Raw genomic sequence first — 72,089 nt, 5'->3', positions numbered from 1 at the left:
CAGGTAAGGGAAGGGGAACTCGAGAGGGGCTACTAAGAAGTCCCTCTGCCCAGCCAAGTGCTCTGGCCTCCTCCTTGGACTTCTAGTCCAAGCTCTTCTTTCTCCCTAGCCTTACTCCAGTGAGCAACCCTGGTGCAGACAAAGCCACAGTCACTCACTTCATGGTGAATTAAAGCCGCAAGTGAAAAAGGTCTCTTTCGCCAAGGAACTTTAGTCAGTTGGTGGCTGCAGATGGCATGGGACATCATGGCCCTGCACTTTTGGACACACTGGAAATTTGCCCCTTTACAAAATGCAGGGGGATAGGACCAGCACAATGCACTACTCCAGGACACTGTTCCCACTGAGTTCCACGTGGAGGGGTCCCCTGGGGTACAACACAGGAGAATATAGCCTGAATGATGCCCCTGGAGCTGAGCCACTGACCCTGAGGGGGCGGGCTTTTGTCACAAAGAGGGAGGGTGCAACCAAGGGGTTTCTGGCATTTGCTTAGTCTCAGCTGTGCCTCTGTAGAACCACTAAACAAAACAAAGATTTCCCTCATGCCAAGATGTGGGTCAGGGCCACCAAAGCAGGACCTACTAACCCACAGTATTTGGGCAAATAAAGAGTGCATATCTCCTGCGACCCAGACACTCCACTCTGGATATGAACCAAGGGGCTGATCTCATGAAGATTCCTGGGAAGACCAATATGCATGTTCTGTGGGTGCTGCTGTGGCAGCTGGTAGTGGAGGCAATGGGGATGTTCATCAGAGGCATAGAGAGGTAGCATGTAGTGGTAGGTCCTGTGAATTCTGGGCAGCAGTCAGAAACAATGAATGAGATGCACATATAGCTCTTGGTAGATCTTTAGAAATGGTGCTGAAGGTAAGAGAAAGGCAAAGAGCAGGGTCTATAGTTCAACAATGCCACGTGCGAATTAAAAGGACGGAAATGTACAAATGCAACTCCAGGATGGGTGTACTCCAAAGGACAGAGTGGTCACCTTTGGGGGTTGGGAATAGGGGAGGGGAATGTGGCTGGGAGAGGGGCTCTGCAGGGCTGATGCTGAGTGTGCTGTCACTGATTCAGGAAGGATGGATAACCTGCCAGAGGAAGGAAGGATGTAGGGAGGCAGCTAGTCTAGTGGTTAAGTTCGAGCTATTGCCATATCTCAGGGCATTCTCTAGGGGCAGGGAGGGCTGATCTGCCCAAAGAGAAAGAAGTGAGCAGTACTCTGCTTCTCCCACCAATGAGCCCTCACTGCGCTAGCTGGGCTTTATAAAATTTTGAATTCATCAAGGTTATGAATGAGATTTCTCCTCCTTCTCTTGGAGCCTGTTGAGATTTATACTAATGTCCCAGGCAAAAGACTCTCCGTGCTTCATTTCCCTTTCTGGGGCTCATTCCTTTAAATAGGTTGGTTAGGCTCTGTTCCCCAGAGAAATTCCAAAGCTGAGTGCTCCCCTGGACCCCGAGGCTCAAGGCAGGAGTCTGGTCTCGAGAAGGAAATAGCTTGTAGGTGAGCTGCCTCCTGCTCTCGCTTGGCCCTTCCTCCAGGTTCCCCTCTTTCAGTCCTGTCCACCTCCACCTCACCATCCCTCAACAAGGTCCCACTCAGGCCCCTTCTTCTCTTGGGAGTCCTAGGGCAGAAGATTGGGAGTAGCTCAGATGTTTTGCCAGGAGCTATAGACAGATTCTCACTTATATGGCCACAGGCATGGCTGAAACTGTCGCTTGAAGGGCTTATGTGGGAAGGTCCATCTGAAGAAAAGGGGCTATGGCAGCACAAAATTGGGGAGTCACATGTGGGACACTAGAGAGCTTCCTCCAGGTGGCGGTGCTTAGAGCACTTGGAACCCCCGCCCTGATCTTCAGTGGTAGAAGGACCAAAAAGGAGCTTGTGCACTTGTAACCTTGAGTCCCTTGTGCTGTGATTTAAACCCACTTCCGTAGAATTACAGTGTGAATGCAGGGACACAGGGTAAGACCATCTGTTCAGTCAGCTCCCTGGCATACAGATGGGAAGCAGGAAGAGGAGACACTCCTACAGGTAGGCACCTGCGTTGTTGTTGATGGGTGTTGATGGCTGAGAAGAGAGGTGCCCTTCCCTGCAACTGTGTTCACGACACGTGTGCAAGCATGGGACTCCTACTAGAACCTGACCCTGCCTCATCCTGCATGGGGGCAGGGGTAAGGGGTTTCCATTTCACAGCCCAGTCCTGGAGCCCAAGAGTGTTAGGGTTTGTTTTGGAGGAAAGCAAGTCTGGGAGAGAGATTGAGAAAGAGAGGAAAAGACAAGGACAAAGACCTCTTGGCAGAGAGAGATGTTTGAAAATGGGGAAGAGAGAAGAGGGGACACAGGATGGACAAGGTGAGGAGGAAGATGAGGAAGAGCAAGACAGGGAGTGGGAGTGCCTGCGGACAAGGCAAAGCAGCACCCTCCCTCGAAACCCTCTTTGGCCGGCTCCCTCCCCGTCTCCTTTCCTTGTCACCCATCCACGGAGCCTGGCCCCATGGTGTGCACCAAGTTCAGTGGGGGTGTTCCTTTCAGGCCATTCTGGGCCTTCCTTGCTGCACCCCAAGCTCTGTCTGGTTACTGGAGGCGTGGCCAGCATGAGCAGGCAGCACTCCCACTCGCACTCTCTTCCCAGGCTTGAGACCAGCCCAGCAGCCCAGGGAAGCCAGTGTTTGCTCTGGTGCCAGAGGCCTGGGGAAGGGACAGCAAAGGAGTCACAGAGAGTTAAGTGGAAACATGGTGTTAGCCCTGGGCTTCACACCCCTGGGCATACCTACGCTGAGACTGGACTGGGACAATAAGCAGCAGCTATTTCCTGTCAGCTCCCTGAACAGTGAACAGTGGCCAAACCAGTTCACCCAACATGGCAGAAGCACAAAAGCCTTGAACGTGAATGCTGCCCTTGGGCCTTCACCAACACACAGAGTCTGAAATACACAAAGTGTGTCTGAGGCTGGAAGTAGTAAGGCTGCCATGGGGGGCCTAGACTCATTACTCCATGGACCAGGATGGACCCAGCTTAACACCTGTGAGCCATGTCATGCTAGGGAGGTACTTTACTGGCTCAGCCTCAGTTTCTGCATCTGTAAACTGGGTTTAAGAACGTTTTAGGCTTGTTGCTGTTTAGCAACGCATTCCAGCACTGCTCCTGCTCTCCAGTCAGTGTCCTGTCCAGTCTCCATGAGAGGCCATTGAGGCTTCTAGACCCCGCAGAACCCCAGACACAGCAGCAGACCATCAGACAGATAAGCCGAACCCTTGAACTCTCTGCAGCAACTAGAGCTCCCTAGAGTGTAGAAGGACCCCAAAGACACACCAGAGACACTTAGGATCCTATAGAGATGCACAGAGCTTCTTATTTTACTTTTTATTTTTCTTTATTTTATTTTCTTATTTTTCTTTATTTTACTTTTTATTTTATTTCTTATTTTAACATCCATATGTTCCTAGTTTCCAAACTGGGTGGGAGGGTAAACTGAGGCAGTCAGTGACTGACAACACAAGATAGGCAAATCTTACTTTGGAAAACATGGTTTCCCTGTTTGCAGAGGGTCACTAGCAGCCAACCCCAAATTGGCAAGGGTTAGGAGCCCATGAGAGTAAGAACCACGAAGGGGTGCCAGGCAGCAGGGAACACGTGGGTGGGTCTGATAAGCAGCCGTCACAGCCGTGCCTGCACAGGCCACACTCACCCAGCCCTGAGGTACCTTCACTCACTCCTTTCTTCTTGCTCACTCTCTCTGTCTTCATCTCCAGCTGCCAATCCGTGTGTCTCAAAATGACATGAGTTAAACATTTTAAAGAACTAGGGATTCATCATGTGGCAACATCAACTCAGAAAGCAGTGCATCTTGGAGGCTGTCACAAACCCAGGGATATTTTATCTCAAAAGTGATGACTGCAGGATCCTTGATGCTAGTAAGGACCCATATCCTCATATGTTATCATCTGATGTGTAGGCAGTATTGTTCGTTGAATTGAATCCACAAAAGGCATATCTGAGTCCTAACTCCAGGGGACCTGTGAAAGTGACCTTATTGGAAATAAGGTCTCTGCAATCAGGCCAAGAAGAGTTTATTAGCGTGAGCCCTCATCCAATGTGACTGGCATCCTCATGGAAGGGGAGAAGCTGGAGAGACAGAGGGGGAGCTGGCCACGTGAAGATGAAGGCAAGATCTGGATGCAGCCACAAACCAGGGAGCAGCTGGAGCGGCCAGAAGCTGCAAGACACAAGGGATCCTTCCGTAGAAGTTTCAGAGGGAGCGTGACCCTGTCAACACCTTAATTTCAGACTTCTGGCCTCCAGAACTGCAAGAGAATAAATTAGTATTGTTTCTGACCACCCCTTTTGTGGTATTTGGTTATAGTAGCTCCAGGAAAGAAAAGTAATATTTAAGTGGAGACAGCTGGGGCTGGGAGGAAGGCAGGCACTCTGTTTAAGAGGACCCTGGAGTCTCTTCTCCTCTATCTGGGATGTCCTCTATTTTCTGTCCCTTCAGCTCTTTAGCCAGTGGATCCATTCATCATTAACCCACAAATGTGGGTGCACGTGGCTTTGTGCTGGGGGCTGAGAAGGACACAGCAGCATCAGACTGGAGTCCTCTTCACTACCTGGGCTCCAGCAGGTGTTTTGGGGGGGGTGGTAAAGGGTGGGACTCTAGGGCACCTGGCTGCATGACCTTGGGCATAGGACTAAACTATCCGAACCCGTATCTTCCCCTGTAAATGGGGACAAACCTCGCCTACTTTACAGGTCCTTCACAGGTCCTTTTGAGAATTAAATTAGAATATATGCCAAGTGATTAGCACAGGCAATCAATCAGTGCTAATTATTATCATGACTATAGTTACTGGTATCAGGGAATGACATGACAGAACTTGGTGTAATACAGGATAAAGTATGACACATGCTGGCTCAGAGCTGGAAATGAAGCATTCTGAGAAGACAGAGAGAGATGGACTATCTGTCTACTCAGGGACAAGGGAAGCCTCTTGCAGAGTGCTAGCTTGTGAGCAGAGCCTGGAAGTGAGAGCAGATTTCACCAGTGAGGAAGGGCGATGTTGAGTGTGAGCATGTCCACTGCAACTGTAGGATGGAGAGGAACTAAGGACTTTGTCCTAGAGAAAATAGCATTGGTGAACACAAAAGATCTGGCAGGTGCAGCAAATAGAGTTGCCCAGGTATAGGCAACGTCCTGTGTATGAAGACAAGTGAGACTGTCTGGACTGCAGTGAGTGGTTCTCAAGTCAGCGGAAGGAGTCAGGTCTTGATTTGGAAGATAGTGGCCCCTGTGGACATTAGAATAATACCAGTGGTCTCCAAAAGCTGGAGGAAGCCAGGTTGGAGCCAGAAAGCCAGCAAGGGCTCAGCAATCCACTCCGGTGAAAAGGAGGGTCTGAGTCAGGATGGGGAGGTAACGTGGGAGGAGTAGATTTGATAATCATGGATTTAACTGGCTGGGGTCACGGGGAAAGACATTTAACATGATTCCTTGGTTTCTTGCCAGAATTACCTAGAAGGACAGTAATGGGAGCACACACAGTTCTGTGTGAGGTGGTGGTCAATAAAATCGTGTTGAATGAATTTGATGCCATTGATGGGGAAGGACCGAAGGAGAGGTAGCAGGTTTGCAGCCGTGTTAATTAAGCTTAGGATATCTTGAGGCAACCATGCGGAACTGTCTAGAGGGCTGCTGGACAAGCAAAGAGGATGGGGGGAGCAGCCTGGAGATGTAAACTTGGTGGCCAACAGCAGCCAAGTGAAACACCCACACCCACACCCCCCCACACACACATACACACAGAGTTTTATAACCCAGAGACACCCAGATCTTTAAGCAGTCTGTGAGCTCCAGGAGATTTGTCACAATAACTTTAGAGACAATAGCAGATGCCTGGTGGGGAGGTGGCACAGAGAGGGATTCAGATAAGCCAGTGATCCCCAGCAGCCTTGGAAATAGGACAGGCACGTGCATTTCCCCAAGAAGGGACTAAGAGGGAAAGGCCTCCTGTGCCCCAGAAGGTGGAGAGCCCCTGCCTAGCTGAGTGGAGTACCCAGCTCTTTGAAATGTCAGCATGAGTACTTTTCTCATTAAGAAATGATTTTAAGAATTTGTTTTTAAAATAAAAAGGAGTTTCAGAGTTGGGAAGCCCTGCTGGTCACAAAGAGATGTGTTTTATGGGAAGATTAACAGGCACTTGGAAAACAGTGATGACCTATAGATATATTCATGGATTCAGACCCAGGGCAGGTTTCACAGGTCGATTGCTAATACCTTGGGGATGGTGTCAGCAGGAAGGCCACTGCCCAGCAGCCACATTTCCTTCCCCTGCCCTCTCAAGTCCTGGCTCCCCCCGCTGCTGTGGGGCAGACCCTGAAGTCTTAGTATCTCTTGGAAGCTCTAAGATGCCTTTCAGTGAAACCACAGATCCTCGCCTGGGGTGTCGGTGTCCCCTTAGCCCCAGGCACCCCAGCCCATTCAGTCTCATGAGCATGGCGCCCCCCACAACCAGCCCAACACCGACACCCTATCTCTCACCCTCCACCATAATCAGTTTTGTGCCAGTAGACCTGAGCTCCAGTCCTGTCTACTTAGACTCTGACCCTACACAATCAGCCTCTCAGAGCTTCAGCTTCCTCATCGGTACAAGGTTTCTCTCCTTGTGTGTCCTCTTCTGAGTCAGGCACAGTGCCTGGTACGCATTTGGTGCTCTGTAGATGCTGAGCAGATGCATAAACATATGCTTCCTCAGAGCAGTACATGCGTGTGAATTCACATTGCTTACTGAACGAGAGTGCTCAGGAAAGTGGAGCTGGCTTGCAGATGTTGGTCATATCAAACCACCTCCTCCTGGCATCCTGGTTGGTTCCTCATTTGAAAAGTCTTTGTCCATTTTCAAGTACACTTCTACCTCACTTCTTCAGGCCTTGGCAGAATTCCATCTCCCTTGTGCCGCCTTCCCTGGCTGCCCCTCATCTGTGTAAACTCCCTCACCTGGCTGATTTCTGCCTTCCAGTCAATTCCTCAGACTTTAGGATTGTTCTGGATTGGAAACATCAAGTTCTAAGCCCTACATGGTGCTATTTGTTATCTCTGTTCTTGTTCAGTAGATAAACCCCAAATATAGGCATACTGACCGATGGGTCCTAGAGTCAGTCACCAGAAAGGAATCCTAGATCAATCACACTGTAGCATGATCATAAGATACTGATTTGGGATGTGAAACACAGTCATGGCATTGGCAGAGCCTGTGAGCACATATGCACACATATATGTGCATTTGTGTATGCCCACACACATTGGGGAAGGGGTTTTCTTTGCTTTCCTTTAAAACTACCCTGAGCTGCCTCCCAGTTCAGAGGTGTCCAGACTCAAGCTTGGAGGTAGCCCACATGATGTGAAGAAGGTTCTTGTATGTTCGGGGGCAGACTAAGTGTGATATGGGGTTGCCATCACACCGCTGAGGTGCGTGCATGGGGGAGGAGAGGAAAGGGACAAAGTTGTACATTGTCACAGCTGGAAACACTAATGAGCCTGGGGGGGTGCGGGGGTGCGAGGGGGTGTACAGGGATCCCAGCCTGAGTCTGAGGCTGCAGGCTAATGTCCAGCAGCAGGTTTTGACTTCAGATGAAAATACACACTCATACACTCATGGACACCCATTCACATTACACACACACAGACACACACACACACCACACACACATGCACACACACACACACACACACACCAGAGGCAGTGGGTATAGTCTGCTAACTTACCCTGCTCACACACTGGTACAGTATGGGGTCCAGTGGGTTTCTCCAGGTAGGAAAATAGAAACAGGGAAGAGATATGCCAATGCATTAATGGGGGCATGCTCATAATGCATGACCTCATTGAGTATTGGTTGGTTGTTATGTTTGTTCAGCACATATTTACTATAGACTCACAATGTGTCAAACACTGAGGATACAGGTAGGAATAAGACACACATACACCTACATAGCACACATCCCCATAATCATCTTTTCCGGGACAATATTCCCCCCCACCCAGCATGTTTAAATATGCGCTTTCTTGCATCGCAAGTGTGTGCACGTATGCACACACACACACACTCACATACACACTTGCTTGTCTATCCAAACAACCACACAGACACTTTCTGTCCTAACCCTCATGAGAATAGCAAAATGAGAAACTTATAGTTTTAACGGCCAGGTCCAGGCTCAATACTGTTTCTCTAATTACCTCTCCTGGGCCTAGGGTCCAAGCATCAGCTGAAATGACTTTTTAAATGTCCATTTGGGACTCAAGAAGGGAATGGATGTGGGAATAACCCTCCCTTTGTAACCTGTCTGTCTCTGCAGCACTTGAGAAAATTGGATGCTATTAAAATCAATTTAACTCTGAAGGGCACAAATAGTGGAGATGGGGAAAGCCTTCAGTGGCAACCCCAAGGGCTCACTGGAGCATAGCAAGATGCCACGTGGGATAGGACCCTGTACAAGGGAATCTTTCAGGCTGTCCCTGCATGATTTCTCAGCAACTGGAGTGTGACTCTAATCCAGACCTCCTGCAGCTAGTCACATCCATCCTCCACTCACAGACCCTCTTGGGGTTCTCAAGTTAACTCTGGTAACAGAGAGATCACTCCCAACATTGGGAAGCTCCCCAGCCAATGGAAGAAATGGAGCTCCTGGCTTCAGGTATAAGGGGAAAGCCACACAAATGTGCTAACAAGCTAGAGAGGAAAAAGAATTGGAAGAGAAAGAAATATTCATGCAATAGAATTCGCATTTAAATTTAAGTTTAAAAGCTTGAAAAAACAATCTATATATTGCTTTGAGAGACATAGACTTATAAAATAGAGGCAGTGCTTGTTTTGCATGATCCTCATATACATGGATTTCCATTATCTCTCTTTAGTTAAATTAGTTCCCTGACAACACAACTTGAAGTCATTGCCACGCTATGTTGACTGTGCGTGAATGCACAGGGTACAAACTCTGATGTGAAGTCTTCATTCCACAAATCACTCCATAAATAACGACGTGTATGGTGATCAGCAGCCAGTCATGTCACTTCCTTCTCAGGTTGATGTGACCGGTCAACAGGCATCTGTGATTCAGTTCATGCACAGACAGCAAAGCATGCAGCTGTGTTACTTTGGTGTCTACTGGTGATGAACCCATGTGACATTTCACCAAAATGGATAATCCAAAGAGGAAATCAGCCAACAAAAATTAAAGAAGCACAGCAAAGAAACAAAAATTTGCTAATGTGGCAGGTGCTATTCAAATCGAATGTAGATGGAGCCGGGAGGGAATAGCTGACTGCATTGCGGGCAAGGGCACTACTGTGTCTGGCGAGAACGTGACCAGGTGGCCAGAGGAACTCAGGGAAGCACAGTTAATCCAGATTAATGAGGACATGGTCATGATGGAAAGGATGAAGATGGCTCAGGGAAAGGGATGCCTGCAAAACCCTCCCACTAAAGGAATTCTTGGAGATGTGTCATGGCATTGAAAGGGCAAAGGATAAAAATGTTGGAAGTTGACTCAAACTTACAGAAAAGACAGGAAATGTCCTTGCTTTTTATTGTAAGGTGAGAAAAATGCGACGGCTGGAAAATGTGCACTACTTGTATGATGGGAAGAAAACGTCAAGCACGTTCAAACACTATCTTGAGAAGCTTTTTTACAAAGTAATAAAAGACTTCAACTCTCAAGGCTTCTCATGTTTTAAATGGAAAATTGGAATAATATTCATATTTTAAACATTGTTTTTACTATTGTTAAGAGACGTCCCTTATATATGTATAGTCTACAACAAGAGTTTTTAATGTTCTAACAAGAAGTTTTAAAGCTCACAAAGCAACTGTCATTTTTCCCATTGATTTTAAAGATCGTTTTGCATGGTCTCAGCATGTGTAGTCGTTTTTATGGCCCTGAACCACTGGGCAGAGGGAGGACTGCCTATATGTTATTCACGTAAAAAATAATGTCTCAACAATAAAGAAATGCATGGAAGTGATGAACACACCAGTCAGTGTCTCCAGCTGGGCCTGCAAGGGGGAGAGACAGTGTGACTGGGAAGGCGGACACAGGGGGCTTTGACTGTATTTATAATATTTTATTTCTTAACTTGCAGCCGTAGTTTCAATGATCTTTGTTGCCTTTTCTTTATATTTTTTTATGCAGTAAAAATTTTCTAGTAAAAACATAAAGGCATGAGCTCTACAAATAAATATATCCAGTGGACCCATTTCTTTTTTTTTTTCCTCAATTTCTTTCTTTTTATTTTATTTATTTGACAGAGAGAAATCACAACTAGGCAGAGAGGCAGGCAGAGAGAGAGGAGGAAGCAAGCTCCCTGCTGAGCAGAGAGCCCGATGCGGGGCTCGATCCCAGGACCCTGGGATCATGACCTGAGCCGAAGGCAGAGGCTTTAACCCACTGAGCCACCCAGGCGCCCCTGGACCCATTTCTTTACTATAAATGATAAATATTGGTGCTGATTAGTAGAGTAAAAATGATAAGAGCTGGTTTTTTAGGGAAGACTTTCTGAAAAGCATGGTGGCTCATGAGAAAGAGGCAGGAACAGGAAGAGTGTTTGCTTCAGACTCCATGGGGCAGCCGGCCCTCAGTCGCAAAGTAGCTTAGAGAAGACACAGACTTCCCAGGTTGCAGACAGGGATGCATATGGAGGAAGGCAGACTGCTGGAGGCTGAGGTTCTAGTCTTTCTCCCACTGCTAACAAACTCTCCATGCTCTTCAGGAGTCCATAATTCTCCTGGTCCTCAAGTATATTATCTATAAAACGCAAGTGTCTATACCTTACTCAGAAGAGATGCTTTCTCGTTGTTCCCTCCAGGACTAAAAATAGTTCTTTCTTCCACGCTAGGGTTAAGGACAAGTAGGACAAGTGTTTCAGGTTCCCCCAACTGTGGGCTGTGTGACCCATTTCTGAGCAAACAGGAGTTTCCCATCTGCCCCTCTGGGCAGTCTGGAAGCTTTCTGAAAGTACTCTGCAGTCTGGAAGGGGCCATGTGTCAACACCAACCCTGTCACCGCCTCTTCCCTCTCCTCCCCCTTTAGAGGCCCCCAGAAGCACACTCAGTCACCAGTCACCTCAACAGGAGCCCAGTGGGAGGCATTTCCCAGAGTGGTGTTGGTAATGGCAGTGGGGCTGCACAGGGAGTGTCTGTGACTGGAAGGTGCAGGTGTGAGGCTGACCTTCAGGGGGCAGTGCTGACCTCTCAGAAGCATCTGGGGCAAAGAAAATAGGGTTAAAAACCATTTCCTCTCCTGCTGTTCTTAGAGACTGATGGGAAAATTTAAAACCCCATCTGCAGGGTCCTGTTGCACCCTCCCACCTTCTTGTCCCCACAAGCTTGCCCTGGATCCTTCAGAGCAGAGTTGGCTCCTGGAGAAGAGGGGGAGAGACTGTCATTCATTTATTCTGGGTCACATTCCTTTTGGTTCTAACTCAGTCCCTGATGGCTGTCTTTTTCCGAATGACAGAACCAGATGAAAATCAGATAGGTACTTTCTGCTGAGGTGAGAGAGAAGCCAGGTGCTTTGAAGACATCTCTTTCCTCAAGGGATGAGATAGATTTTTCTAAATCCATTGTTAACAAGATGAAAAAAAACAAAAAACAAAAAACTTCAAGAATTCACGACTCTCCGGAAATGCTACTTTGGGGAAACACTGGTCTGGAACTTTGGTGAGACAGTTCTTTGTTGGTGAAGGTACAGGTACATCGATAGCATATGCAGATGACAGCAGATGATGTGATCAGTCAGAGAAATGGAAACTTTCCTAGGAGAGTTTCCTACGTGGTTGGAAAAAGCAGTTGTTGGAGGGGATATAATGATAACATAACTACCACTTACTTAATAGCAGGTGTTGCACTAAGCTCTCCCCATTTAATCCACACAACTACCTGCAGTGTAGGTCCTGTTACTAGCCCCATTTTACAGGTGAGGAAATGGAAGCCTGCAAGGCAACTTGCCTAAACTGATAGAGTCATCCAAGTAACAGATGTTGACTTCTAGGAGATTTGTGAATGGTTTGCTGGAGTCAGTTGTGCCTAGTTGATATCATCTTTTCTACCTTTATCTCTTCACTAGTTGCTATTATTTACCTTCCCTAGACCCAGAGAAAGAGGGACAGAGTGCAAATCGGACTGCTGGATTGGAGTTAGGACAGCTCCACTCTGCAGCCTGCTCAGCCCTTCACTCTGTGTGCGATGCTGGGCAAACCCCTCCCTCACCCTTGGACTCCCACATTTGTCAAAGGAGGCAGGTGACTAGCTGGCTTCAGAAGTTCATCCCAGTCCCATCATTCTGTGCACACCAGTCTACTGACTCCATGGGCAGGGGTGTGGATTCTCATGTCACAGCTGCTGCTGGTGACTTTTCCCAAGGCTCCTCCTTTCTGGGTGTCGCCCCCCCTGTAGGCTTTGTTTTGCAGCCAAGAGAGCTGTGTAGGAGTGCCTTTCTGCCTGTCCCTTCTGGGTTCTCCTGTTCAGGATGTTTTTTCACACCTCCAAGTGCTGGGTGGGAGTGGACAACCCACATGTTTGGCTCTGATGAGACACCTTCTTTCCCTTCCATGGGATGCTTGCAGCAGAGGACCTAGGGATCGATGCTTCTCTTCTGACACCTTGTGAGCTGCTTGGGGATGTCTCCACAGCAGCAATCCATCATCGCTGCTGGGTGAACCATTCTTCCCTGGTCCCCAAAGGCCAGAGGAAATGACTCCTTTGCCAGAGCCTCTCCCTACACTATGAAGGAGGTGAACAGATCGTGCAGACTGGGTCGTGTTGCATCTCCTCTCTTGGCCTCAGGTTTCACATTTGTGAAATGTGAAAGGATTGGACTAGACTGCTCCCTAAGATCCTCCCAACTCGACTACTGTTGGGTGTGTTTCATTTCTGTGTTTGTTTCAAGTGCATCCTGTTTTTCTCATATCCTCCATGACTTGTGTACATTATATCTGCTGATTGGGATGTTAAACTGCTTTGAACGCCCTGCTGGAGGGTTGTATCTCAGCATACTGGGCTGGATGAAATTTTGGTGGAATAGCTTGGTATTAAAATATGGTTAATAGTGAAGTTTTATTTATGAAGTAACACTGCATGAGAAAGACAAAACAGCAAAGAGGATGCACGCATTGGTTGGAACGTGGGGGAAACGTGTCTGACAGTGCTCCAGAAGGAAATCAGACATGAGCTGCTTGTTTCGTACTCAACTGCTTCTTTTGGCTGTAGTGTTACTTAAGTTAATAATTTCTAAAAATTGTGGCTGATGAGACTAAGGGGCCTTTCAAATTTCATCAAGGAGCCTGTGGGGCTTCCCTAAAATTTCATTAGGAAGAGACCAATTTAAAGATTAACTAATGTAAGAGATGTGGTTTATCTAATTAATTGCAGCGGGCTCAGGAGGTAACCTAGAGAGCGAGGTTCCTGACAGCTGATAGAGACCCAAAAGAGGAGAGCTGGGGAGGAAAGAATCAGTGCGTCCGTAGTCCATGTTCAGGGTGGAAGATTCTCTTTCCAAATGAGTCCCAGTAGTCCGAAAAGGGATGCCCTTGAAATTGAAACTCCTCCATACCGGTGGAATGAGGATAACCTTGAGATGACATTCAACTGCCTTTCACTTATTTAAAATTCATTAATAACGTTTTAATCAAATTTTGCTTCTGGGCAAACCTGCCCAACAGGAAGAACCACCCTGAGCAAATATTGCTGTTAAATTGCCAGATACATGTCCCAGTACAGATAATGGGGTACAGTGTTTCTGATTTAAAGGTATTTCACATGCATTTAACTATAATATAGCCCTGCAAGGTGGATAGTAATGTTTCAGGGCTACCATGGCCAGTGCTGCAGATTATGCATTGCACAACTCTGGGGATACCATTCACACATGAATGGCATCTTCTAAAGTTGTATAGTACACATCCTATACTACTGTACTGGTTTAATCACAATACAACAAAACTTCTACAGTGTCCTGTACTGTTCTAAATACTTACACACATGTCAGCTCCTTTAACCTGCATACCCCGCATGCAAGGTGCCGGTTCAAAATATACATTGTGACTTGGGAAATTATTTTAAGACATCATCTTGTGGTCTTCAGGTCATCCTCTGCCTGTGACTACCATGCATCTGTCCGAGTGTGACTGTACTGAGTTCGTGAAACTGAGAAGCTAAGAACCCAGTGTTCAATCACCCACCAAGGCAGATGATGTGGGAGGATCTCCCTGGCCAGCCAGGAAGCCAATCTCTGTATGCATCAGTTGCCAAGTTCACCATTCACCACTGCCCCTTATCAAGGAAGATGCATGTGTTCTACCTGTTTCTGCAGTAAGAACATAAACCACTGTGAAAGATTGTTAGTTGACTCCAAAGTAAGACTTAAGTGGGGGGATAATCTGACAACTACCCCTACCAAACCTTTATATCTGAGGGGACCAAGGAGGGTGACAAGACAATCTTTAGATCATTTGATTTTTAAGACTCACCTCTGGCTAGATTTAGCACATTGTGTCCCAGAAGAAGGCAGACAGCTTCATGGTGGTCCTTTGAGAGCCCTGGTCCTAGCTTCTCTTCTCACTCCCATGCTGGCATGATGTGTCTGTCCTCAAATGGCTGGAGGAATTCTTTTGTCGTTAAATGGGATGAAACATCAAAAAATCTTCCAAGAAAAAGACACACCTCCAAGAAAAAATGTATACCTGTTCATGGAATGAATAGAGAGAGTCATCACTCATTCCCTGGACATATACATGTGATGGGGGTTGCACCCCCCAAGCCCAGCCCCTATCTGTCTCCTCTGCTGCCCCTGCTGGCCAGATGCCAGTATAATAGACACCCCCCTCCCTCAGCTGGGAGGGCTTCTCTGGTCTGTGTTGGCGCAGCCCCCTTTGATTCCAACAAATCTTGCTGTTGCTATAGTAACTCTACCCAGCCTGCTTGCTGCACATTTCTGAGGCAGATTGCATCCTGTCATCTTGTCCAAGTGCCTGGGGCCAGCTTGATTTGGGAGGGAAGGCAGAGGGTGGGGTTTCAGTCAGATTGGACAACTTCATGTCCCTCAGCCACTTAAGTTTGGTGGGAAAAAGCAGAATGGTTCAGTGTGGTTTCTAAAGCCCATTAGCCCTTTATATCCCATCCACACTGTGAGACATTCCCCCACCTGGGTCAGATCCAGAAGTGTGAGGCTGTGTCAAAACAACTGAAGTAGGACCTTAAGAACAGAAAACCTAGTTCTCTGGGCAAACCTCCAAAGTCCCCCAGCCTGAGATTTTGTCTCTGCACAAGGGGAAAAAAAAATACACAAATGTATATAAAAATCATCGACCTTATTTATTCCCAAATGACAGTCTTCCAGTACTCTTAATTTTCCTTAAGTCATTTCCAGGATTTCTCTCGGGTATTGACATTAACTCCACTTTCTTCCCTCTTCAAATTAAGTATTTTTTCATAGTTACCTTGCTGAAAACTGAATGTATTCTTTTTGTTTAATCTCTCACCAGGATCTCAAACTGTTCTGACCCTTAATATATTAATGTACCCAATTCCTAACCACTCTTCAGAACCAAAGCAGACCCATCTCTCTTCCTTGCCCCTCAAACAACTTCTTTAGGCAGGAGGAGAGCCTGTGGAGAGGGTGGCTGGCAGCCTTTTGAGAGGACCCTGCATAGTAGCTTCAGAGCTAGTGTTGGACGCTCAAAGTTGTAGCGCACAAATATATACTTCAAAACCATTTGAAATTGACATGCATGCCTTTTTTTTTTTTTTTTTTTGGTCTCACTGTGCCACATTGTCTTTTTGCACTCGGATATGTCACTAAGTGACCTCCAAGAGGGGCGTTCTTGTCCGCACCCTCTGGAACAAGGACTGGTTACGCTTTGGCCAGTGGCAGTATGTCTTGGCCTTGTTGTGAACCCTTTCCTGCACTGAGCTCAGTAGACTCCCACTTGCTGAATAAAGATCCATCTTTTGGAGCCAAAGTCTGAGACACAAGCTATTATTCATATGCAGGGTCAGATACTAAAAAAGTTTCTGCTTTAAATAGGGACAGGTTTTCTGTCACGTTATTAATACTCTGAGATAATTACAGGTCTCCCTGACACAAATCCAGTGTAAGAATAATTGATTTAGGGACTGCTTGGGGTCCAGGCCAAGCTTCCTCTTGATACAATGTCCCCAGAAACTTGGGAAGCATTGTTACTGAGGCTGTCCTCCAGATAATGGCAGGCATGGGCCCCTGATGGACTGACTACAAGGTCAGGTGAGAGAGGTGGGTGGAGAGGTGGGTTTGGAATCAGCAAATTTTTTGGAGGCAAGACACACAAAATTCACAGAACTAGACTCAGTAAATAAAGCTTCAGAGTCTGGAAGGATGAGGCAGGAAAGGAAATGCTTAATGCAGTGGACAGCTCTCAAGAGCAGGGGCCCTTAAAGTGGGTTTGAATGTGAACTTGAATGGGGAAAAAAGTCACAACACTCATTTGGCTGACTTCTAACTGTAATCTAGCATTTGCTTCAATTATGAATGCAGACAAACCACAGTAGAGTTAGTGGGAACAGAGACATTTCCGCCAATGGAAATCAACTATTTTCATCATGGTACAATTTTTACAGATACCTCAAAATAGTGTTTATATTTAGCACTAAATTCTAAATTATTTATTAAACCTCCTTCTAGATTTTATTTAATGGGTTAAACACATATATTGCTATATTCTAAATTTAAAATTTTGTTATTATATGTAATGTATATTATATATTTGGATATATATATTTGATATACTTTCGATTTTATATATAGACACATACTAGTTTCCATTGTAGTCCTATCCATTTTACTTTGTACATTTGAAAACATTATTCAAGAAGGCATCCCATGCTCATCACCACAGTGGGAAGGGTTCCATGTCACAAGGAAGGGTAACAACCACTACTCTAGAATTCCGTTTAAAAGGAGAATTAACTTCTGGAACTTATAGGGAAGGCCAGACTGGAAGGGAAAAAACTTAGAAATCCAGTTTTGGTTTCAAGATTCTTCCTAAGAAGATTCTTTCCTTCTTAAAAAGAACCTTGGGGGCACCTGGGTGGCTCAGTGGTTTAAGCCGCTGCCTTCAGCTCAGGTCATGATCTCAGGGTCCTGGGATCGAGTCCCGCATCGGGCTCTCTGCTCAGCAGGGAGCCTGCTTCCCTCTCTCTCTCTCTCTCTCTCTCTCTCTGCCTGCCTCTCTGTCTACTTGTGATCTCTCTCTGTCAAATAAATAAATAAATAAAATCTTAAAAAAAAGATTTAAAAAGAACCTTGGGAAGACAACGTTTAAACCAAAGGAATAAAATTCAAATGGCAGCATCTCAGGCATTGTGAAGAGAGGTTTTAGTGGAGGGCTTTAAAATATCCCTGTAAAAATACAGCTCAGGCAGACACCCACTCTGCAGACACCTAAACTATATCTCAGTTCAGGTGGGGGGTCAGAAGCGTGAATGAAGGATGGATATGGAAGGAAGTAACAAGGAAAGACCTTCAAATCACCCCACGGTGCAGGGAGGGGAGAGCATTTGTGAAATTCCCAAGTGTGTGTATCTCACCCTTCTCTTTCATGGACTGGTGGTGTGGGGACACTGGATTTCACCTTGAGTCCAGAAACCTTAGGGCTTGGGCACCCTCAGTGTCTGGGAAGCCCCCTCCTCCTGTAGCCCACCGAACCCTGAGTCCCCTGAGAGCTCTCCTCCAGTTGACCCCAACATCTCCTCTCACTGGAAGTGCAAACAAAACAGATGGCTAGGCTTCCGAAGTTTGGCCAGAACATTCTGTAAAGAATTATTTTCCCAGCGGCAGGTAGCAACTTATCACAGAATCATAAAATCATGTTGGTGGATCACAATAAACATTAAAATAGGAAATAATACGTCACACCAGAGTTTGGTATTATCTTGCATGGCTAGTTTTTGGTTCATACATGTGTATGCATGTGACTATTGCATGTAGAGTGTGATTTGTTCCTCACTGCAGGTCACAGCCAAGAGTTTGAAAAACAGTGCTGTCACAATGCCTCTGAGGCCCCACAGCAGTGGGAAGAAGTGTATGCTTACGTGATGATGAGTTCAAGGACTTAATAATTATTTTAATGAGCACTAGGGAAAAAATGAGCATACCAGACTCATGCGAATCCTGTATGGGGCTTAATACCACGCTCCCGTCAGGATTTCAGCTGATACAGAGCTCAGTAGTCTGTGGGTGGTGCTGGGTGAACATAGCTCCACACACCCAGAGGCTCTGAGAATGACCTCATCATGGGGAACTCTGAGAATGGAGAAGACAAAAATGATTAATGTTGAGACATATGTAAGTATGGTTCTTTTACCTAATCTCAATTTTAAAGGGATTGGGGTGTAATGATAAACTAGTTTTTTTTTAAGATTTTATTTATTTGTCAGAGACAGAGAGACAGCAAGAGAGGGAATATAAGCAGGGGAAGTGGGAGAGGAAGAAGCAAGCTCTCTGCTGAGCAGGGAGCCAGATGTGGGACTCAACCCCAGGACTCTGGGATCATGACCCCAGTCAAAGGCAGACACCTAACTGACTGAGCCAGCCAGGCAACCTGATAAATTAGTTTTGAAAAGGCATCTTTGGGGCGCCTGGGCGGCTCAGTGGGTTAAAGCCTTTGCCTTCGGCTCAGGTCGTGATGCCAGAGTCCTGGGGTCGAGCCCTGCATCAGGCTCTCTGCTCAGTGGGGAGCCTGCTTCCTCCTCTCTCTCTGCCTGCCTCTCTGCCTACTTGTGAACTCTGTCTGTCTAATAAATAAATAAATAAAAATTAAAAAAAAAAAGAAAAGGCATCTTCATGTGAGGCTAAAATCATGCCATTCTAGAATGTAGCTTTTTGGCACTCTAGCTAGATTCAAGGATTCTGGAGGAATGGATGCTTGGAGTGCCTTTTTTATACTCGAAGTGCCCACAATCTGTGTGGACAGAGGCTGCAGGGCTGCTTTCCCTGCTCTCAGTGATGTCCACCCAGTTTCCTGTAGCTCTAGAGAGAACATTTGAGTCCAAGGATTCTGGCAAAGGTCTGAAGTGCAAGCAGTGGACACAGACAAGCGGTCCATCTGCTAACCACATAGGTGGCTAACTTGGTAATGATAATTGGGACTCCGGTTCCCTGTCACTTTCTCCTGACTCCGTGGGAGTTGGACTCTGTCCAAAGGCACATTAGTCATAAGGGCAGCTAATGCCGGCTGGGCACTTGCTAGGACTGTCACATCCTCCACAACAAACTTGTTTTTTTTTTAACTGCCTTCCAGCTTTTTTTCTTGTTTTCCTTTTTTTTTCTTTTAAGTATGGAAGCTCAAATACAAGACTGGTATAGATTTTTTTTAAAGGTTTACTAAAAAATAAATAAATAAGTAAAACAAAAAACTTCTTTCGCATTTCATAAAAATTAACAGAAAAGATTTGGCCTGGAAGAGCAGAACAAAAATGGGACAGGACAATGCTGAGGGCCATCTCTCCTTTCTGCCAGAAGATCAGTGAGTTAAGTATCTTCCTAGACGACACAGCTGCTGACTCGTCAAATCCGGCCTAGAAAGTGTTTTGTAGACAACACAGTGCCAGTTGTCAACCAGAATACAGTGACTCCAGGAGCATGGAGCGGCATTCTGGGAAAGCTGGAGAGGAAAAGAGAAGGTGCACCAAGGGTCCGTGATGCCCAAAGGGACAAAACAGGTTAGGAGATGGTAAGATTATCTACTGAGTCCAGGTTGGGTTGGTGTGATTACTGCAAGAAGGGAGCTGTTGGCAACAGAGACCATGTGGAGGCATGGAGACAGAAGCCAGCATGCTCAGAAGTCTGGAGCTGAGCAGGAAGTAGAAATGGCCCACCATGAGGAGGCACAGGAAATGGGGGATTTATGAATGAGGAGGTCCTCTGGACTACAGCATCCTTTCTCCTATGAGTACCCTGGACAGAGGACAGGCTATTCTAGCACCCCTCCCCAGCCTCCACACTTACGTTCAAAGTCTGGCCTCCCAGGCTCCCGCATTCCTTCACCATAAACTCTCACCTTGACTACTCTGCTTCCAAACTTCCCTGACCTTCACCTCACCTTGTAGGACCTATTTTAATATCTAGTGTCTTTGTTTACTGCTGGGACCAGACCAAGGACCTTCAGCACATCACATACCTCGAGATGTCTCCTCACTGAGGGATCGGACCCATCTCTGTTGCTTTGTACACCCAAGATATCTGTGTTTAACTCAGCATGAAGGCCCATGCTACCTCTTCATTAAGTTCACAGTAATTACTTACTACTGTAGAAGTTCTGCCACCAGACGGACAGTTGACTTTTGTAAGTCAGTGACTTCTTTTTTTCTTTTTTAAGATTTAATTTTTTTTATTTGTTTAAGAGAAAGAGAGGGAGAAAGTGCAAGCTGGGGGAGGAGCAGAAAGGGAGAGAGAAGGAGGTGGAAAAAATCTCAAGCAGACTCTGAACAGACTCTCTAGCAGAATCTTGAGCACAGAGCCCCATTAAGCTCAATCGCATGACCCGGAGATCATGTAAGTCAGTGACTTCTGACTTTATTTTTATAAACATCAATTTCCACCCCAAATGTAGTAGTTTATCCCTTTATTTCTTGTTTTTTCCCCCCTCACAGACACTTATAGCATTGTCTTCTCTTACAACGAACCCACCTGCTTTCCCAAACACTTACTCTGTTGTCATTCTCCTTCATTCTACATGTTCACAGAAGTTCTGCCCCCAAACATCACAGCCTCCAAGCCCAGACTGGGCTGTGCTCTCACAGAGGTGCCAAGACAACAGGGCAGTCCACTCTCTCCTCACATCATCATGACCCCCAGTGCATTTCATCCTTGTTCCTCATGTACTTGAGGCTGGTCCTTCACCTGTATCCTTTCTTGCTTCTCTCCCTCTAGAATTTTGCTCCATTAACCTTGCTTCCTCAATAGCTTCGACACCCTTTTAAATATTCTCATCCTTAGCATGTGAATTTGGCCAGTTTTTCTCATGACTCCTACCAAAACCTTCCTTGAGGCTCTCCCTAATGTGACTGACTTTCTTATTCTCAAACTTGGTCTTCACTTCTCAGCTTCTGCTTACATCTTCATTCTCTGTATCTTGATATAATCAAGCTCTCAATCCCTCATCACTTCATGGAAACTGTTCTGGCTAAGTCACCAATAATCTCCTAATGGTAAAGTTCAATGAATTATCCAGTCTCTATTGTCCACTCTGCTTCATTTGGTCTGTTGGTCACTCTTGTTTTCTGAAAATTGACACCATAGAACCACGTGTTATTATACAATTTATCGCTCCCTGTGATTTCTTCTTTCATGATCTTAGACCTTAGGGACTCTAAGCCCTGTTATAGTTGTGTACCATGCAACCATAAATGGTGCTAGTTTATTAGTACTACTGCCTTCTGCAGAGTGGAAAGTATAATTTACTAGTATATTATATAATATATATTATAATATGTAAATGGTGTGGGTCTCCCCTTGCTCTTCGCCACTTCCCATGAGGCTTGTGAGTATGCTCTGGTCCTGTATTCCTGGCAGAACCTGGCAGTGTGGGCCTTTGGTTGAGAAAAGAAGGGAAGCTGAAAGGACAAGAGAATGATCCATGTAAATGACCCTCTTGGTCAGACTTCAGTTCTCTCTTAAGATATTCAGGAGAACAGAACACGTTCATTTTCACTTGCAACGATGTTAGGACAATACTCAAAATACTATCCATTCTCCAGATACTGTAATCCTTTGAGGCATAAAGCCTCCTGTATGACCTGGGATAGTATCAAAATATTTCCTGGAAAGCATTTTGAGGGATAGTGGTAGAGACAAAAGGTCTGGAACTAGACAGTTCTTCCCGGTATCCTTCCCATGAGTTCCATTCTGTCTTTCTTCTCCAGCCAGAAGAACCATCCTGGGGTAGTGTTCCAGTATCTCAGTTACCCAAACATCTCTCATGGATCTTGTATTTCATGTGGTTCATTGTATAATGGCTTTGTCTCTTCTGCTTCCAAGAGGCTTGTATATGCAAAATCACATCAAACATAATTCTCATCACATGCAGGGATTCTCAGTGGCTGCCTGGTTGCTATTTTATATATATTTGTGTATATATATGTATATATACATATATACACACATATATACATATATATGGAGTATAAATAATTTGAAAAATCCAACTCCTTCTAACAGATTTAGCAATGTGTCCATTCACCATACATACAGAGATTTATGTTTGTACAAGCATTTCCTGGAAATACTTTAACGAAAGGTATCATCTCTGATAGCTTACGTGATAAAGGACAAAGATGAAAAATATGGGAAAAACATTTATGGAATGCAGTTGTACCTTGAGGGTAGATATCTCTTTGACATTTCATAAATCATGGCTATCTCTGTTTACATTCAGATCCTGTTCTTGTGCTTGGCCCTTCTGAGCTTGCCTCTCCTAGCTATGATTTTCTATCTCGCTCAAACTCATGTCTCTCTTATCTCAGTAGGACAGGAGACCTACCAGGACAGGAGAAAAGCCAGGACCTCAAGAGTTTTGACATTTGTTGGTGGCTTTCTTTCTCCTACCCCTCTGGGCTCCTTGTCTGCAGTCTCTCTACTGCCTTCTGCAGAGTGGAAAGTTTTAATATCCTTCATCTCTTTAGAAATTAACACAAAAATTCTGCTGACAAGTCTTACCCTTTCTGAGGTTTAAATCCCAGGGTTCGTGAGCTGTGACAATGTAAATGAGCAAGATTTCCAAAAACTGATGAGTGAGGCTTTAAATGTCTCAACGAAGCAAGTTGCCAAGTCCTCCTTAAAGACTTCTGTAGGACAAAGTAGATGGTGAATAGTTGCTTGCGTTAGCGTTCATGTACATGTGAGTAGTGGTGGGAAAGCTTTCTTTGAAGAGTAATTACCAAGCAAAAGAGCTGGGAGAAACCTTAGGAACTCGTTCACCAACAAGAGCATTTCTAAGGATGAAGAAAACAGAGCTGAAGAAGGTTAGATCATTTGTTCAAGGTCATGTGTCAACTGCAACTTATGTCTCCTGAATCTGAACCTATTACTCTTTCTTATTTCATAAGACAGTGGGGTACGGAATATGTAAGAATGGTCAAGCACTGATCAGAAAGATTAACTTAGCTCACCATGGAAAGAAATGTTAGGTGTCAACACAAGTCTATACATCTATTTTGGTCTACTTGCTTTCATTTGCTGTTCTCCCTGACAGCTTTCTGATGGCAACATCTCCATTTCCTCTCCTTTCCAAAGGTTAACCCTACTATAAAAGGTTCATATCATTTAAGGATAAATTTAAACTTTATTCTAAGGAAGTGAATTTATTTAAATGTGGGAAAACTCTTAAGCTACATACTATAATTGCAAAGAGCAGTTAGAATCCACTTAGTCATTTCCACTTCTGGACAAGATGGAGTAGACACATTTTTCTCTCTTCCTCCCAGTAAGTACAAGCAAATACCCTGGCTTACATATAAAAAACACATAAGTTTCTGACCAACTAGGAAACTCAGGACTGGAGAAGCAACATGGGAGGGAATTCCCTGGGTTCACTTTTTGCCTTCTACATCCCATGTTTGAACTGGAATGAGCCATCAACTTGGAAATGTCAATGAGCACAGACAACAAAAACCCCCAAGAAAAGCCTGCTGTCTTTATCCAAAGGACCAGGAAAGGGGAAGCCTGTCAAGACAGTAAACTTTTTTGAATAATAAATGCTCAACTTCAGCCAAACACAACAGAAAAACTATAGCCCTACTCCTTGGCAGAGGCTGAGTGGGCAGTTTAGGTTTTTATTCTCTCCCAGAAGTAATAATGGACTTCGACATTTCCACTGGGTAGTGACAGAGAAGGCCAAGTGGGAAGTTAAGATTTGCTTTCCCACCCAGGCAGTAATGAGCACTTCCATTCCATGGTGACAGTGGTGGCCACATGGAGAGTAGTAACAAGGTATCCTTTCCCCTCCCAGCTAAGATGGCATCAACTGGGAGGCCTAAGGGGGAGGTTGAACTCCTACCACCACCCAGCACTAACAAGGAAGGAGCCCCCTTCCATCTTCCCTCCCCATGTCAATGAAAGCTGAGGGGTAATGATGAGTAAGTGCCCCCTCATTTACCCACTAGCATGATGTCACAGAGTTTTGCTAGAACAGGAGATCTTTTTATAAAGAAGATCCAGAATTTCATAATATAATAGTAAAAAATATAAAATTTAATAAAAAAATCACTCATCAAGAACCAGGAAAAGATCAACTTGAATGAGAAAAGACAATCAACAGACAACAACACTGAGATGACACAGATGAGAAATTATCTGACAAGGCACCTATCAGTCACCACAAAAATAATTCAATGAACAATTAGAAACATGTTTGACACATATAAAAAATAGACAGTCTTAGCAAAGAAATAGTAGATATAAAGAAGAAGCAAAAGGAAAACTTAATATAACTAAAATTAAAAACTCATTGGATGGGGGCACCTGAGTGGCTCAGTGGGTTAAAGCCTCTGCCTTCAGCTCAGGTCATGATCCCAGGGTCCTGGGATCGAGCCCCACATTGGGCTCTCTGCTCCGCGGGGAGCCTGCTTCCTCCTCTCTCTCTGCCTCTCTCTCTGCCTGTCTCTCTGCCTAGTTGTGATTTCTCTCTGTCAAATAAATAAAATATTAAAAAAAAAAACTCATTGGATGAACCCAACAATAGGATGGAGGAGACAGAGAAAATGATCAATTAACTTGAAGATAAAGCAATAGAAATGACCCAATCTGAGCAAAGGAGAAAAACAAAATAGACTGAAAAAAAAAAAAAAAGAAAGAAAAGAAAAGAAACTCAGAGACCTCTGGGTCTATAACAAAAGATCTAATATTTGTGTCAATGGAATCCCAGAAGGAGACAAGAAAGAGGGTGAAGCTGAGAAGTTTTCGAAAAAATAATGCCCCAACCCCGCCCCCCCCATTTGGTAAAAAACATAAACATACAGATTCAGGAAACTGAGTAGCCCCAAACAGGATAATCCTAAAGAATCCTTACCAAGACACATCATAATCAAACGTCTGAAAACCTCCAAAGAATAAATCTTGGAAGCATCAAGAGATAAATGACACCTTACTTGCTGAATAAAAACAATTTGAATGACAATAGATTTCTTGTGGGGTGCTATAAGGAAGTGGCACTTCACTTTCCAAGTGCTGAAAAAAAACCCTCAACCCAGAAGTCCACAACCAGTGAGCATAGCCAGGAATGAATGGGGAATCAAGACATTCTTAGAGGAAAGAAATGAAGGAAACTTATTGTGAGCAGACCTATCCTAAAAGAGCAGTTAAAGGAAGTTCTTGAAACGGAAAGGGAATTAACAAAAGATAAAATGTTGGAACATCAGGAAGGAAACAAGAATAAAGGAAAGAGCAAAAATATGTAAATAAAATATACTTGCCTTCTCCTCTTGAGTTTTATATATTACATTTAATAGTTGAAGCAAAAAATATAATGCTGTTTGACGTGATTCTCAATATATGTATAGGAAATACTTAAGAAAATTGTATACAGGAGAGGAGAGGGAGAAGTAGATTTTCTATACTTCTATATTTCACTCAAACTGGTAAAATGATGACACCAGTAAATTGTGATGTCATGTTATATTATGCAATATCTAGAACAACCAATTAAAAAAAACTATACAAAGAGATACATTAAGAAACACTATAGATAGAGGTGTCTGGGTAGCTCAGTCAGTTAAGTGTCCAACTTTTGATTTTAGCTCAGGTCATGATCTTAGGGTCCTGAGATCTAGCCTGGCATTGAGCTCCATGCTAAGTGTAGAGCCTGCTTAGGACTGTCTTCTTCTCCCTCTGCCTCTCCCCACACCCCCTTAAAAAATAATTCATTTTAAGTTCCACACCCAGCATGGGCAAGACTGAGGGCCTGACTGAGGGCCTGACTTGGGGCTCATTGTGACCTGAGCTGAAATCAAGAGTTGAAGGCTTAACTAACTGAGGCACCCAGGTACCCCTCAAAATGAATTCTTAAAAATGTTAAAGTAATTCTCAGGAAGTCAGGAAAAAGAAAATAGAGAAACAGAGAACAAACAGAATATAAAAAATAAAACGGGAGACTTAAATCTGAAGATATCAATAATCTCCTTAAAGGTAAATGCTCTAGATATATCAACTACAAAACAGATTAGTTAAGTAGATAAAAAGATGTGGTCCAACTATATGCTGTCTATAAGGAACTTACTTCAAAAATAATAATAATATAGGTAGATTGAAAGCAAAAGAATTGTAAAAGTTATACCATGCAATCATTAATCAAATGAAAGCAAGAGTAACATTTTAATATCAAAAAAAGGAGACTCCAAAGCAAAAAAACTTACTAGAGACAAAACATGATGATAAAAGGGTCAGTCTATCAAGAACACATTGTAATTGTCAAGTATATAGGTCCAAAGAACAGAGCTGAAAAAATGTGTGAAGCAAAAATGGAAAGAACTGAAAGGAGAAATAGACAAATGCAAAATTAAAGTTGGAGATTTCAGCACTCAGCTATCAACAGCTGACAGAACAACCAGACAGAAAACTATACCAGCTAGACCAGCACAGATATAGAACTCAGTAGTGCTATCAATCAACAGGAATAGGCATTTATAGAACACTTTACTCAACAACAGCAGAATATACATTTTTAAGTGCCCATGGAAAAAATACCAAGTTATACCACACTCTGGGTCACAAAAGTGACCTCAACAATTTTTTTTTTTAAATTGAAATCATCCAGACTGTGTTCTTCAACCACAATCGGATTAAACTAAAAATCAAAACAAGAAAATAAAATGAAAGTCTCTAAGCACTTGTAAACTAAACAAACATGCCTAAAAAAAATCCACATTTCAAAAAGAAGTCTCAAAGCAAAAAGAAAAACATATATAGTATACACACACATTCTCACTCACACACTCAAACACACTCATGCACACACACACACACACAAGCAGTACTGAAAAGGAAACTTATAGAACTTAAACTTTATATTATAAAAGAAGAAAAGTATCAAATCAATCATCTAAGTTCCCACTTTAAAAACCTAGAAAAAAAAAAAGAACAAAATCAACACAAAGTAAGCAGGAGGAAGGAAATAATAAAGAAAAGAGCAGAAAAATCTATGAAATTGGAAACAGAAAAACAACAGAGGAAACCAATAAAAAAGCGATTTTTTTTTTCTTTTTTAAGATTAATACAATTGACAGACCTCTAGCAAGACTAACAAAAGAAATGAAGAACCTTCAACTTACCAGCATCAGGAACGAAATATCGGCTATCACCACAGACCCTGTGGTCATCAGGGGATGCTGTGAGAATACTATGAACAGCTCACACATGTAAATTTAACAAGTTAGTTGAAATGGACCAATTCCTTCTAGAACATGAACTACCACAACTTTTCCAAAACAAGAGAGAAATTTGAATAGCCCCATTGCCATAAAGAAAATAAATCTTATAAGCTAAAAACTCCTGAAAAAGTATTCTCTAGGGCCAGATAATTTTACTGACGAACCCTACCAAGCATTTAAATATCAATGCTATACAATCTCTTACAGAAAATGGAAGAGAGAAACTTCTCAATTCATTTAAGAAACCAATATTACTTTGATACTAACACCAGACAAAGACAGTACAAAAAAAAGAAAAGTAAAAATCAGAATCCCTCATCAATATGGATATAAAAATTCTTAACAAAATTATCAGCAAATAGAATTCACTAGTACATAAAAAGCTAACCTCAAAAGGTTATGTGCTATATGATGTCGTTTGTGTAACATTTTCAGAATGACAAAATTATAGAGATGGAGAACATGTTAGTGATTGCCAAGGGTTAGGAATGGTGTCATGGTGATGAGGGGTGGGACAGCATGGGGGACATCTTTTGGCAGTGGAATAGTTCTGTATCTTGACTGAGGTGATGGTTACACAAATCTACACACATGAGAAAATGACATAAAACTATGCTGCATTGTACCAATATGTTTCCTGGTTTTGCTACCATGTTAAGTAAGATGTAACCATTAGGGGAAACCGGGGCGTGGGGGGAGGTGGCCCATGGTACTATGTACCCTCTTTGCACTTTCCTACAGATCTGTGATTATTTAAAAATAAAGAGCCTCAACATCACTTTGTATCTCAGCCAGCAGACTCATCATGCCAGTCTCTGTGTTCACCCCATTGCTGTTTCAATGCCCTAGGGAGTGTCAGTTCCCACCAAACGTTTTCTCAAGTCTTAATATTCACAGCTGTTTCTTCCCCTTAATAAACTAGAACTCTGCAGCAAGGTTAACAATGAAGCTGTAATTTTGTCCTTAGCTCATAAAGTCAAGTTTTTCCTTTCTCTTTTTGGTCTCTGCTTCACCATCTGGTGAGCCGAAACCAGAAAGGCCATGGAGAGGAAAGTGTTCTTGGCAGCATCAGGCCTGGATGCGGTGGTGTCTGTAGCCTTTCTCCCAGAGACGATCCAGATCTCAAGCCAGAGTTCACATGGTTGGGTCTAGTGTCTCAGCTGTGTATTTGGAAGGTGAAGAAAAGCCAACATTGCTGGCTGGAGAGCAGATATTGGGAGCCCAAAGTGTCAAACCTGCAGACTGGAAGTGGGCCTGAGGCAGACGGGAGACCAGGAACACCAGGTGCAGATCAAAACCCAATTGCTTCCATAATCAATCTTCTTATCAGGACCCTAATTGCTCTAAGGATAGATACTGAAAGTAGCAGGCTCCTGCAAGGTGATCTCATTTATTCCTAACAGGCACCCCTGAACCATTTACATGTATGCAGCATGATACAAGCTAACAGAGTGCTTGCACAGGTATAAGTGCCCGTGAATCTTCAAACCTATGTGCACAAAGTAACCAGGGTAGAGTTAATAGGCTAAGTAAGTGGTCAAGGCCAGGGCTGACCACACAAGGAAGTTGCTGCTGAGGATTTGGGACAGCATAGACAAAGATTTCCCCCCACTTCAACCACTGCATGCATTCTGGCCATGCTTGAGTGTTTTTTGGGGAGAAGGGCAAAAGGAAATCATAGTGGACCCACAAAGACTGACCTTTGGAATCTTTATTCCACCGAAGGCTGATTCACTCCCAGAGCTGCATTTGACCAAGAGGCAGAGCCATTCATTGTGTATTTCCACTAAAATAGCTTCTTAGAAGTCAAGCTAATTATATGCCAAGATATGTCTTTGATATCCTAATTCAGTCTAGGGCTCTCTTTTCCAGTTATACCTCAAAGCCTGTCTCCACACTGGAATCCTGCTGTCAGTCATCCCTCAGCCCTCAGAGCCCAGCACAGCGCTGCTGTGCGGGCGAAGGAGGACACACATATTGTGGTTTTATTGGCTGCTAAAACTGGGTGATGGAAGAGCCCATCCCTGCCTAAGCATCCCTGGACAACTGGGACCTTTTTGTCCAGACGATTGACTCCTGTCAGCAACCTCATTACAAGTTAGACTCATCTCAGTGACCAGTGTTCAGTTTCTTCAACTCCTCACCTCAATTAAAGTTTCAGACTCCGTCTGCCCCACAGGGAATGAGCTTGTGCAGAGTCTGGAGAACTGAACTTAAAAGCCGCTAGGTATTGACACCGGTGAAGCGGCTTAAGCCAGTCTGAAGCAAGGCATTTGCAAAGCTCAATAATGAAACTCCAGCTCCCAAGAATAAGGCTGAAAGACAGCATCTAAAGAGACCTTTCAGAAACTCCTAATACATAACTTGCAAGGATCACAACTACAAAGCACCAAGTTTCTTCCAGCATTTTCAGCATATCTGCACATGTTTGACCTCAAAATTCTGAGACCGGGCAAATTCAGGAGCATGAGTACCGGCACTTGTATGTAACACACACTCTAGAGTTTATGAAAAATGCTCACACACACCACACTCCTTTGGTCCTCAACCAAGCCTGTGAGGGAGGCAGAACAGGCCTGCAAGTATAAGAACCTTGCCCATTAGCGTATGGAGGCTTCTCTGTCTTAGCGTTAAGTACTGACCTTTTCATCTCCCCCTCCATCTTTGAGAGCAAAATGCTCCATCTAGTTCTTCAGGAAATACGCCACACAGTGAAACCAATAACTATCCATTTTTAGGGAGTTTTGTTTATATATAGTTTTCATTTGATGAATCGTAAAAATCACTCATAAATATATTTAATTCCTATTATTTCTTTTCAACCAATATCACCAAATAATATAATGCACCAGTAAGACTTTCTAACTGATTTAAATTGTGCTCAGTGATTTGTGCCTTTGAAAATACCTAGCTTTTCTTCTTTTTCTTTTCTTTCTTTTTTTTTTTAATTTTTTATCTTTTTTTTTTTTAATAGTTTTAGAGTCAATAGGAAGCAGAAGCAAAGAAAGTTGAGAGGAAAAATGCTTAAGTACAAAGCCTGGAGCTGGGTGGGCAGAAGTAAAATAGCTCCAGGCGATTGCTTAGTGCTCCTGGCAGCTCCACTTAATCCTAGGGAGTCCAAGGACACAGCATTTCTCCTATACCCAACATTTACCACTCAGCAGTCTTCTGAATAATCACAAAAGTCAGGGGGCAGAGGCAGGGTGGTTAGTTAAAAACCAAAGTTCTACAATTCCTTTGTTAACTTTTGAGTAGGGGAAAAAAAATCTATAATAGCCATAATGCTATAAGCAGGAATTCCAAGTTCCTGTTCAGTTGCACATCAAGGAAGTTATCACTCAGTAAAAAGCATGCCATCTATATATTAGGTGCTATTCTACAGCCATTTCAAAATCTCACTAAAATATTTCCTTTGTAATGAATAGTTCATAATTAAAAATTCAAAATTTTGAATGGATAACTCAGGATTGAAAAATGGAACGCATACAGGGAAATAATCTTCTTGACACTCAGTTTCCTGCCCCGGAGGACTCTAGCATTAACAGTATCTTTTGTACAGCATGGCAGAATGGAAGCAAATCTGTAACATATTCTTAACTTTTTAATTTTTTTTTTACTAAATGAACATCATTTTACAAATGGCAGGTTCACCACCACTTCTACCTTTTAACCCTTTACTTAATGTAGCTTCAAGATTTCAAAGGACCTGAAGGAATTCCTCTTTCTCTCGTGACTGTATAGTATTTCGTTGTATGGATGGACCATATTTAACCAGTACCCTACACATGGCATTGTTTTAAAATTTTTGCTATTATAAACAATACTGTAATTAGTTGTCTCTTACATGCATTATTTTGGAACATATATATCTTAAAGGTAAATTCTCAGAAGGGGAACTGCATTTGTGCGTTTGTAATTGTGATCAACACTGCCAATCTTTTCCCCTTGCCAAGTATGTGTTGATATCCAGCTTTCAATCTTTGCTGATTCTTAGTATCCCAGAATGCTTTGGTTTGGAGTGAGTCCATGACAAACTTTATCATGCAATGTAATGCGTCGTGGCACAATTCATCACGCATCTAAAAACCCTCATGTCCCTAGGAAACTGAGCAGAATGGCCAAATCGGAAGAATAAATACGGGAAGTAGCTCCGGTCTTTAGACCAGACTGGAAGCACTGCAGGGGATATTCTAACTAGAGCTTACTATACATCTCTGATTCGATCGGACAACCTAAATACTTCCAGTAATGCTTCAGTAGAGACATAAGCATGAGTCTTAAAACATGTCTCGAAATTTGCATTACATTTGCTTCAATTCTGGCTGCTTTCAAAGTTCATTCACAAAAGGCAGTGGATTCCAGCTCCCTCCTCTCAAAAGGTAAATGTGCCTCACTGTTATTTTGTTTGCAAAAGATAATGGATTTGTTTAACTGAAACACTCGATCGGTATACAGCTGCTCCAATATCAGGCAGAGTCCTAAATGTTCCATGCACATGTCAGTATTTAAAATGCTCTCAAATTTGGGATGATGAACTTCAACGTATATGCCTTAAGGCCCCAAATCTTAAGTAGACATTCCTGCCTTTCAGTTCATCTGTTTTCATCTGAGACATCTGAGTTCATCTGTGGCAACAGCTAGCAATAACAATGTCAGCTTGTCCTTTCAGAGAAACATTGTTCTTTTTATATTGAAAGGATCAGGAGCTCTATAACAGATGCCAGATTGTGTCCAGAGGAATTCACATTTCTGGGTGTAACAATAGCTTACTTGTGAATCCACAAAAGAGTGCCGTAACATTTTCATTTCAAGAGTGACATCATCTAAGTCGTCTGCTGGTATCTGCCTTTCCTACATGGATACCTTTGTTATGAACTCATTTGGTTTAGCTTGCATATCTTCTACATCACTCATAAGTCATTTTTCTAGAGGCCTGATTGTGGGGTATCAGCTTTGATAAGCTTGTACTTTCTCATGTGCTCTGGACATATTTCTGCTGCATTTTAAAGTTGTGAGCAAGGCTATTTTCTCTTCAGGGCTCCCAAAACTGGGGACAAAGCAGTTTAGGTGGTGTTGCCTTAGCTCTGACCCCATGTACTGATTCATCTAGTGGAGTCTGTCATGGTCTGTCACTCAACTGCTAAAAATGGGGCTGGGCGTAGGGGGATAGGAGAAGAATAAATGAAACAAGATGGGATTGGGAGGGAGACAAACCATAAATGACTCTTAATCTCACAAAACAAACTGGGGGTTGCTGGGGGGAGGTGGGATTGGGAGAGGGGGAGCGGGCTATGGACACTGGGGAGAGGAGGCGAACCATAAGAGACTATGGACTCTGAAAATCAACCTGAGGGTTTTGAAGGGTCAGGGGTGGGAGGTTGGGGCAACCTGAGGGTTTTGAAGGGTCAGGGGTGGGAGGTTGGGGGAACAGGTGGTGGGTAATGGGGAGGGCATGTTTTGCATGGAGCACTGGGTGTTGTGCAAAAAGAATGAATACTGTTACGCTGAAAAAATAAATAAAATGGAAAAAAAAATGGGGCTGGGCACACAATCTTGAAATAATCTTTTAGGCTGACTGGCCAGGTCCCTTTCATGTGGGACAGTATCAGAGGTAGTAATAAATCCAAATCCTTGGTGACAATATAGATTTCTTTATTTGTTTGGTCACTTAAGTTTTATTTTGTTTTTCATGTAGCCTCTCCATCCCTTCCCCCAAGATGCCTGGCTCCCCTGTCTAGAAACAAATATCACTAATTTCTTAGTAAATCCTTCCAGAAACATCCTGTGCATACACAAGCAAGTGCATCCCTAACTCAAAGCATATGCGACGGTATTATAGTATTCTTTTATTATTTCCCCAGTGTCTTTTATTATTTCCCCAGTGTCTGCCACTAGACACTCCTTTAGAGCAGGCAGGGGGTAGCCAACAAGATTATAACATATCTTTCAAAAGCTACATGTTAAATCAATACTTTTTCTCTTTTTGCTCCTTCCTAGGATTTTGTCAGTTCCCTGTATTATCAGGAACCCACTTACAAAACTCTCCTAGCTGATATCTCCTGAGGAGTTTTGAAGCATTTTTATTATGAAACTCTTAGTCATATACAAAAGCAGAAAGTTTCAGTCTCTATCAGCCTGTATTCTGTCTTGTTTCTGTTATCCCTTACTGTATTATTTTAAAGTAAATCCCAGGTCATAATTTATCCTGGGAAGACTTTTCCAAAATTGAATAAGAATACCCATTTCTGAGTGTATAATTTACCAATATCTTCCTCAAGCCTAGATAGAACCTTACTTGTGATCAATCCCACAATAACTATCTTCCTTTCTCGGTGTGGTCACTATGATAAACCTGTGCTTTTCAGCAGCTCTGTGGAGAACTTTTTATAGATAGAAAACCAAAAGGTGGGATGCCTGGGTGGCTCAATCGATTAGACATCCTACTCTTGATTTCAGCTCAGGTGATGATCTCAGGGTTGTGAGATCAAGCCCCACGTTGGGCTCCATGCTGGACATGGAGCCTGCTCAAGATTCTCTCTCTTCCTCCCCCTCTGCCTCTCCCCCATTATCTCTCTCTCTAAAAAATGAAAGAATAAAGGAAGAAAGAAAAAAGAAAGAAAGGAAGAAAGAAAGAAATTAGAAAGAAAACCAGAAAGAAACCCCAAAAAGGATTAGAAATGAATATGGTGCAGAGGACCAAGAACCAGCCCATAAAAAGGTACTCTTTCTATGGAGATACTGGGAATAGGAGAGGTAGGGAATAATAAACAGAATCAGAAGAGAGGTTAGATATTTACACACACACACACAAACAGACACACACAAACACACACATAAAAAATTGAACTATGTGGACTCTATTAGGCAGGCTAGAGATAGGGTAAGAAGTGATGCTTAAAGCTCTGGCTGGAATAAAGAAATAACATGTTTGGCTAAATGCCAACATGGGCAGGATGAGTCAGGGCCAACCTTCTGGCCTGAACTGAAGGGCCAACAACAATAGCACTGGAAACCAGCACACACATACAGTGCTTAAGCACTCACATGGATATTTAACAGAAGAGGGTTGCGCTGGCTTAGTGACACTTTACAAATAAGACATTTGTGCAGCAGAGTTTCTCCCTTTTATGACTCCTGGGAAAGTATGCACCAGAATGGAAATTGGTTCTATCAAAATTTTCAAGAAATGTATTAGGGTACGGTAACTCCTAGCCACACAAAGCATAAGAAGTCACCTTAGGGGAAAGAAGAGTTCCTAGACTCTAGGTCATAGCTAAAAGAAAGGAAATAAAGGGCTACTCACCAGAAAGAAAAATCACTGATGCTGGCTGTCACTGAAGAAATCATGTATGAAAGGAAATCTTGACTCCAGAATGGTCTGTGTCTGGGAACAGGTATCCAGCCAAGGGATCCAGGCCCAGCAAGGTAAATGTCCAGGTGGAGGGAAGTGAGAGGACCTGACTCACAGAAGGTCAGAGAAAGGTAGTCTGGGGAAACATGCTCTTTTTTTCTCTTAAAATGGAGCATATTCACTAATTACTCTACATTGAACTTTGTAGATCTTAGACCAAAGGAGATTTCTTCCAGGTATGGAAAAGGTGCAGTTAAATCAAACCCTTGTTACTCTGGCATGTCTTAGACTATGTCAGATTCTGTCTTAGATCTCACTGGAGTCTCACTAAACCAATCTCTAAGGGTGGGGAGTGGCTCAAGGGTAGGCTTAAAAGAGAAATTAGGAGCTTGTTGCTGATTCAGAGAGCAATGGCATGTCTGCAACGGGACTATTTACTGGTGGTACCAAGCACTGCCTAACTCTGGACTAAAGTGAAAAGGGCAGACAAATATTTATTCATGGAAGAGACACTAATTATAAAACTGTATTATGATCTTGTTAGCCAGCACAAACTATTCTAGCCAAAGATATTCCATGACCTTGGCTTCAATATTGCATGAGGTAATTCTTCATCCTTGAAGTGTTTGGGAACAAAGTGAGGAAATTTGTATAATTTACCCATTCTTCTTTGCATCTATTTAAGTGCCTTGCTCTTTTTCAGTTGTGGATTTTGATAGCAGGCTTCCCCAGCATCATAGCTGAGTCAACCTGGAGTTTTCACCTGCTTTTTTCCTATAGGAAAATCATCCTCCAACAGTTCCACATACTGTTCCGTTCTCACGTGGTTTGGTGATTTTATGTGAGGTTCCACAACTACTAGTTGATGCTTATCGTCTTCAAAATGATAAGCATGGTTCTTCCACCTCCATCTCACTAGTATTAAGATTAGTACAGATCAACTGTGTCAAACTGTTCTCCATGGTAGACACCTTGAAGTTCCTCCAGTTCCCTCTCAGAACAGTCCTTAACTTCTTCACAGTGGAGGCTAGGGACATGAAATATTGAACCTGTTAGGTTCCAGGGTTGGAGGAAGGATAAGAAGTTCTTTTACTTACATTTTGCTACCTGAGATGGAGAAGTTTCTATGGCAAATTTAGCCTTCCTAGTTGGACAGATGCACATCTGTCATGAATACCTCATGTTCCCTCATCAACCTCACTAATGAGATTGGGGGGAAGTGACCATGGCTGCCATGTTCAGTTAACTAGGCAGGCAGTGTTCCAAATTTTCAAATGCTCCAATTTTATCAACAGTATATAGAGATGACGACAGACACTAGGTCATTTCCCTTCTCTTTAGTCATTGCAGGCAGACCCCATTTATATTGAAAACATACAAAAATGCAGGATTTTTCACCAGCCAACACAGTTCTTCAGTTGCATGCACTGACATTTTCTGAAAGCTGGTCTCTTGGGAAAGTTTTATCTGATAAATCTTCTCTGTTACTTTAATGACAAATTCTGAGGTCATCCCAGTGGACTTTGGTATCTGATGTGGCTTTAGAAACAACTATTGATTTGTGAGATCCAGAAGTAAAACCTGACCTTCCTCCAGCAGGCCTCAAGATTTGGGTATACCAGGGGTCCAAAGAAGGTGTAACATCCTACCAATGGACATGGACATTGTGATTTTCAGAATTTTCAATTTGTAGTCATTCAGTCAGCTTTAACTAGATTAAAGTGTGTAATGAAACTTCCGTTGCCTACAATAAAATATTTCAGCATGACAGTATATACTGTTCCCTTTGCTTCCCTGTCAACTGGCTTTTAAAAATGTTTGAACCTTTGAACAAATACTTTGTAGATCAACCTATGGGTCCTACAGTGGTACTGAATATTTGCAATTGAGCTTTCTACATTTTGATTGTTTTAAAAACCAGTTGGGAAACTTTAATCAATACATTCAATAAAGTGCCAAAATACTTCAACTTCTGGCAAAAAAAAAATGCAATGATTTAAAGTAAAGCTTGTAAATAGGATGAAATAGAAATTTAACCCCACAAAAGCAAGAGAATATGTCAACCTATCAGAATGCTTACAATAGAAAAGAGTGACGACACTCAGTATTGACAAAAGATGTGGAGAAATTGAATCACTGCTGTAACTGCTGGAGGGGATAAGAGCTCAACCAGTGCAGAAGATTTATTTTCCTTAACCCTTTTACTGTAAAATAATTCTAGGTTCACGGGAAATTGCAACAAACATGTGCCGGGATGTTCTGCGCCCCCTTCCGCCATCATTCCTCAGTGGTAACACGGTAAATACCTGTGGTACAATATCAAAGCCCGGAAATCATCATTGGTACAAAAGCACTTACTCAGATTTCTGCAGTTTCACATCTGTTCATTTGCGTGTCTGTATAGTTTTATGAAACTTTATTACATGCAGCTTCGTGGAATCACCACCATAATCAAGATACAGAATTATTTCTTCACTGAAGGTCTGCCTTGTGCCACTTCTTTTGTAGTTACACCTGCTCTGCCATTCCTAATTCCTGGAAAGCATTAAGTTTTGTAATTTCAAGAATATAGGGTTGCCTGGGTGGCTTAGTTAGGTAATCGTCTACCATAGGGTAGACCCATATGGTTGACCCATAGGTTGGCTCAGGTCATGATCTCATGGCGGTGGAATGGAGTCTCGAGTCTGGCTCTGCACTCAGCAGGGAGTTTGCTTCAGATTCTCTCTCTCCCCCTGCCTTTCCTCGCTACCCCCCTCATGCTCACTCACTCTTGCTCTCTCAAATAAATAAATAAAAACTTTTTTTAATAAAGAATATTCTAGAATGTTATGTCACCATTTTACAGTGTGTAGTCTTTCAAAATTGTTTTTTTTTTCACTCAGTGTCATCCTCTGCTTGTGTTATCAGTAGTTAGCTCCTTTTCATTACTGACTAGTAGTCCTGAATGTACTGAAGTTTGTTTAGCTTTTATCCATTGAAACACATCTGGGTTGTTCCCATGTTTGGTGAATTTGAAAAAACAAACAAACAAACAAACTGCTATGAACATTTGTGAACATGCCTTTGTGCGAACATAATTTTTATTTTCCTAAAAGATAAATTCCCTGGAGTACAAGGACTGGGTCATACAGTAACTGCATGTTTCATTTTAACAGAAATTGCCAGACTAATTTCCAGAGTGGATGTACTGTTTTACATTCACACCAGCAACGTATGAAAATCTATTTTCTCTTCATCCTGACCAGTAGGTGGTGTGATCACTATTTTTAATTTTAATAATTCTGACAGGTGTGTAGTAATAACCATTGTGGTTTTAATTTTCATGCATTTAATGGCTAATGAGTTGCATATCTTTTCATGTGTTTATTTACCATCTATGTATCTTCCTCAGTGAAATATCTGTTCATGCATTTTGCCCATTTTCTTTTTTTAAAGGATTTATTTATTTTAGAGAGACACAGAGAGAGCAGAGGTGGGAAAAGGCAGAGGGAGAGAAAGTCTTAAGTAGACTCTGTGCTGAGTGTAGATCCTGATGGGGGAGCTCAATCTCATGACCCTGAGATCATGACCTGAGAGAAACCAAGGGTCAGAGGCTTAACTGACTGAGCTCCCAGGCACCCTTATTTTGCCCAATTTCTAACTGGGTTGATTTTTTTTTTCTACTGTTGTGTACTGAGAGTTACTTATATATTCTTCCTACAGAAACTTTGTGGAATATGTGGTTTGCAAATATTGCCCACCCTGTAGCTTATCTTTTCATTTTCTAAAGAGGGTCTTTGGCCAAGAAAAAGTTTTTAATATTGTCAACATCCATTTAATCAAATTCCCCCTTTATAGATTATACTTTTGGTGTCAACTCTGAGAACTTTTTGCCTCCTTCAGGTCTAAAAACCACTCTGGTTTTTCTTTCTTTTCTAAAAGTTTTATGATTTCATGTTTTACATTTAAAGCCTTGATACATTTTGAGTTAATTTTTATATAAGGTATGAAGGTTAGGACAAAGTTCATTTTATTTTTGCCTCTGTATGTCACTTGCTCCAACATAATTTGTTGATAGGCTGTTTTTTCTCTTTGCCTTTGTCAAAAATCAATCGGGCACATCTGTGTGAATCCATGTCTGGGTTCTCTATTCTGTGTCATTGGTCTGTGTCTCACTGTCCACTAATACGACACCATCTTAATTATTGTTCACATCAGATAAAGGGATTCCTTTCACTTCATTTTGCTTTTCCAAAATTGTTTTAGCTATTCTCGGTCCTTTCCTTTAAATATACATTTCAGAATAAGCTTGTGCATATCTACAAAATACCTTGCTGGGAATTTGATAGGAACCACATTAAACTTACAAGATCAATTTGGAGATAACTGACATCTTTACTGTGTCGGGCCTTCCAATCCACGAGTATGTCATCTCTTTCCATTTACTTAGGTCTTCTGTGATGTCTGTCATCCGCATTTTGTAATTTTCAGCATGCAGATCCTTTACCTGTTGGATTTATACGGAAGTATTCCATTTTCTTTGGAGCGATTAGAAATGGTATTGTGCTTTTTATTTTGGTTCTCACATGCTTGTTGTGTATACACAGAAGTGCTATTGATTTTTGTGTGCTCTCCTTTTAATCTGCAACATGGTGAAACCCACCCCTTCTAGGAATTAAAAAAAAAAATTCCTTTGGATTGTCTACGTAGACACTTACATCACCTGCAAATAGGGATAGTTTTATCATTTCCACCTCAATGTGCAGGTCTTTTATTTTTTTGTCAAGATTCAATTTGTAAGTTCTATAATTGTGTTTGGGAATGTGTTGACTTGTTTGAAGAATCACTGGCTGCAACTCTTGTTTTTTTTGTTTTTTTTTTTTAAATTTTATTTATTTATTTGACAGAGAGGTCACAAGTAGGCAGAGAGGCAGGCAGAGAGAGAGGGAGAAACAGGCTCCCCACTGAGCAGAGAGCCCGATGCGGGGCTCGATCTCAGGACCCTGAGATCATGACCTGAGCCGAAGGCAGAGGCCCAAACCACTGAGCCACCCAGACGCCCCTGCAACTCTTGTTTTTAAATGGATGCATTTACAGCCTATATTAGAAAGTATTGAAATTGTGAAGCCTACAGTTCTGAAGCATTTAAATTTAGTGAAATATTCAAAAACATCAGAGACAATTTATTTAATCAATTTCATCTTGGAAAAATATTTGTTGAAGAAAGGTAAGCACTAGAGATCAACTAAAACATATTGAAAATATCTGGGGGTGACATTTGTGCATTTTTATTTCAAAAAATAAAATTTAGAATATCCTACATTTAGCAGATGTGCTCTGGTCTTACCCAATATTTCAACACCTCTAGAGAGTTTATTTTCACAATTAAAACTATGATGACCAACAGAGGAGTCAACTGAGCTACCCATTCCAAGTTCATTATCATAATGCACAACTTTGATTGTGGGCTGAATATTGGAAATAATATCATATTGAAATAAATTTTTCAGAAAAATACAGTGACAGATAATGGCCAAAAAACTTGTTAACAGCTGTGAATGTATACCAGACAATAGGTCTCTATGTAATTGTTAAATGTTTAACTGTCAGTATAAAGTTTTCATTCTTCTTTCATGTAAATGGGTTTTATTTTCTAGAAAAGATGTCATTTTAAAAAGTACAAGTAGAACAATTTTAGGTACAACGATTTAAAAAAAAGTCAACATTGTTTCAAAAAGTTATAGAATTTTAACTATTTTTTAAAAGATTTTATTTATTTATTTGTCAGAGAGATAGAGCACAGACAGGCAGAGTGGCAGGCAGAGGCAGAGGGAGAAGCAGGCTCCCCGTGGAGCAAGGAGCCCAATGAGGGACTCAATCCCAGGATGCTGGGATCATGACCCAAGCCGAAGGCAGCCGGCCGCTCAACTGACAGAGTCACTAAGCATCCCTAGAATTTTAACTATTTTTAGCATCTCCTTTTACCCTAAAAAAGGGTGCTGGTTTGGACATTACACTGCAATGACTACTTTGGTATAACCTAACTTTGAAATCATAGATACATTCAGCATCTTGACATTCTCAGGTAGAACTAATGATATAGACACAAGATTAAGGAATTATCTGGTGCAAAAGTGGGATGGATGGCCAGAGTAATCTCAATTAGGTGAAATTAAGGGGTTCACACATCAGAAGGAGCAGGCCTGGGGGTTGTGCTCTGAAGGCTAAAACCCTCTGCATTTGCAGGAGAGAGAGGTGCGCTATGACAAGATGGCCATGCTGCTTGTTATGGAGTAGCAGCCTTGTGCAGAACTGCAGTTCAGGACTGCAATCCAAAGGGGATGGGAATCAAGTTCATTGGATGGGGTGAAGATGCTGGGGTTCCCAGAATCTGTTCCTGGTGGTGACTAACTAAGTGGGTATGAACGCTGTCCCCAGTGCATCTCCAGTGAAGATAAGTCTGATGCTGCACCAACTGTCAGGATGCCCCATGATTATTAGCCAGTGTATGCAAAGAGGGGGCCACCAGCCATCAGCCTGGAATGTTCTTTGAGGAGTTTATCTAAGAATCCTCTGTCCTTGTGTCCAAATGAAACAAAGACAGGGAAGATCCCACTAGCACTGAAGACAATAACTTAGAGGAAAATAGAGACAGGGATATTGAAACAAAGACAAAGAACCCCACTACTCTAGAATTTTATTTAGAAGACTGGGGAGGTTCATCAGTTTCCCGGTGTTGCTGGAACAAAGCACCACAAACTGGGTGGCTTCAAACAACAGAAGTGTACTCTCTCACAGTTCTGGAGGTCAGAAGTCCAAAGTCAAAGCCTCAACAGGGCTATGTTTTCTGCAAAGCCTCTAGAGATGGAGTGTCCTTCCTTGACTCTTCTAGCTCCTGGAAGCCCCTAATATTCCTTAACTTATGGCTAATCACTGCCTCTGATTTCCCATGGCCTTCTCTCTGTGTCTCTTTTCCTCTTCTTCTAGGAACACCAGTCCTATTGGATTAAGAGCCCACCTTACTCTGGTATGACCTCATCGTAACACCCATTTTAAGACCATTTATCCAAATGATGTCACATTCACAGGTACCAGGGGCTAGAATCCCAGCATACCTCTTTGGGGGACAAAATTCAACCCACAACAGGGGGTTTAACCACTCCAGTCAAGATACTTGAAGAGACCCAGTCAGTGCAGCGAAACATGTGTTACACTCAGATTATGAGAACCTTTAGCAATCTAGGGAAATGGGCATGTAAACTAAATAAAAAGGGAAATTTAAAATATCAGAAAAAGTTTAGTGAATTTGTGTTAGCCAAAAACATTTCAACAAATCCTCTCTTCAGATCTCTTAGAGGAACCTACCATGAAACAAAGTTTCTCATTTCCAGAAGAGATTTTGAATATGTATATTCTACTGTTTGGGATGGATGTGACCAAAGCCCAGTTAAGATAAAATGACACTATGTACTCACATATGCCATTTGAAATACTTAATACTATTACTGACCTGAAAGAAAATTAAATGCAAGTCCAGTCATATCTCCATAGAATCAGGAACCTACTGGTCTTTGCTTCAGGAAATTTCCCTAGGAGCCATGAAGTAGTTCATATAAATATGCTGACATCTTTCAACAGCTGGAAGTACTCATTCTGGGTGTTAACACAGCAGGGAACAATCAGAACTGGAAGAAGAATAAGTGATTGGCATGCTGACACACTGCTGTAAGAATTGCAGTAGGGAACAATTACATTGCTCAAAGAACACTTCACAATTGGATAGGAAGGGAATTATGTCAGTGCTGAAAGATTTCACAGCTGTACTCCAAAACAAACCTGGAAATGCACATTATAGGTACTGGAAACAAAAGAACCTATTATTTTGCCTTCTTTTAGGTAAGTGGTAAAGTACTGGGAGGTGGCAGAAAAGATAATTCTAAAGGGCAATTTAGCCTCCTGTCAGCACCTGGGTCTTGCTAGTTGTCATGTCCAAATGTATAACTACCAATCCACAAAAGCAGGGCTAGGCTTTGTGCAGAAGGTTAGAATGAACTCAGTCTGATAATTCTCTCTCTTTGCCCAGAATGGTTATTTTACGTTATTGATTTAGGGCTCAGAAAAATTTCTGGCATCAGTTTGTAGTAAGACTTTTGGTGTATGGTTGAAGGAAAGGAAAAGTGAGTTGGGAAAATCGGAGGGGAAGACGAACCATGAGAGACTGTGGACTCTGAGAAACAAACAGAAGGTTTTGGAAGGGAGGGGGTGGGGGTTTGGGTGAGCCTGGTGGTGGGTATTAAGGAGGGTACATACTGCATGGAGCACTGGGTGTGGTGAATAAACAATGAGTCTTGGAACACTGAAAAAATTAAATTAAATTAAAAAAAATCTGACTTTAGAACACTAGGTGAGCAGAACAAATTCAATTCATTGATTTAAGAAAGCCCCTAGGATCATTGTGAATTTAAGTAATGGTAATAAGCAGAACACAGTAACCTAATTTACCGCTTCACTTCCCTCCCCTGCATCTTGTTTGGGTTGCTAAGCTCTTGTTTCTCACCTCTTGACCAACCTTCTCATTCAGCTGTGTGGTATCTGGCTGGCACCTGCGAACCACCTTTCTCTTTTGCCAGCTGGCTCCTGTCTAGGTTCTTCCACTAGGGGGCACTAGACGGAGACTGGAAAGCTACTGCTGTGTTGAAACTTGTTTCATAATTTGAGTCTGGTTCTTATGACTGTCATCCCAGCAACTGTTTGTTCACCCCAGCCAGTGGCAGTTGGTTCCACCTCTTTCCAGACTCCCAGAACCAACCTCATCACGCTCAGAGTCACCAGCCATGACAGCTGGTGCGCTTTCTTCAGATGTCTGAGTCTTCCCTGTGCTGCCCCCACCTGAGTGGCCCAGTACCAGCAGCAGCTGGGCAGCAGTCCCTTCTCAGAGCTGCAGAGGCACCAGCACCCTGCTTCCAGGATCTGTCAGCCAATTCTTTCTGTTAACAAACTGGTGCTGAGTCTCTTTTCCTGACCAGACCTTGACTAAAAGGTGTCTATATATTAATGCAGTTTCTCTATATACTGTTTACTGACCTATTATATCTGATGTGTCTGTAGGTCATTTATGGTGTGTTTAGCTATAAGAAATAGATGCATGCATATGTATTTGCTTGGAGAATAAATGCATCTTCACCCAAGCTGCTTGGCCTGTGCCTAAGGTCTCTCACCTGAGATAATGCTCTAGAGTGTTCAGATACTGCCTGACCTGAAAAATCCTCATAGTAGGTATTCAGTCCTTAGCTCGATCATTACATGATTACATTGCCTGCATCGATGGCACAGCAACTTTTTAGATCATGGCTTTGAAGAATGCTTAGATTATCTTTTTTTTTTTTTTTAGTTTTATTTACTTGTTTTAGAGGGGGAAGGGCAGAAGAAGAGGAAGAGAGAAACTCTCAAGCAAACTCTCACTGAGCACAAAGCCCAACATGGGGCTTGATCTCACAACCCTGAGATCACGACCTGAGCTAAAACCAGGAATCAGATGCTTAATTGACAGTGCCACCCAGGTGCCCTGACTATCTTTGATTCCTTGGGTATCTGTTCCAAAACTCAATGAACTATTATCTTGACATGGCTGAAGTTAAATATTTGAGACACTAAGGAAGCAGACATATTAATCTATATTGGAGAAAAGCTACCATGATAAAAGAAAAGGCATTTTATTAACCAATAACCAGGGTGGATCACCCTTGAATAAACATGATGTTGTGGGAGATTTACTTCTCATTTAGTTATAGCTAGACTACTCTGTGATTTAACCCAGGAAGAAAAACCAGATAGAATAGAGGAAGCTTTCAACAAAGAACATCTTCGGTACTAGAAGAGTGGCTGGTAAGATCCAGATTGAGCAGCGGTTCTTCTTGACACACAGGCACGTGAAATAGCCAGTAAACTACTTGAGTAGGATATTTTTACTTACAGAAAGAAATTGTGCCATCTCTAGGAGCTTTAATAAAAACAAATCTTATAAACTTGAACAATAAATCATGAATAAACTTGGATCAATCATATATGACAACCATAAATAGATTCTTGGAGATTCTAAGTCTTCTGCATTGAAGAGTGAACAAGCCAGAAGAAAGCACTGGGAACCCAGATGTTAAATGGGTTTTATATGGAAAGCAAATATTGCACTATAAAATTTCATGGTTAAAAAAAAAGTACACATAGTCACCAGTTGTGAGAATTTCATGGTTGTTTGAAGTTTTAGGTTTGGTGCCTCTTGGTTCCAAAAGAGCTCAAGTGCACAGAGATGTATCTTCAGCCTCCTGAAACACAGGACATTTTACTATAGACAGACCAGATTTGTAGTAATTATAAAGAATTATATCTATATAGTGTAATTAATTCCTTCTCTTTGACTTCGGGATCAATCATTTTTATAAGCAACAATAGATACATCCATAACCTTTCTGCTCTCTTTTCCACCCTGGGAACCAGGGCTTTTCTCTGATCAAGGTCAAAGGTAAGAGAGTGAATTTAAATGTGAGCACTAAGCAAAAGGCCTCCTGTACTCCCATAAACTCTTGAATTTGGAATGTCTTCTGCTCAGCCAAGGCTTTTCTGGATCTTACCCTTCACCATCTCACATGATTGAAACTTCCCTGGTCTTTCCATCCCCACTCTGCCTTCATCACAGGGAGAACAGAAAATTTCTCCATCCAATCCTATGAGCCCAAATCCTACTTCACAGCTCTTGTTGCCAGTCTTGCCATGTACAATATGTTACCTACTACCCGTACTCCTTGAAAGATGCTCTCACTTTGCAAAAAGCATCTCCATCCTGCTGGGGGCCATCCATAGTCACTTCGATATCCTATTGATGACTCAGCCGGCATCCTGGCTTCCTGGAGCCATGCCTCTGCTGCTATCCTCCCTGTTGCCACAGGCCAAGACATAACTCAGACCATAACCTGGCCCATGACAAATGTCTTCCACACCTCCGCGATGCAAACCCTAAGCTCCTCCTCTGACCCACCTCCCTCTCCTTCCATGCAATCTCAGCTCCAAACTGAGCCACTCCTGAGCTCTGAGCTATCCTCACTGCAACTTGGCCCTTCCCAGAGTCTTCTTCCAGCCTCAGGAAGCCCTTATTCCTCTTGTGCCCATGATCCACCTCCACTGACCATTTCACTTTTGACAGCCTAGTAATTTTTCTTTCCCCCTTTTAGGGATTTGGCCCTGAATTTGCTAAACCTGACTCCTGGTCGAGGAGAGCCATCAACCTCTGTATACCTTCTGAGCTGGAAATTCTAACACCCAACATTTTCTGATCATTCCTCATACATCTTTTTTCAGCCTGAGGACCCCCATCTCACTGCCAGTGTCTGATTTCTTTAAGCCCTCGGCATGAGGCTGCAGACATATATTGAGCTACACATTTGCTTTAGGTATTTAAAGCTGGTCTACTAGTGTATTCCTCACCCTTCTTTCTCCACATTTGTTTCAACTGTCCTTAAGCCCAGAGTATCCCCACCATACCCTGCCTTCCATTCCCAAGCCAACTCTGCAAACAGAGCTAATATCCAACCACATCAGACCTCTCCAAGGTAATGACTTTTAGGTTTCCCCATTAATAACCTGATTTCCCAGCTCTCCAACTCAGAGGACACTGTACTCTCCTCCACCCATCCAAGAAAAGGAGACCCTTGTTCCAGCCAATTTTGGTTCAAAACACACACCTGGGTGGCTCATTGGTTTGGGCCACTGCCTTTGGCTGGGTCATGATCCCGGAGTCCTGGGATCGAGTCCTGCATTGGGCTCCTTGTCCAGTGGGGAGACTGCTTTTCTCTCTGCCTCTGCCTGCCACTCTGCCTGCTTGTGCTCTCTCTCTCTGACAAATAAATAAATTAAAAACAAAACAAAACAAAACAAAGTCACACACACATTTACAGCTTCCCTCCATCTTGGAACTACGTCCAAAAAGTAAAAGCCATTTTGCTATCCTCCAATCACTTACCTTGAAGATGAACACCGTGTGTATTAAAATACAATCCCACACCTACGTGATTACTGTTGGCATACGCCTGTTATAGATCCCTATTTTATAAGTGGCCTTTGACTTAAAGACCCCCTGACTAGGAGAGGAAATATTCTCCCGGCTCTTGTCTACTCAACATTCTGTCAACAAACAGGAGAGGGAGGCTGGTCTCATGAAAAGTTCTTACTCGCCCTTCACAGGCAATTCCTCAGGAGCTACATTGTCATCTGCAGCTGAGTCCATGCCCCATCCCTGACTTCCTATGCTTCAAATCTTGGCAGGAAACATAGCTTCCAGGGCCAGTCCCAGAAAACATTAGAGGGGAGGGGCATACTGCCTTGGCTCTTAGTGGGTTGGCTGCCTGATCCCCTTCCTCCTATCACAGGAGCCACTCTGGGGCCTCAGATCCCTGGCAGGGGCTTTGACCTTTGGACAACCCCTGAAAATCATTAGACAGATCAGGGCTTGGCAAATGTTATAGGCTTCTAGGGCCAGAAGCAAAATTGAGGAAATTATGTAGGAACTTATATAACAGGGGAAAATTGCTAACTCGCCCTGCCTTATCTATCTGGAGTAGGCCATCTGGGAGTGGACACACTTTGTGCCTAGTTGCCATCAACTGGAGTCAGCTGAAGACATTCTTGGGGAAAGGAGCACAGGCCCAAATAGGAGGGGCTGGTGATTCTGGTGGACAGAGTTCTGGGTATCCCTGGGCAGAGAGTGAAGGGGAGACCAGCCAGGTCACATCACCTTGGATTTACTTACTAGAGGGGGTTGACTGTCACCTGCTCCCTTAGTTCATGTCCTAGGGGCAAAATCAGTGCATGAGACCCTTGGCAGGGGGCCTGGACACCTGGTGCCAACCCCAGAACTCACCATGTTGCCCAGGTCCTTCCCAGGCTGCTTGGCTGGCTACTGCTCCCTGCATCACTGTGACCTAGCAGGGCCTCAGCTACATGGCCCTGGGTCCAGCCACTGAAGGCATTATAGAATAGTTATGGAATTACCTGGCTTTTGTCACAGGGACTTACTTGGCTGCCCAGGCCCCGTTCCCCAACTCCCCTATTTGAGAACCTTGGTAGGGGACCTGGGCCTGTCATGCCAACCTCTAAACCACCAAGAGGGGTATCAGAGTCTTGCTTTGGCTCTTTTCAGAGGGGACTGGCTATTGAGTACTCTATATCACCAGGGTTACCCCAAAATCTCAACCCTTGGCAGTGGGCTGGGACAGTGGTGAAAGCCCCAGTAATCATAAGAAGGTGGTTCTCACATTATCTTGGTTCTTCTTAGAGGTGGTCGGTTGCCTGGCCCCCTATTCACCCACCTCCCTAGCACCACTGGAACCATGCCAGTGCCTAAGACTCTTGGCAAGGGGCCCGGATGGCTGCTGCCAGTCCCTGAAGCCATTAGAGACTCACTACAGGATGGAGGCTATTGAGCATCCTTGAAGGGTTCAAATTGAAAAGAGCTGTTAATTTACACACCAAGTTTCAAAGCCAGAGCCCTAAAAAAAAGATGTAAAATATCTCATTGATACTGTTATCTTGATTACATGTCGAAAGGATGATATTTTGGATATACTGGGGTAAATAAAATATATTAAAATTAATTCCACCTGATTCTTTTTTCTTTTTCAAGATGCAGCTACTAGACAGTGTAAAATTATATGTACCTGATTCAGGCAGGGCTGCAGTAGAGGAATGACACTGTATTGTTGGGATACTTTTCCCACATCACCATGGTCACATTAGGGAGTCCACCTTGGCCAGGGACATGGTCCTTTGGTGCTAGCCCCACAGTGATGAGAAGTCTCTGCATTGCTCTGGCTCTGAGAGTACGTTGGCTGCTAGACCTCAGGCTGTCAGATTTAGCAAATAAAAATGCAGGATATCCACTTACTTTTGAATTCCAAATATGCAATCAATAGTATTTTATTGTAAGCATATTCCATGTCATTATTGGTTGTTTCTCTGAAATTCAAATTCCACATCCTGTGTTTTATCTGCCAACCCCAAATTTTCTCTGTGTCCTCCCATCTCCAGGGCCACACCTGTGACTCAGCCATCAGTAGGGGGCTTGGACCACTGGTGCCAGCCACAAAAGACCTTACAAGTACTCACTACATTGCCTTGGAAAATCTCAGAGAATCCTGGATGCCCAGTCCTGTCCCTTGGGCCACACCAGCACCAGTCGATGCTTCACAGAGGGTCTGAGACTCTGGAGGCTACCCCAGAAGTTATTAGAGTTTGTTTGTACACTTCCTTTGTGTATATTGGCTGGTCTGATGGGCCCCACTTCACTGGACCAACACTAAAACCTTTATGTTGACTAGATCCTTCTTAGTGTATGTGACCTCCATTTTGCCCATGTGCCACCCATCACCAGATCACATGAATGCTCAACCCCTTGATGAACAGCTTGGACCACTGGTATCAGCTACAGAAATCACTGGCCTAGTCTTGGCATTGCCTTTGCAGCTTTCTGTGTGTATTGTAGGCTGGCCTTCACAGTCCCCACTTCACTGCAGCAGATACCTCATAAGCCATTAGAAAGTGATCACCGTATTGCCTTGGTTCTCCTTATGGTGAACTGGCTGTAGGGTCCTTCTCTCCCCCCACCCCCACTGGTTCACGGTGCTTTATACCTTTGACAGGTGGCCAAGTCTCCCTGGATCTCCAGGCATGTGGCTCATGCAATGGATGAGGTGCGGGGACAAGTGGTCAGCCTGTGGAAGGTGTTGCACATGGGCCCCGGCCATCCCAGAGGTCTCCTACTTGCTTCTGGATGAACTATTCCTTTCTTCAACTCCTCATTTCTCTGTCAGTGGATGGTGGAGTCTACTGTGGGCTCTGCAGATAAGTCCCATCCCAGCTGGCCAAACTGGTCAGTCTCACAAGCCTTTGCATGGGCTGCTTCTTAGTTTTTATGGCCCACCCTTGCTCATTGGTTTTGTTGCTTGGGTGTTTTCCAGTCTCACTTCTAGTTTCTCCTTTGGATATGTGATGTCTTGATCATAAATGAGGGAGGGCACTGGGAGGATGAGCACTGCACTGAGTCTCACACAAGAAGGTAAAACACCTGCTGGGGTTGTAGCTCAGCCACAAAAACCTTGTGTGGATCTGGAAAAGCTTCTTCAACCTTCAGCCTCAGTTTCCTTCCCTGTAAATGAGAGGCTGTGTCCATTTGTGCTTTTGAGAGGATGAGAATGATGTCTGAGTTCTTGGGAGATGTCAGGATGTTATCTTACATATTTATGATTATTTATGGTTTGGTATCAACTTTTTGCTTTCTGGTTCTGTTGTAGGAACAAGGACAGTCCCCACGGCATGGTTGCATGCTAGGAGGGAGAGAAGATCACCCACAAATTCAAGACATATAGACTCTGTCTATAATTGTTTTTGGATTAGAAGACAGGGTGGTGCCCTTTGCCTGATTTTCTCATGTCTGGCATAGGTTCCCACCTAACCCAATGGCTTTGCTTCTATCCTACATACCCTGAGTCTCCTTGTCCAAATTCTCAGCTGTGATCTAAAGATTTTCCCATTTACCATCAACATTGAAGCTAACATTTTAAAGCAGTAGGAGTCCCTCAGCCTTGGCTCTAACTGTTAGCAGACCCTGGAAATTTTGTTTTGGCCTGAGGAGTTTGGCCAGTCAACCAGGCTCATTTAAAGCATTTAATCATGGTGTTTTGTGTGTTATCACAGTGACTTTGGTGGTGTGAGCTCAAAGAGCAGGTTAAGAGCACCTTTCCTCTGGGAAATTTCAGTGCGCCTACAGGCAGTGGATGGACACAAGATATCAGGGCAGATGTGGAAAGGGGGTGTTGGCCTCTGGACTCCACTTTCTGTCCACTCTCTGGAGTTGTAGAGGGCTGCCTTTCTGAGCAGAGACTCATTTTGTCACTAGTGACTTGGTATCTGTGGTCTAGTGGGAAATCTCCCTATAAGAGACACTAAAAAGTGTTTTTTGTTGATGGTGTTTGTTTGTTTTATCCTAAAAGGAATGAACCCACACACCACCACACCTGGTACTAAGGGAGATCAGGGCCAATTGATGGAGTTGTAGGGCTGTTGTACCAGTCCTAGGAAAGCATAGTTAGGCCCATAATGAAAAGGGCCATGATGATGGTAGGTGCTAGTTGCTGATTTATTATGGCCCACCTGGGCTCTATAGCAGGGAGGCCTGGAACTTTCTAAAACTTTCTGAGATCCTCTGTGTGTAAAAATTAAAACAAAGTATTATCTGGGGCCACAGTGGATGCCACCTCTTCCTGTCCCTCCCCACTTCCTTTTCTTCTCAGAGCCATAAAAAATAGGAACAGCTTGATAGGAGGATGATGGACACCATGGAAACTTTAGCTGGGTCTCCAGTCCCAGCTATGGAAACTCTAGAGTTCTGTGTCCTCTAAGAAGGTCAGAGTGATGGACAGTCACTCCCCACTATGGATCCCCCAGGCCTGGGACTTGAGCCAATGAACACCAGGCTGGTTTGTGTACAGGCATGAGAATTCCTTCATGAGCAGCTCTCTTCACTACAAGAATTCTGAAATTAAATATGCTTGTCATTTGTAGTGCAATTAATACCACTTGGCAAGGATAGGGACCAGGATGCCAACACCAGATAAGGAAGGCTGTGTGGAAGAACTCTGCTAGCTCCGGGACTCTATGAGCTTAATCCTGTTATTATGGTTAATATGTGTAATTTAAAATATCAATGATGCATATCAATAATGAGGATTTAGTTCATCTTTTCTAAATATATGGGTCACACATATATAGCGTTCCACAGCTTGCAAAGCAGAACTGTTGTAACCCTGGCAGAAACCTACTGAGCCATTTACAGTTGAGAAAACTGGCTCTCAATGCCGATTTTCCAGCCCCAGTCCCCAGAGCTGGCAAGTGGAGGGGGAGTCAGCCTGTGCCCTGGGTGAGGACCCTTTCTGGGCCTTGCTCCGACTAGTCCACTGTGTGATCTTGAATGAAGACTCATGTCCCATACCCACCTAACTCCCCAGGACCCACCCCCACCTATCTCATAAACACCAGGTGATGGCCACCTTCCCACAGATGTGCCTGGGGCTCTGTGGCCCTCTGGTCATGTCTTCCCATTTCTTCCTGGAGCGTGGGTCCCCAGAGGCACAGGGACTCTTCCTTCTAATTGAATAAGCCACCATATAGTCAAAAAATCAAGGGTCTGGGAACCAGGCCATTTTTCATCGTCACAGCCTTCAGTGCACTGCTATGGAATGAATGTGTCCTTCCAAAATTCATACAATGAAGCCCTGATCCCCAATATGATGGCATTAGATGGTGGAGCCCTAGGAGAGGCTTAGGTTAGATGTGGTCATGAGTGGGGACTTGTGGTGGGGTTAGTGTCCTTATAGAAGAGGAAGAGACTAGAGACTTCGCTCCATCCTGTGAGGACACAGCAGGAAGGAGAATATCGATAAACTAGGAAGAGGGTCTTCACCAGAATCCGACCATGCTGGCACCATGATCTCAGGCTTATAGCATCCCAGAACTGGGAGAGACAAGTGTTTCCTGGTGAGGCCCAGTCTATGGTATCTTGTCACTGCAGCCCAAACTGACTAAGACAGGCAGGGGCAATGCTCGCATATTTAAAATCTTATTTCTTAGCAATTTGGGGGCACTTGTGCAAGGCACCTAACAAGCTCGGGGCACATGGGTGATAAACTCTCTCTTTTCCTAGGGGATGTAGCCTTTTAAATCTCATTGCTCACATTCAGGCCTTTGACACATCACCCAGAAAATTTCCTGTGTTTCTAATCTCCTGTGTTCCCTGCAGGTAATTGCACAGAAAACCTGTGCTGTAAGGAGAATTACAAGGGATTATACACCTCCTTTCACCTCACTAAGCTTTCTTTCTGACAGAGAAACAGGCATGTTTTCAGGATGGGGTGTGGGGTAAGGGGACAAGCCATGTAATTGAGCCATATACTTTCTTCATCTCACTAAAAATTCACAGTGGGAAACTACCTAAGCTTAGCCCCAACAGAGGCTCAGAGCCTAGGGCTGATATGGCCCTCTGAGTTCGGTCAATCCGGCCTCCATGAAGAGGCTGTGGTCTAGATGTAGGACTTGTTCAGCTCATACCACTGGCTCAAGCTGACCTGGCTGTTAACCATCTTGGGCTCTTTCTGCTGCCTCATGGCTGAGAAACACCCTCTCTTTCCTAGAAAAATGATCAGTCAGGATTGGAAGGTTTGCATAGGGCAGGACATCCAGTGAGCTGCTTTGCAACAGCAGGGATGGGAACTGGGGTTATTTATTAATACTCAGAACATTTTATGAGCCCCCAAATGTGGATATGAGGTGTGACCATGGAACCAACATGTGAAACCAGGCCTGTTTGAGAAGCTGTAGCTACATGGTCATCTTATCCTGGTTGGTATCTCCAGGAGGTCAGGGGCGATAGAAGGGAATCATGAAGCACAGATGTCCTGCCCTACCCATCCTGTCCCATCTCTACCCAAACGGTGCTCAGACCATTGGTCTGTTGGAAGGAGGATAAATGTAAACAAGGGGGTTGAGAGATGTCAATGATGTCAGAAAAGTTACAGCTCTGGGAACTTTCAGGAAGACAAATGAAGATAAATGAAGGTATTCCACAGAAATCACAATAGAAAAAATAGCAGCTGCCCTCCGTGGAAAGCACTGTCCATGTACTACCTTACTGGGCCCTCATTAAAGCCTGTGAGGTTGATATTATCACACACACCCCCCTCACACACACACTTTACAGATGAAGATACTGAAGTTCATAGAGGTTATCTCTGACTTGGCAAGTGTATGGCAAAACCAGGGTCCCGATGCAAACCTCTATGTCCCCAGAGTCAGAGCTTTTCCACTGTGGTAGAATGAGAACAAAACATGAGTTCTTATCAGACAGGTCCTGATTCACCGTATGCCAGCCGTGCGACCTTGCATAGGTGACTTCTCTGTGCTTTCATTCTGCCATCTGTAAAATGAAGATTATAAGATCAAATGAGATGAGACTTAAAAAGCACTGGGCATAGTTCCTGGTGAGAGAATATGGAATAAATCCGAACTGCTGTTATTCTTGTTCTTAAACCTTCATTATGGCAAAGGGCATCTGCAGCTTTGACCAATGTTGTGTTATTTGAAAATCTAAATGTCCTTGCCTGTGACAAGGAATGATCTCTCTTTCCCCAGTGTACTTCCCCAGTCCTCCCCTCTCAGCAAAGGACACCACTGCTATGGACTGAATTGTGTCCCCTCCAAATTCATAGCTTGAAGCCCTACCTGCCAATGTGGCTGTGTTTGGAGATAGAGTTTGTAGGAAGTAATTAAGATCAAATGAGTTTCTAAGACTGGGGCCCTAACAATAGGACTGGTGCCCTTAAAAGAAGAGAAAGAGACACCAGATCTCTCTCTCTCTCTCTCTCTCTCTGCTGTGTGAGGACATGGTGAGGAGGTGGCTAGCTCCAACCCAGGAAGAAAAGTCTCACTAGAAACCTATCTTGCTGGACCTTGACCTGAGACTTCCCAGCCTCTAGAATGGTAAGCACATAGATCTCAGCTGTTTACGTAACACAATAGATGGTATTCTGTTACGGCAACCCAAGCTGACTAATAACAACCCTACATGAAGTGTTACACAAGCTAGAGTCAAGGGTGTTGTTCTGGATACTTTTCGTTCCCTCCAGATCTCACGTCATCCAATATCATATTTTATCAATTGTGCCTTTAAGACCTTTCTCAAATCTCATTCCCCTTGGTTCTAGGAAGTACTTTTATTATGGACCTTTTAAAAGATCTGTAAGAATAGAGAAAAAAAATACGAGAAAGCCAGGGAACCCATCACCAATCTCAACAATCGTCAGCACATGGTGACTTAATTCATGTATGGCTTTAGCCAGTCTCTCATTTCAGAGTATTTGAAACCCCAGACACCATACAATTTTTCCTATTTATATTGGTGTATTTCTGTAAAAGGTAAGGACTCCTTTTAAAACATGACCATCTTACCAGTATCATGCTTATTTTTTTCAACAATCTCTTAAGATAGCCAGTCAGTGTTTATATTTCCATAACTGACCTGGGGCAAAAAAAAAAAAAATTCTTATCAGACTGTTTGTTTGAATTGGGATTCAAGTAAGATTCATCTGTTGTGATTGGCTGACTTGTCTTTTACATCTCTTTTACTTTGTATGTTCTCCTACATCTTTTTATCTCTATCCAATTTTTAAATTAGTAATTTGGATCATTTGTCCTGGAGAGTTTCACACAGTCTGAATTTTGTTGATTATCTCCTGGTGTCATTTTAACAGGTTCCTATTCAATCAGTGTGTGTGTGTGTGTGTGTGTGTGTGTGTGCACGCGCGTGCTTGCGTCCTTAGCTATGTGTGCATGTGTGTGTGCACCTGTTGCAGATGTATGTATGTGCACACACGTGTGCACATATAGGCTTGTGTGCATGTGTGTGTAGAGAAAAGAGAGAATGTTCTTATATTTCAGTTGCTCCCTCCTTTGCAGGGGTTGAGGAATTAAATATATCTTTTTATCTTTTGGTATCTAAAAAGGTTTGTATTTTTGTTCTACTTTCTATCCTTAAATAATGGGTCAGTCTTGGGTTTCACTTAGAAAATACTTAAACTTTTATCTCCTATCACTCATCTTGTTGTTATGAGTTAATTGATTTATTGGTGAAATTCTTTTAGTTTCTCTTCATCTCCATGCATTTCCATGACCCTAGTCTCCATCATTTGCTTTTCTCCTCTGAACAATTGCAATGGTCTCCAGACAGATCTCCTTGCATCTAGCAGGTTTCCTGCCAGTGAGGTGTCCCCAGCAGCCAGCCAGACCTTTTCCAAATAGCCATGTTATGGCACCGGCGCGGGTTTCTCTTTGCACATAGAGTGCAAGGCAAAAGTGAAGGCCTCTGAGGCCCAGTGTGACCTGGCCCCTACACGGTGGGCTGATTTCCTCCTGAATGCCCCTCTTGTTTCTTCCAGCTCATCACGCTGGCTTTTTGGTCCCTTGAGCACATCTACGTCCCACGTCAGTGCCTCTGTGCCAGGTGTGGTCCTCTGCCTGGAACGTTCCCACTCAGTGTTTGCTTGGCTGGCTGCTCTTCTTCTAGGTGCCCCCTGGAGTGGCCCTTCCTCAGTGAAAGCTACCCTTGCTTCTCTCCACTGGAATAGAGCCCCCCAACCCCCACGCTTCATCCCATAGCAACCTTGCCTTTACGTTGTGGCCCCTTCATTTTTGTGTGGACTTAGTATTTGCCTTTACCACCAGCTTGCCAATTCCACAAGGTCCGAAGAAACCTTACTCACAACTTTCTCTAGTCCAGGGGTTGGGACAAAGTAAATGCTCGATAAAATGTGAGAATCCATTAATAGAAACAGTGTGCCAGAGGGGTGAAGTATAAAGAAGAGAGAGGTGGAAAGGCATGAACTCCAGCCCTTTGCCGTCTTTGGGGAAGAACTTTCTCTGCCTTTGTTCCCTCTGGTGGTAGCAGGGAGGAGCTGGCCAATGACAAAACCAGGAGCAGTCAGGCCACGGTGGTGGGTCCTGATCTTTGGGATTATCTTGGGGTCTTGGTTTGGGATCCCCCAAAAGCTAATTCTGAGGTGAAGATTTGAGTGTAAGTAGTTTATTTAGAGGTGAAGGACACTCCAGGAGAGTAGGGGTTGAGGCAGAGGAGGGAAATATCAATAAGGGGACTGTCATCAAGTCAGCTTCCCCCAAGGGTGAGAAGCGCTTAGTCCCTTGGGGGTGCTCTGAAAGCCAGGGGAGGAGCTGGGACATTTATCCACCAATACCCTTAGTCACAGACTGATGGCTGCTCTCAGGTGGCATCTATTCTCAGGAACTTCTGGGCCTCTCAGCAGGTGACAAAGTGGGCTCCAGCAGGTAGAGAAGGCCCTCTGGCAAAGGATGTGCTGAGGGGGTCAAGTCAGGGGTCATTTCAGAGCACAGACAGCATCCCAGAGACCCCTGTCACCCCACAGAACCTGGCACAGGGCCCCACAAGAATTACCCAGACAACGTGACTTCCCCATACCACAGAGAGACATCCTGACAGAGGCCGGACCGGTGGCTTTGGGAAAGACTGAAGGATGAAACCCACTCAAGCAGCAAAGAAGGTCTTGAGTGCTGTACACACATCTGGTGTGCGTGCAGGAGATCAGGTCAGGAATCCACCTGCCACACCCGCTTATTCTGGGTGACTTCTAGGTGGGTTAGGGTCTCTGCTAAATGACAGGGGGGAGCTGGGAAGATGATGATGACCAATTTGCACAGGCTTCACCTCTCAAAGCACTCTCTGTGCACTTGTGTTCCCACTGGCAACAGCTGGGGAGGTGGGTGGGGGGGAACTTGTTGCCCTCATTTACAGATGAGGAAACCACGCAGAAGGAGAGGTAACTTTGCCAGGTCCTGTCCCCAGACACTGAGGGTGGTACCTGACCCTAAGCTCTGGCTTCTTTCTTAGGGATGAGTATCTGCCTGGGTGGGTGAAGCTGTGCTGTAGGAAGGTAAATGGGGACACGGAGGGGAGCAAAGTTCTTGGTGAGAATGCTGTGGCAGCTTTTCCAAAGCAGAGGGACAGGTGACATTCTGAGGAGCAGCCACAAGATGGCAGAGGGACTGCACACAGCTCCTCTCTGGTTTCCTTGGGGGCTGGGGGAAGGGGACCAAGGATGAAAGTTTGCTTAACATGTCTTGAGAGTCATGGTGACTCCTGTAGGGTTGGCTGGAAATAGAGGAGAATGCAAGAGACAACAAGAAACTCTGCCAAGTACTGTGTGACCATGGTCAAGTTGTTTGACCTCTCTGGGCCTCAGGCTCCTCTTCTGTAAAATGGTGGTTTGGGACTTAAAGCACAATATTAACACTCTTCCAGTTGTTTCAATGAAGGAGCAGGACCACTGAGGGACCTTGGAAGCTGAGGTCGTCTGTGGCTCGGGCTGTGGGTCCGGACCAGCTGGTGGCTGGCAAGAGGGTCACAGGTGACCAGAGGAAGATGGGACAATAGTGGTCTAACCAGTGGCTTCAGGACAGGGTGAGGAGGGAACAGGAGAATGGTGGGAAATACACAACAGAATGTGGAGAGCAAGGACTCACTTAGAGGTATCTCCCTGGCATAATTCTCAATTGAGAGCTTTAGCTAAACCATCTTTTCTTTGCCACCCTCCCCCACCCTCCACCCTTGCTGAACCCCCCTCCACCACCTACACACTTCATAGCTCATGAGCCTGTTTATTTTCTTCATGGCTGCTATTGCTCATTTCTGCCTCCGCCCCCAGAATATGCGCTCATGAGGGTACGGACTCCATTTTTGCGTTAATGCCGAGTCCTTGGTGTTTGGAACAGTTCCTGAAGTATAGTGGTTGCTCAATAAAAAGCTGCTGAGTGAATGCAGAATGGGAGTGATGATGGAGACAAAGCCTGGACTAGGAGTCCAAGACCCAGGGCTCCCCATTGTGGCCACCAAAGTGCTGTGTGATTTTCAGGAAACCTCTTCCCCTCTCTGGGCTTCACTTGGCTCACCCTTAAAATGAGGTGTTTGGGTTCCATGATCAAGCATCTTAGAGACTTAGAGACAGAAGCTCCTTCCTTCTCGGGTTTCAAGTCCCAGGTTTCAATCAATTCAATCACTCCCCTGTCGTGCTTCACTTGCCCCTCAAGGAGCCCCAGAGAGCTGATGGAGAAGGACCTTGTCCTACAAGCACCCATTCAATCAACAAACATTCCTGGGGGCTTACTGTGTGTGAGGCTTGTATAGTGCAGATCGAGGCAGAGCATACACTGGCCTTGCAGGGCTCTCACAGTTGAGTGGGCAGGGGTGAGAAATCCCAAGTCTTCTTCCTTCATTCCTGATGGTGGGAAAAGCCAAGTCCTAGAGGAAGAAAATTATCCAGGTGTGGAACCCTTAAAAAAGAAGATTTCTAATAATAGGAAGGTGGGGCCTATGGGAATAGGATGTCTCTGCACCTGGCTCTAGGAAAAATAATGGGCTGGGCGAACCAGACCTTCAGCTCCCCAGCCCCGCTGGTGTGGCTCTTTGGGTCTCGTCCCTGGGAAACCCAGCTAGGTCTGCCCAGCCTGGAAACGTGTCCCACCCCACCTGCTCCCCTCATTAGAACATACTGGCCCTGTGTCCCTTCCCTTTGGTGCCCTGCTTTGTGTTGTGAGATTAATCTGAGTAGATAGAGCAGATCCAAGGAGTTTAAGGAACGTATGATTTACCCTTCCAAAATAAGAACTTGAATTTATTTACCACAAAAATGCCACAGAAGTAACTCTAATGGTAGAATTTCAGGCCATTGACATGTTGGGTTTGGGAAGAAAGGTATGAAGTCAGTAGCCGGTGATGACTCCAGCTTCTCCGGTCCCCAGGCCTGAGAGCACAGGTGCCAAAGCTTCTGGAGAACCTTGCCGTTCAAAGTGCGGTCAGAAACCACTGCATCAGCACCGCCCCAGAAGCTTGTTAGAAATGCCGATTGTCAGCCCCTCCCAGAGCTACAGAACCAGACTCTGTACAGGAGCCCCTGTGACTGCGTGCACCCAGGGTCAGGGAGAGGCTGGGCTGGAATGCCCCTTGGTCCCCGGGAAGGATGCCCCTGGCAGCCCCAGCTCTACCTTGACCATCTCTGCATTCCCTCTGCAGGGACAAGCTATTTACTCGTTAGGAGGCAGGAGAAGGAAAGGCGCTGGGAATTCTGATAAATAAGAAGGTTGTTAGCGTAATGAGCCACAGCAGCTCCCTGAAAGAGCTCCCCTTGTGAGACAGGGTAGGCTGGCTAATGGGAAGCCCTCCTTAGAGTTGCAAGTTCCCTTTTCATCTGGTCTGGTGTTTGCTCACGAAGGAAATCAGGCCATCAAACAGCATTTGTGATGTTCCCCTAAAAACAGATCCATAATCTGTGTGCAGACCCCTTCCCTTTACCTTTCAGACCCACACTCCAACCTTCTCTTCCTGCAGGGGGGCTCCCCTGTCTGGATTGCATCACCCAGCTCCCTGCCCAGGGGTTCCTGCCAACGAGAAGCCCCAGGAGGGGATAGGAAGGTGACAGGACGATGAGGTGGGCTTGTGCTCTCCCAGGGCAGCCCCCAACAGCCCCCACTCCTTCCTGTCTGGGGGTGTTAGCAGCACCTGCTGGGGCCACCTCAGGTGCGTGGCCCTGCTCAGTTCCTGTCCTTAAATCCTGCCCCCACCTTTTTAAAGGGCCCCTTGCTCCTCAAATCACCCAGTTTGAATGAGCCATCTGACCCCGTACGGACTCACTCTGCCTGAGAAAGGACTGGAAGAAAACACACCAAGGTGGGCTGCATCCCCCCTTCCCTTCCTTGGACTATCTGTTGGAGTCTGACCCTCCAGAGATTCCATTTTCATTTTCCTCAGTCCCTATGCGCACCTGAGGACTTCAGAAAGTGTGGGAGTGTATTTTGTTTCTAAACATTTGTCTCCTCAGGCTTTCCAAGCAGAAAAAGGGCTGCAGCCTGGGAGCTCCGTCCCCCTCCCAGGGCCATGGGGGAGGGCAGAGCAAGAAGAACCACACCGGAGGGGGTTTTCATTGGCCCGGTGCTAATTCCCCTCACTGTGATCTATGGGTCCTGTCCTGGTGAGGGGGTATTGGCAGCAGATGCTGGAGTTATTGCCCCTCTGTGCTTTGCTTCTCCGGGGAGTGAGACTCTCTGAAAGGCTGTGGAGTAGGGGCTCCCCCAGGTGCTGCCCTGCCCCAGCTGCCCCTGCACAGTTGATCAGGGTCCTCACTGTCCTTGCTCCAACCATGCTGGCCCCCTCCCTGCTATTCCTCTAGCACCAAGCACACCTCCCCTCTCTCCATGATGCCCGATACCCTTAGGGCTTGCCTATCCCTCACCACCTTCAGGTCTCTGGTGAAATACCACCTTCATCAGAGGGCTCATCCCTGACCATCCTACATAATATGTCTTCCCCTTCCTTGTGTACAGCGAGGACCTCAGCACCGATGGACATTTTAGCTGTCTACAAGCTCCACAGGGCAGGCTCTGTGTCTGATTTGCTCACTGCTATATCCCCAAGCATCAAGAAGGCACTCAATGAAGTTTTGTGCAGTGAATGAATGAACACTCTCTCTTGGTCACCTTGGGAAGTCCGATCTGCACAAGGTGGGCTGCTCCAAATGTCCACCAGCACTCGGAGAGGGAGCAGCTGGTCCTCCAGGGTCAGCACAGCATGACAGGTGACTGTATCCATCAGCTACTCCGGTGGCCTCAGGTACGCTTGCAGCCAGATGCAGGCTCTTCTTCCTGCTCATCCCTGCAGCCCTGCACAGGTCCCTGTCTGTTGCAGGAAGCCTTGGGGGAGCTGAGGGACACCTCTGGAGCTCTGGTCTCTGGCAGTGCCTTATTCAGCCCTCCATTGTGTTTCTGCTCTAGGAGCTATATTTGTGTCCCAAGCCAGGCACAAGTATCACATCCTTGTTAAGAAAGATCCCACCCCTGTGAGAAATGCCTAGACCCACTGGAGGAAGTCCCCACTTTCCCTGATGGTCAGGGACCTGGGCCAATCCTTTCCTTCTATGGTCACAGAAGCCTCCCAGACATTGAGAGCCCAGGAAGGATGAAAAGCCTCAGTTTGATTCTGGAGGTCACCTGCCTATGAAACGGCACAGTTTTGACAACTGCCTTATTCTTCAACACTTGCAGATGAAGTAGGAGGCTGGGACAGAGAGCTCAGCATGCCCCTGCCACCATCCCCCCAGGGGGGGAGGGAGGGAGGGAGACTGGGGCCGTGGGTATTTGATATGGAAAAGACCTGCTAGGTCGTGGAGTGGGTCCCCTGGGGAAGTTGTGGCAGCAGGAAAAACCCCCGCCTACTCATTTCATGCTCTGGCTGAGGGCAGGAGCTGGAGATGGGAGCAAGTTGAAATTAGATGGGAATTTATTTAAGGTCTTTAAACATTTCTGCACTCAGGGGGCCTCAAGGGAACCACAGATCATCTCTTCCACAGACTGCATGGGAGCCACACTGTGACACATCAGGCCCCTGGGCCACCCCAGCACACAGTGGGGGAGAAGCCTGCACCCTCCCACCCTGCCTCACCCCAGAAGGTCGCTGCTGGCATGTCCCAGGGATCAAGGAGGGGGGTCACACCTCCCCACCTGCCCTGCCTGATGCCTCAGACAAAAGATATGAGGGGCAGTGGCTGGTGTTATCTTGCTCATCCTGTGCTCCAGGGGAGGGCTAAGCAGAGGACAAGGCTTCTCCCTGCATTCCCCGAGTCTGCCTTAGCAGCTTCTTCCCAGCCTGGGGTCACTTTTTCTACGAGGTAGTGGTGCCTCACAAATTTCTCTAAGCTTCCCTCAAAGTATCCAGGAACAGCTTTGTAATTTCCAAGGAGGAAATGAAAAAAGAGCTCAGTACTGTGCATAGTTATCAGCACAGGCTCTGGAGCCATTGCCTGTGTTCAAATCCCAGCTCCTCCACTTACCAGCTGGGCGACCTTGGGCCAGTTACTTAACTTCTCTGGGTCTCAGCTTCTGTACCTGTAAAAGTACGGATAACATCAAGAGTCATCTAGGAGGGTGGTTGTGAGGATGAAATGTGCTAAGATAATAAAAGTGCTCACATAGGTCCCTGACACACAGGAAGGGGTTGACAAGGGTTACCTATTATTTCTTCTGTCTGTTTAACAGGTTTTCCAGGGGATCCTGCTGGAGATCGGAGAGCCACTGTTGGACAGATGAGCAAGTATGACCATAAAGCCCCTCAGGGAAGGCCCTGGAAAGTTGGTGGGTCTACCATCTAATTGCCTATCCATTCATATATTCATCTGTTGTATGTTCATTCATGTGACATCTTTCAAGCTGGGGATGAAGAGATGATGGACACGTGGTCATTGCAATTCAGTGCTCACACTCATGCCCACACATAGACAGGGAGGCTTGTGTCCCAAGCTCACCTTCCTTCCCACCTGACCTGGAGGCCGCAGCTCTCCATCCAGAGAAAAGACAGCCATGCAATCGACTATTTATAGCTGGGTGCAGGGAGTGCTCATGGAAGCATGCAAGCCACGGTAGAGAATAGAGTGCTGTGCCTACAGTTGGGGGCACCTGGGGGGCTGGCAGGATCAGGGAATATACCACCAAGGGCCTATTTTTGAAACCCAAATGACAGGTCAGGATTTGGGGGGCACATATTGATGTGAGAATCATGGGGTTTGTTTCCAAGTGTGGACTCAGGAGCCGGAAGGCTTGGATGGACATATGGACTTCCCGTGTCCTGACTGTGCATCATTTAACCTGTCTGTGACTCTGTTTTCTCATCTGTGAAGTGGGAATAATAGTGGTACCTTCCTTAGAGGGTTATTACAAGGATATATGAGGTTTATTTTGTTTTAGTTTTTGCTTTTTTAAGGATGTATGAGTTTTTAAATGTAAAGCTTTGCGTGGAGGGCTTTGCACTTAGTGAACATTGCCTACATTGAAACTACCACCATGACAATCAGGAATGCTTTTAACTTAAATACAGAAAATCCAACTAGTCATGGCATGAGGAGTAAGGGGGTTATTTGTGCTCCTCGGCAGGAAACTTGAAGGTAGGAGGTGTGGTGAGTAGCCTCTGATTGCTCCTGGTGACCCCACTCTTCATTCATGGGGTGACCCCACTCCTCATTCTTGCCACCCCAGCCCTTCCAGAGTGAAGCTAGGAAAAGTCTGTGCCTTCTATCTTGGAAGCTCTCTGGCCCACCCTCAGACCACTAGCTGCCACGCCATGAGGACACTCAGGAAGCCCATGGAAAGGCCCAGGTCATGGGAAGCCGGCTGCCAGAAAGAAACCAGTGAGTCCGGAAGCTGATTCTTCAGCGCTGTCAGGCCTTGGGCTGAGATGACTGTAGCTCTCATAGTTTGACTACAGCCTCATGAGAGACCCTGATTCAAAGGCACCCAGAGAAGCTCTGCCCAGATTTATGAATCACAGAAACTGAGTGTGTGTGTGTGTGTGTGTGTGTGTGTGTGTGTGTGTGTGTGTTTGGGGGGGTGCTTTATTGTGCAGCAGTAGATAACTTATACAGAGGCCACCCACCTCAATGTTGCCATCAGAGACCCAGGTCCCTTCTGTCTTTCTTCTTCTCTTCTGTAGCTTGAGGCCTTCATCCTCAGGGTTACAAGATAGCTTCTGTTTATCCAGATGTCACATCTGCATACTAAGAAGAAGGCCTAAAACCAGACAGCGGGGAGACCTGCTGGGCCCGTCCCTTTCACAGAAGCTTTCTCAGAGAAGCCACCCAACAGCCTCCAAATACATCACATTGGTTGGAAGACCCTCATGGCCACCCTGGTCCCGCAGTGAATGGAAAGATAGACCAGATGACCTCTCACATTTCAGAATACCAAAGTTATACCTGAGAACCCAGCAAGGTCTATTCAGGCTGGGAGAAAGAAGGTGAGTGACTATCTAACTCAGCTGTGATTCCCAGGGCCTAACCCAGCACCTCAGTAGTTGGTACCCAAATAAGATTTTTTTGAATGAATGAACTAGGTGATAAAACTTCAAAGGCAGGGGTTGTTTACCCTGGTGCTCGGCCAGGCTGGTAGCTTAGGATATGATTGTGTTACACTGCTAGTGCACAGAGGGCAGGGAGTGTACCTAGTTTTTATGGGCAGCTCTGTGCCTGGCCCAGGACACAAGAGACATGCTTCAGGGTTTGCTGAATGGTTTAACCCTCTGGCTGACTGAGAGCTCTGGTGTCGTGTCTCCTCCCCCCGGAGAGTTGCTTAACCTTATGATGCAGTCTCCCTCTGAAATGGGAACCAGGAGTCTCACCCTCTTGTGAGGGAATGGGCATGCTTGCCCCTCCAGTGGACCTGCCCTTTCCTGGCTGAGATTATCTCTGCCTGCAAACAGGAAGATGATCGGGAAGCCTGCTCCTGGCTACCTCTGCTCTGCCCTGAGGGATTTCCCCCTCAGCTGGGGAAGGAGAGGTCTGGGTCCTGCCAGGACACCTCACTCAGGCTGCCTTCACTGTGCTCTCTGTGGGCTCCAGAGCCTAGTGTTGGGAAGTGCTGGGACAGAGGCCCCTGGTTCAAAGGAAGGTCCTTGCCAGGAGGCAATCCAAGGAGCTCCTCTAGCGGTGATGCTTCAGTTGGGGCACACCTAGATATGCTCATAGGTGTCCTAGCAGAAAAGCCCCTAATGCCCTTTACTCTCTGAAACCCATGTCATTTCCCTATCTGGAAATGCCCTTGACCCCTTCCAATTTGCTTTCTAATCTGTCTCCACCCAAAAAAGGGAAGAAGTTGCCTTCTGAGCAGAACTGGCCCTTGAAAAGTGTTTCCATGTCAAGAGATGTTGGTCAGACCCAAGGAATGTTCCAGGGGTCCATCATTAGAGAATCATTCATGGAGCCACCATGGATCCTTTCCCCTGGAGGTCTATAGAACAGGAAGAAATTTTCAGCTCCTTAGAATGGCAAGGGAACACATGCGGTGAGGTCCAGACAGCCCTTCCCCCGTGGCCCTCTGTCCCCAGGTGCCTGACGTTTTTATTCTTTGGTGGTATATTCACTGCTCAGGTGCATCCTGAATCCAGAATGCTCTGTCACATCACAGATCGACAGCACGTAGAGATGGTGGTCTACATCCCCCCAGTTGGCCAGGAAACACCTCGAAGGCAAGGGCTGTTTGGTGTTCATACTGTGGCCTCAATGCTTAGTGAGCTCTCCGTGTTAAGCACATGAACCTTCAAACAAGTGGATGGTGGGTCCCTCAGGAGACATTTAGATTCATCCTCTTGCTTTGCAAATGAGTTAATAGGGCTCTTTGTTGTCAAATGAAGGTCTGTATCATCAGCCAATAGGGAGAACAAGCAGATTTTTATATGTGGGCTGAGTCAGGCCCCGCATCAAGTGATTGTGAAAAAGGGAGTGCGTGCTCAGAGACCACGTCAGGACCTTATGAAATTAAAAAGAAAATGAACGATTATGCCATACACTTTGGAGACTCTTCTTCATCAGCAGAAGTTTAATATTCATAACTTGTGTGTTACATATCACCATCTCCGTGTATCGGTAAAGAAACTGGGGCTCCGATAATAGTGCGAGGGGTCTGGGCAACTTGGAGAGCTTGCTCCTACAGTCTAGTGGTCCTGGTCTGGAGGGCAGAAACTGAATCACGTGCACTGTACTTGCTTCCTGTTTTGCTAGAACAAATTCCCACAAACCTGGTGACTTGAAATTATACAAATTCATCATCATAGGATTCTGGAGAAGTCTGTACTCAAGGAGCCAAGGAGCTGTGTTCCTCTTGCAAGCTCTGGGGAGAATGTGCTTCCTTGCATTTTGAGCTTCTAGGGAAGCCCTGACTCCTGCCTCTTCCCTCCTACTCCCTCTCCTACTCCCACTCTGACTTTTTGGCCTCCCTCTTTGAGGGCACCTATTGCATGGAGCACTGGGTGTGGTGCATAAACAATGCATCTTGGAACGCTGAAAAAATAAAATTAAATTAAAAAAAAAAAGGACCTTTGTGATCCTTTTGGGCCCACCTTGATAGTCCTTCCTCTCTTCCCACCCTCCCTCCCTTCAGTCTTTCTTTTTTAAGGATAATTGAAATCAGCTGGGAAGGAACTTTCCCCTCAAGACCCCCCCACCCCCCAGCCCATTCAGAGGGGTGAAGTCCAGAGCTGGACACAAAATGTTGAAGGAACCAAAGGAATAGTCCCTTTAAGCCCTATAGGCATCATCTAGCATAGTTCTAGAATTCTGAGAAATTCTGGTGAAAAGGGGAAGGAAGGAGGGAAGGAGGGAGAAAAAAAGCACAGTGGGCTGAGAGACTGTGTGGAGACCCTACAGCCTGCTGGCCTGCACTGGGACTCATGATGGATACCACCCAGCAGCTCATTTATTTAACAAAACTTTATTGAGCACCTGGTGCTCTACTGGGCACTATGGGTGAAAACAAAGATAAATAATAGATGGGGCGTGCCCTCAGGGTGCCTTCAGTCTAGCAGGGAAGTGCGGATCTGAACACAGCTAATTTTTACTCGGGGAGAAGGGAAGTTGGTAGCACCCCCAAGAGAGAAGCATGGATCCCAGCCCGGGGCCTCCAGGCAAGCAACTGGGCACTTTGTCATTATTGCTGGGTTTTGCCGGGGCATAAAGTGTGAAGAATGGGGAGGGGAGGATGGGCCTGCATTTACTGCCCCACCTGGGCCGCTCCCTTGGGAAGGGTCTTAGTAGCAACACTCCGTGGTCACTCAGCAAGTACTGTTTGACGGTCTCCGGGGAAGCAGACCCTGGCTGGCTGGGGACAATAAGGTCCCTCAACAGCCCCTTGCATTGTTCCCAGGCCATCTGCTTCCCATCTTGGTACCCAAGCTGTTTCTGTGCTGGGAACATTCATGGGCACACACTTACCCAGAGGTGTGTGCACCACCCTCACACTCACAGACACACACAACACACACTCTGTGTCACTGCTACCACTAGGATGTAATAATCACAGCCTGAACGCAGTGCCCTCAGGGCTGCCTCAGTCACCACCCTTCCCCTCCCCCCCATCCTAGCCGCCCCCCTCCACCCACCCTCTCTGGTGGGGGCAGGGCACACCTCCGCACTTTCCTTTTTGCCTTCCTGTCCTGTTCTGCCCCAAGAGCCTGGGCGTCTCTCATTGCTTCCCTCCACTTCCTCCTTTCCTCTCCATTTGTACCCTGTCTGTCTATTCAATCTGCTTCTGCGTCTCTCTCCACTCCTCCCTGGAGTGCTGTGTGTGTGTGTGCACACGCGTGCATGTGTAAGAGTGAGAAAGGACAGAGGGAGACCATTCCTTTTAGGAGTTTTCCTCCTTGATTGAGCTATAGTTTCCTGCTAAAGAATCACAAATGCAGCAGAGCTCATTTCCTTCCCCCAGGAAGCATGATGCATAAATCCCGGCAGGATGGGGCCCGGAGAGCTGAATGAGGCAACAAAACCCCGCCTGCCTGACTGTGTGGGGCTTCCCCACACACCTGCTGCCTCTGCTCCCCGCACTGACTAGCTATTGCTTGTCCTAGGGCCACATCTTAGCCTCACAGGGACAAAGCGCAGGCCAGCTCTGGGCAATGCTGATGCCTCCTGGCCTAGGCAGGACTGGAATTCCCCTGTCCTTGAGGAGGTCACAAATCAATATGAAGGATGGAGGTTGGCCAAGAGGCTCGCAGGGCCCTGGGTCCTGGAGGGGGTAGGCCTGAGGACCAGGGAGGGGGAAAAGGCACTTTTTATTCCTCTGGGCCTGTGTCTACATCTACTTAAATCACTTGCCTGAAACAGTCCTTGTCACACCTCTGAGAAGACTGTATGAATTACTGTGGGACTGGAAGGAAGTTAATAAGGCCCAGAAAGGTTATACAGCATTCCTGAGGCCACACAGCAACTGGATCATCTGGTAGACCCAATTCCATATCTGCCTTACTCTTTCACCACTCAAAGCACAGGTGGTTTCCTGGAAAAGGAGATGCTACAGCTTGGTATCTGGGCGCAAACTTTGCATGCTGGCCCTGGTGAGGTGAAATTGCCTAAATAAATTCATTCTCTTTGCTGGAGGCTGGGGCTTTGAGAGGCCCAACGGTGTTCAGGCTTTCAATTGTCTGCCCAAGGCTATGGGTTTTAGAAACCAGATCCTGAAGCTTGTCCCTCATAAGGAAACTCTCTGCACTAAGCCTCAGACTTTCACATCAGAATATGCACGATAATTTATCTGCTTTCTTTAACGTATGCAGAGATGTCAGAGTTTTGAATTTAGGCAAAGGTGTATCAGAGACTATTGTGCGTTTCTGCCACACAATGATGGCTCTCCATGCACACTTGTTGTAAGTAAGCCTGCTTGACCTGGGTGCAGGTAAGACCCCTGGGAGCAGCCCTCAACCAATAAAGGATGAGGATCAGTGGGTAAATTTCCCAGCTTTCTCACCCCTCTGGAGGACAGCCCTGAAGCATCAGCTGCATCTCCCAGAGGTCCACCCTGAGGAGAAGCCCTGGTATCCCCAGGGTAACCTGCTCTCTGGAGTGCCTTGTGCTGGCTTTTTTCATTCCTACTCTACATCGGGTTCTCCTGAGATCGATGCCATATAATCTACAGGTCCTTGAACTGCGTTCTATTCTGGGGGAACTCAACCAGGACAGTCACACTGAGGAGAAAAGGAGCCAGAACTCAAACCCAGGTCCATCTGATTCCAAAGCCTACACACGCCTTCATTATCTCGCCTATCTGTGACCAGGAAAGCCATACTCGCTCATATGTTCACTTTATGTAGGGCAGACATGCATTACACCAAATCTACTCTTTCTCTGAGGGTTTAGAAGGCACTTAATACAGTTGCAAGAAACTCTCATTTCCCTTTTGTATTGCAGGTGCTTTCTGGTATTGGTTTATAGCTTGCTCACAAGCTAACCAAGTTTCACTGAGTCTCTCTGCTCAGCTAACTAACCACTCTCACCCTCCAGGCAAGAGAAGGAAGCGTCTTCCCAGTCCCAGCCCTGCTCAATTGTAGATGACCCAGAAGGACACACCTACTTACCTCCAAGCATGTTAAACAGCTTTCTTGGGTTTATAGGAAATGGAAGTAAAACAGTACAGAGAAAAGAACTGAGAGGAGTTTGTTTGCTCCTCTTGCAGAGGAGACAAGTTGGGGGCGTGGGGAAAGGTATGTGAGGTGTTAGCCTAAATACAATTCCCTAAAAGCACATGACACTTGACATTGACTCACATTTTCATCAACGTGGACTCCCTTCAAGTTGAGGCAACTTGGAGAACTTTCTGCTTCTCCAAGACTCTTCCCTTTCACCCAGCATTTGCAGCAGGTTCTGGATGGGGACATGAACCTTCCCAGTTGGGTTTAGCCCGGCAATTTCTCAGGGTCCATAGACAGTTACCCAAGGTGGTTGGGCAGCCTCTGGTACAGGAGCTAAAGTTTCAATGAACACTTAGAAATTTGACCTGGGGAATCGGCCCAGGGTAGGATCAGGAGAGGAACAGATACTGGAGTAGAATTCCTATTAACTACTTGTTATCCTTATTGGCCATGAACTCTCCTCTGCTGGGACACTTGAAAAGACAGGCACGTATACGCACATCGATGAATATAGGTGGATTTCTCTGTCTTAGGTTTCACTTACAAGATGAGACTTTCTCTTCCCTCTTGCTATTTTATTCCAAATTTTCAGTCATTTTCCCTAATGAAACTATCAGGCAGAACTAATCCAAACATCGGCTTAATTAATCAACATTTGGCAGTCTATAACTACACGCTCCAGTCCAAATTGCTTGTGACAACTTTCTTAATACAATACCAAAACATCTGCAGGGAAGAAGTGTCTCTGTTAGCTGGCTGGAGAGCACAGATCTTCAATTTATCTAATATATTTTAATAAAGTTGCAATAACCCTCAGTCCCCCAGGTATGACAGGGAGCATTTTGCCACCAGAAAATGTCATTATTTTATTTTTAACTTAGTTGAGAAAACATAAAATGCCCTTGTGAAATAGATGTGTTCTCATCAAGAACCGCCTCTAGATAGAGGGTGAGTTCATGCCCCAAGGGTGACTTTAGGTCAAATGTTCAGACCAACAGAGCTCCTGGGGGCTGGTGCTCTGGCTAGCCAAGAAAGTAAATGCAGTCAGAATCCTTCTAGAAGCTATGATTCTCTTTTAGACACTGACCTCCCAATAGGAAGAAGAATCAGAATGAGATTGATAATTTTTCCTGTTTATTTACTACCTCAAGGTTCATAGAATACTTTCATGCACCTGGTCTCATTTGGTCTTAGAGTATCCCTGGGATGTAGGTAAAGGAGGAATTTGTTCCTTCCTGTCTCATTCCTTTATTCAACACCAGTACACCTTAAGTAGTGATTGATGCCAGGAGCTGGGCTACTCATTAGAGACTCAGGGGTCAACAAGATAGACTCCAGTAAGCAAGGTAGGTGTGATCCTTCTCCACTAGCCATCTGAATTTACCTGTCCAGGTCTCCTACTGCAGGCGGACCTGCGGGGACTGTATGGCCTGGGGTACCTGCCCTCCTCCTTCCAGTTAGATTTGGCCAATGGGAGGCAGGACACTGAAGGTGAGATGGTAGAAGCTGAGGTGCTCATCCCCCAGCTCTCTTTCTGCTGGGCTGTAGACTGGCAGGCTTTGCCTTCCTCCGCCCATGGCCAGCTCTCATTTCCCCTAAGTAAAACCCCAGTTCTCTCAGATTCCAGCAACCACTGTCTCTTCTTGTCCCTACAGGCCTAGGAGAAGTAAAGGCTTTACACTCTTCCTACCCCAAATCCTCAAAATCAATGATCCCACTAGAAAAGACCAGGCATTTCCTGCAGGACTCTGAGTATTACATGTAACTTCATATAACTTATAGGCTGGTGGTCATTAACCAAGTAATTGCACAAGTAATTAATTGCAATCATGATATGTGCTGCAAAAGATGGGTGCAATGTTTTATGAAAGTATGTAAGCAGGCATCTGACTTCCTCTAGGTAATCAGAAACAATTTGCCTGTGGGGGTGATATTTAAGAGAATGAGGAGGAGCAGCTCCAGGCAGAAGGAATGACATGTTTGAAGACCTGAAGGCTGAAAAAAACTTTGTTTTAGAAAGAAGTTGGGAGGGCCACTGATGTGTATGGCCTTTAAAAAGTCCAGATGTGATCATGGCTGAAAGACCCTCTGGGTCAAGGGGAAGGCAAGGAGGGTGGAAGGAGACAGAGTCCAGCTGGGATTTAGGGCTGGGATGAGGGCATGGAAGTGAGACACTAGGGCACAATATGGAAGGAAGTGTTCACTCTCAGGGCCATTCAGGTGGAGAGGCGGCCCTGACAGTGATGTCTCCTTAAATTTCGTACCCTAGGTGCCTGACTTGCTTCTCCCTAGTCCTGGCCTTACATAGGGAATTCTGAAAATGACACCAGGAAAGGAAGAGTCCTTGGTGAAATTGAGGACAAGAACTGAAAAGGTGTCTTGAGTAGAAGGGCAAGTTTAAATGGAGATAAAGTCAAGCGGGGAGGAAAACCAACAAAGACTAGGTTTGAAGCAAGGGAATCAATACTGAAGTTCAGAAGGCACAGGGGAGACAGAAGAGGGGAAGATTCTCTACCTAGCCGGTAGGGTAGATCTGGGCTCACTCTCCTAAGACATTTGTAACTTTGTGTTGGGAGAGGGAGTTGTGAAGGGCACTGAGCTTGAGCAGGCATGTTCCCCTTGGCCATGACCAGGAGAACTTATAGGCAATTTCTCTTTCCTGCTTATAGCTTGTAAGCAACAGAGCTGGTACT

This window comes from Meles meles, chromosome 5 (genome assembly GCF_922984935.1).
Source record: "Meles meles chromosome 5, mMelMel3.1 paternal haplotype, whole genome shotgun sequence".
NCBI classification, from domain to species: domain Eukaryota; kingdom Metazoa; phylum Chordata; class Mammalia; order Carnivora; family Mustelidae; genus Meles; species Meles meles.
This window is presented reverse-complemented; position numbering follows the sequence as displayed.